The sequence below is a fragment of the Siphateles boraxobius genome, unplaced genomic scaffold, assembly GCF_051911475.1.
Source record: "Siphateles boraxobius isolate OS27281-9 unplaced genomic scaffold, OSU_SipBor_1 51, whole genome shotgun sequence".
Taxonomy (NCBI): domain Eukaryota; kingdom Metazoa; phylum Chordata; class Actinopteri; order Cypriniformes; family Leuciscidae; genus Siphateles; species Siphateles boraxobius.
In genome coordinates this window covers 1,219,021-1,291,109 of record NW_027509153.1, presented here as the reverse complement: position 1 = coordinate 1,291,109, position 72,089 = coordinate 1,219,021, and the positions used below count along the sequence as shown (strand labels likewise).

The 72,089-nt window shown below is 41.4% G+C and overlaps 11 non-coding genes across 11 annotated transcripts; 9 read left to right on the top strand and 2 right to left on the bottom strand.

Annotated features, from left to right (window-relative positions):
• The first annotated feature begins 957 nt into the window (after positions 1 to 957).
• trnag-ucc (transfer RNA glycine (anticodon UCC)) lies at positions 958 to 1,029 on the top strand. Its single transcript has one exon. It is a non-coding gene; the product is annotated as a tRNA-Gly (tRNA).
• Positions 1,030 to 3,588: 2,559 nt separating this feature from the next.
• On the top strand, positions 3,589 to 3,660 carry trnag-ucc (transfer RNA glycine (anticodon UCC)). Its single transcript has one exon. It is a non-coding gene; the product is annotated as a tRNA-Gly (tRNA).
• Positions 3,661 to 4,296: 636 nt separating this feature from the next.
• trnag-ucc (transfer RNA glycine (anticodon UCC)) lies at positions 4,297 to 4,368 on the top strand. Its single transcript has one exon. It is a non-coding gene; the product is annotated as a tRNA-Gly (tRNA).
• Positions 4,369 to 4,594: 226 nt separating this feature from the next.
• On the bottom strand, positions 4,595 to 4,666 carry trnad-guc (transfer RNA aspartic acid (anticodon GUC)). Its single transcript has one exon. It is a non-coding gene; the product is annotated as a tRNA-Asp (tRNA).
• A 2,262-nt stretch (positions 4,667 to 6,928) lies between these two features.
• On the top strand, positions 6,929 to 7,000 carry trnag-ucc (transfer RNA glycine (anticodon UCC)). The gene has a single exon. It is a non-coding gene; the product is annotated as a tRNA-Gly (tRNA).
• A 1,346-nt stretch (positions 7,001 to 8,346) lies between these two features.
• trnag-ucc (transfer RNA glycine (anticodon UCC)) lies at positions 8,347 to 8,418 on the top strand. Its single transcript has one exon. It is a non-coding gene; the product is annotated as a tRNA-Gly (tRNA).
• Positions 8,419 to 37,110: 28,692 nt separating this feature from the next.
• Positions 37,111 to 37,184, top strand: trnam-cau (transfer RNA methionine (anticodon CAU)). The gene has a single exon. It is a non-coding gene; the product is annotated as a tRNA-Met (tRNA).
• Positions 37,185 to 38,565: 1,381 nt separating this feature from the next.
• On the bottom strand, positions 38,566 to 38,648 carry trnal-cag (transfer RNA leucine (anticodon CAG)). Its single transcript has one exon. It is a non-coding gene; the product is annotated as a tRNA-Leu (tRNA).
• A 19,841-nt stretch (positions 38,649 to 58,489) lies between these two features.
• trnas-aga (transfer RNA serine (anticodon AGA)) lies at positions 58,490 to 58,571 on the top strand. Its single transcript has one exon. It is a non-coding gene; the product is annotated as a tRNA-Ser (tRNA).
• A 620-nt stretch (positions 58,572 to 59,191) lies between these two features.
• trnak-uuu (transfer RNA lysine (anticodon UUU)) lies at positions 59,192 to 59,264 on the top strand. The gene has a single exon. It is a non-coding gene; the product is annotated as a tRNA-Lys (tRNA).
• A 122-nt stretch (positions 59,265 to 59,386) lies between these two features.
• Positions 59,387 to 59,468, top strand: trnas-aga (transfer RNA serine (anticodon AGA)). The gene has a single exon. It is a non-coding gene; the product is annotated as a tRNA-Ser (tRNA).
• The last annotated feature ends 12,621 nt before the right edge of the window (positions 59,469 to 72,089 follow it).

Here is a 72,089-nt window from a genome sequence, read left to right as displayed (position 1 = left end):
TATACTAACAAGGAGTTGCAGAGACAGGTAGTTGTATCCGATCAGCGCGGCTTGCAGGAACGGCGTCATGCGTCATTTTAGCTCAACGCTTCACAGAAGCCAGTGAATGCAAAAAATAATCTAATACCATTTAAATATGAAGTGTCTGTATAAAACGTGTTACATTATTAAATTAGAGACCTTGTTTTTTAATATGGTGCCTGGTAGGTCAGGTCAATAAGTTCATGCAATTTTTTTAAGTGCCAGGTCCAAACAAAGAGAGTTTCAGTTCATCTGCACCTGCCAGCTGCTAAAGTATTGCGAAAATTATTGCTGACCGCAGAACAAGGCTTCCAGTCTACAACCAACAGTCTTGCGTTGGTGGTATAGTGGTGAGCATAGCTGCTCTAAGCAGTTGACCCGGGTTCGATTCCCGGCCAACGCATTGCATTTTTCTCAACCTGTCTTTAAAACAGTCGTCCGAGGCCCCTTGCCAACTTCTCCTGCAACTTGTTTGCTGGAGCAAAACATTTGTTAAGGTCTTTTGGCAGCAGTACAGGACTGGATCTCCCCGTCGGGGAATCGAACCCCAGTCTCCGCGTGACAGGCAGAGGTACTTTCCACTATACTAACAAAGAGTTGCAGAGACAGGTAGTTGTATCCGATCAGCGCGGCTTCCAGGAACAGCGTCATGCGTCATTTTAGCTCAACGCTTCACAGAAGCCAGTGAATCCAAAAAATAATCTAATACCGTTTAAATATGAAGTGTCTGTATAAAAAGTGTTACATTATTAAATTAGAGACCATTTTTTTTAATATGGTGCCTGGTAGGTCAGGTCAATAAGTTCATGCAATTTTTTTAAGTGCCAGGTCCAAACAAAGAGAGTTTCAATTCATCTGCACCTGCCAGCTGCTAATATATTGCGAACATTCTTGCTGACCGCAGAAGACGGCTTCCAGTCTACATCCAACAGTCTTGTGTTGGTGGTATAGTGGTGAGCATAGCTGCCTTCCAAGCAGTTGACCTGGGTTAGATTCCCGGCCAACGCATAACATTCGTAAATTAAAGACCTTGAGTACGAGCATTCTTGCTATGGGTTCGATTCCGGGGTCTGTCCATTCTTGCTGTATGCGTTCGAATCCCGGCCAACGCATTGCATTTTTCTCAAGCTGTCTTTAAAACAGTCGTCGGTGGCCCCTTGCCAACTTCTCCTGTAACTTGTTTGCTGGAGCAAAAGATTTGTTAAGGTCTTTTGGCAGCAGTAAAGGACTGGATCTCCCCGTCGGGGAATCGAACCCCGGTCTTCCGCGTGACAGGGGGAGATACTTTCCACTATACTAACGAGGAGTTGCAGAGACAGGTAGTTGTATCCGATCAGCGCAGCTTCCAGGAACGGCGTCATGCGTCATTTTAGCTCAACGCTTCACAGAAGCCAGTGAATCCAAAAAATAATCTAATACCGTTTAAATATGAAGTGTCTGTATAAAACGTGTTACATTATTAAATTAGAGACCCTTTTTTTTAATATGGTGTTGTAGGATTACAAATTTTATTTAAATGTTTAATTTAGATTTCCAATACAATAGTATTTTATATTGAGAAAGTTTATAAATGATGAGACCAGGAAATCTCTGCAAACGGTAGGGGTTCCCAGCAGGATATTCCTGACTGTCCCATCTCAGTGCGAGAAGGCTAGGCTTTTCCTGTTCTCATTGTTTTACCGGGTGAAGAGTCATGCTGAGCAAGTTTGAACACCTGCTATTTTATTACTGAGACCATTTGTCTTGGAGTTCTTATCTCAGTGCGAGAAGTCCTGCACCGTTCTGTTCTCATGTTTCAACTCATTTACATGCTTTGTTCCTCACAATGTAATCCCTCCCCCTTGAAATGTATATAAACTACAATGTAAAGTTCCCTTAGTTAGACGATGTTGGAATGACTGCAGCTACCGACAAACAATAAAGAACTTCTGCTTGGAAAACTTCTACTGTCTCCTGGTCTGAGCTTCTAACTTTTCTACAAAGAAAAAGATCACTACAGTGCCTGGTAGGTCAGGTCAATAAGTTCATGCAATTTTTTTAAGTGCCAGGTCCAAACAAAGAGAGTTTCAGTTCATCTGCACCTGCCAGCTGCTAATGTATTGCGAAAATTCTTGCTGACGGCACAACTGGGCTTCCAGTCTACGTTCTAAGGCCTGCGTTGGTGGTATAGAGGTGAGCATAGCTGCCTTCCAAGCAGGTGACCGGGTTTGATTCCCGGCCAACGCATCACATTTGTAAATTAAAGACCTTGATTACGAGCATTCTTGCTATGGGTTCGATTCCTGGGTCTGTCCATTCTTGCTTTATGGGTTCGATTCCCGGCCAACGCATTGCATTTTTCTCAAGCTGTCTTTAAAACAGTCGTCCGGGCCCCTTGCCAACTTCCCTGTAACTTGTTTGCTGGAGCAAAACATTTGTTAAGGTCTTTTGGCAGCAGTACAGGACTGGATTTCCCCATCGGGGAATCGAACCCCAGTCTCCGCGTGACAGGCGGAGGTACTTTCCACTATACTAACAAAGAGTTGCAGAGACAGGTAGTTGTATCCGATCAGCGCGGCTTCCAGGAACAGCGTCATGCGTCATTTTAGCTCAACGCTTCACAGAAGCCAGTGAATCCAAAAAATAATCTAATACCGTTTAATATGAAGTGTCTGTATAAAAAGTGTTACATTATTAAATTAGAGACCCTTTTTTTTAATATGGTGCCTGGTAGGTCAGGTCAATAAGTTCATGCAATTTTTTTAAGTGCCAGGTCCAAACAAAGAGAGTTTCAGTTCATCTGCACCTGCCAGCTGCTAAAGTATTGCGAAAATTATTGCTGACAGCAGAACAGGGCTTCAGGTCTACATCCAACAGTCTTGCGTTGGTGGTATAGTGGTGAGCATAGCTGCCTTCCAAGCAGTTGACCCGGGTTCGATTGCTGGCCAACGCATCACATTTGTAAATTAAAGACCTTGATTACGAGCATTCTTGCTATGGGTTCGATTCCTGGGTCTGTCCATTCTTGCTGTATGGGTTCGATTCCCGGCCAACACATTGCATTTTTCTCAAGCTGTCTTTAAAACAGTCGTCCGGGCCCCTTGCCAACTTCCCTGTAACTTGTTTGCTGGAGCAAAACATTTGTTAAGGTCTTTTGGCAGCAGTAAAGGACTGAATCTCCCCGTCGGGGAATCTAACCCCAGTCTCCGTGTGACAGGCGGAGATACTTTCCACTATACTAACAAGGAGTTGCAGAGACAGGTAGTTGTATCCGATCAGCGCGGCTTGCAGGAACGGCGTCATGCGTCATTTTAGCTCAACGCTTCACAGAAGCCAGTGAATGCAAAAAATAATCTAATACCGTTTAAATATGAAGTGTCTGTATAAAACGTGTTACATTATTAAATTAGAGACCTTGTTTTTTAATATGGTGCCTGGTAGGTCAGGTCAATAAGTTCATGCAATTTTTTTAAGTGCCAGGTCCAAACAAAGAGAGTTTCAGTTCATCTGCACCTGCCAGCTGCTAAAGTATTGCGAAAATTATTGCTGACCGCAGAACAGGGCTTCCAGTCTACATCCAACAGTCTTGCGTTGGTGGTATAGTGGTGAGCATAGCTGCCTTCCAAGCAGTTGACCCGGGTTCGATTCCCGGCCATCGCATCACATTTGTAAATTAAAGACCTTGTATACGAGCATTCTTGCTATGGGTTCGATTCCTGGGTCTGTCCATTCTTGCTGTATGCGTTCGATTCCCGGCCAACGCATTGCATTTTTCTCAAGCTGTTTTTAAAACAGTCGTCCGAGGCCCCTTGCCAACTTCTCCTGCAACTTGTTTGCTGGAGCAAAACATTTGTTAAGGTCTTTTGGCAGCAGTACAGGACTGGATCTCCCCGTCGGGGAATCGAACCCCAGTCTCCGCGTGACAGGCGGAGGTACTTTCCACTATACTAACAAAGAGTTGCAGAGACAGGTAGTTGTATCCGATCAGCGCGGCTTCCAGGAACAGCGTCATGCGTCATTTTAGCTCAACGCTTCACAGAAGCCAGTGAATCCAAAAAATAATCTAATACCGTTTAAATATGAAGTGTCTGTATAAAACGTGTTACATTATTAAATTAGAGACCCTTTTTTTAATATGGTGCCTGGTAGGTCAGGTCAATAAGTTCATGCAATTTTTTTAAGTGCCAGGTCCAAACAAAGAGAGTTTCAATTCATCTGCACCTGCCAGCTGCTAATATATTGCGAACATTCTTGCTGTCCGCACAAGAGGGCTTCCAGTCTACATCCAACAGTCTTGTGTTGGTGGTATAGTGGTGAGCATAGCTGCCTTCCAAGCAGTTGACCCGGGTTCGATTCCTGGCCAACGCATCACATTTGTAAATTAAAGACCTTGATTACGAGCATTCTTGCTATGGGTTCGATTCCTGGGTCTGTCCATTCTTGCTGTATGCGTTCGATTCCCGGCCAACGCATTGCATTTTTCTCAAGCTGTCTTTAAAACAGTCGTCGGTGGCCCCTTGCCAACTTCTCCTGTAACTTGTTTGCTGGAGCAAAACATTTGTTAAGGTCTTTTGGCAGCAGTAAAGGACTGAATCTCCCCGTCGGGGAATCGAACCCCGGTCTTCCGCGTGACAGGCGGAGATACTTTCCACTATACTAACGAGGAGTTGCAGAAATAGGTAGTTGTATCCGATCAGCGCGGCTTCCAGGAACGGCGTCATGCGTCATTTTAGCTCAACGCTTCACAGAAGCCAGTGAATCCAAAAAATAATCTAATACCGTTTAAATATGAAGTGTCTGTATAAAACGAGTTACATTATTAAATTAGAGACCTTGTTTTTTAATATGGTGTTGTAGGATTACAAATTTTATTTAAATGTTTAATTTAGATTTCCAATACAATAGTATTTTATATTGAGAAAGTTTATAAATGATGAGACCAGGAAATCTCTGCAAACGGTAGGGGTTCCCAGCAGGATATTCCTGACTGTCCCATCTCAGTGCGAGAAGGCTAGGCTTTTCCTGTTCTCATTGTTTTACCGGGTGAAGAGTCATGCTGAGCAAGTTTGAACACCTGCTATTTTATTACTGAGACCATTTGTCTTGGAGTTCTTATCTCAGTGCGAGAAGTCCTGCACCGTTCTGTTCTCATGTTTCAACTCATTTACATGCTTTGTTCCTCACAATGTAGTCCCTCCCCCTTGAAATGTATATAAACTACAATGTAAAGTTCCCTTAGTTAGACGATGTTGGAATGACTGCAGCTACCGACAAACAATAAAGAACTTCTGCTTGGAAAACTTCTACTGTCTCCTGGTCTGAGCTTCTAACTTTTCTACAAAGAAAAAGATCACTACAGTGCCTGGTAGGTCAGGTCAATAAGTTCATGCAATTTTTTTAAGTGCCAGGTCCAAACAAAGAGAGTTTCAGTTCATCTGCACCTGCCAGCTGCTAATGTATTGCGAAAATTCTTGCTGACGGCACAACTGGGCTTCCAGTCTACGTTCTAAGGCCTGCGTTGGTGGTATAGTGGTGAGCATAGCTGCCTTCCAAGCAGGTGACAGGGTTTGATTCCCGGCCAACGCATCACATTTGTAAATTAAAGACCTTGATTACGAGCATTCTTGCTATGGGTTCGATTCCTGGGTCTGTCCATTCTTGCTTTATGGGTTCGATTCCCGGCCAACGCATTGCATTTTTCTCAAGCTGTCTTTAAAACAGTCGTCCGGGCCCCTTGCCAACTTCCCTGTAACTTGTTTGCTGGAGCAAAACATTTGTTAAGGACTTTTGGCAGCAGTAAAGGACTGAATCTCCCCGTCGGGGAATCGAACCACGGTATTCCGCGTGACAGGCGGAGATACTTTCCACTATACTAACGAGGAGTTGCAGAGACAGGTAGTTGTCCCCGATCAGCGCGGCTTGCAGGAACGGCGTCATGCGTCATTTTAGCTCAACGCTTCACAGAAGCCAGTGAATCCAAAAAAAAATCTAATACCGTTTAAATATGAAGTGTCTGTATAAAACGTGTTACATTATTAAATTAGAGACCTTGTTTTTTAATATGGTGCCTGGTAGGTCAGGTCAATAAGTTCATGCATTTTTTTTAAGTGCCAGGTCCAAACAAAGAGAGTTTCAGTTCATCTTCACCTGCCAGCTGCTAATGTATTGCGAAAATTCTTGCTGACCGCGCAAGAGGGCTTCCAGCCTACATCCGACAGTCTTGCATTGGTGGTATTGTGGTGAGCATAGCTGCCTTCCAAGCAGGTGACGGGGTTCGATTCCCGGCCAACGCATCACATTTGTAAATTAAAGACCTTGATCACGAGCATTCTTGCTATGGGTTCGATTCCTGGGTCTGTCCATTCTTGCTGTATGGGTTCGATTCCCGGCCAACGCATTGCATTTTTCTCAAGCTGTCTTTAAAACAGTCGTCCGGGCCCCTTGCCAACTTCCCTGTAACTTGTTTGCTGGAGCAAAACTTTTGTTAAGGTCTTTTGGCAGCAGTAAAGGACTGAATCTCCCCGTCGGGGAATTGAACCCCAGGCTCCGCGTGACAGGCGGAGATACTTTCCACTATACTAACAAGGAGTTGCAGAGACAGGTAGTTGTATCCGATCAGCGCGGCTTGCAGGAACGGCGTCATGCGTCATTTTAGCTCAACGCTTCACAGAAGCCAGTGAATGCAAAAAATAATCTAATACCGTTTAAATATGAAGTGTCTGTATAAAACGTGTTACATTATTAAATTAGAGACCTTGTTTTTTAATATGGTGCCTGGTAGGTCAGGTCAATAAGTTCATGCAATTTTTTTAAGTGCCAGGTCCAAACAAAGAGAGTTTCAGTTCATCTGCACCTGCCAGCTGCTAAAGTATTGCAAAAATTATTGCTGACCGCAGAACAGGGCTTCCAGTCTACATCCAACAGTCTTGCGTTGGTGGTATAGTGGTGAGCATAGCTGCCTTCCAAGCAGTTGACCCGGGTTCGATTCCCGGCCAACGCATCTCATAATAAATAAATTATAGACCTTGATTACGAGCATTCTTGCTATGGGTTCGATTCCTGGGTCTGTCCATTCTTGCTGTTTGCGTTCGATTCCCGGACAACCCATTGCATTTTTCTCAAGCTGTCTTTAAAACAGTCGTCCGAGGCCCCTTGCCAACTTCTCCTGCAACTTGTTTGCTGGAGCAAAACATTTGTTAAGGTCTTTTGGCAGCAGTAAAGGACTGGATCTCCTCGTCGGGGAATCGAACCCCAGTCTCCGCGTGACAGGCGGAGATACTTTCCACTATACTAACGAGGAGTTGCAGAGACAGATAGTTGTGTCCGATCAGCGCGGCTTCCAGGAAAGGCGTCATGCGTCATTTTAGCTCAACGCTTCACAGAAGCCAGTGAATCCAAAAAAAAATCTAATACCGTTTAAATATGAAGTGTCTGTATAAAACGTGTTACATTATTAAATTAGAGACCTTGTTTTTTAATATGGTGCCTGGTAGGTCAGGTCAATAAGTTCATGCATTTTTTTTAAGTGCCAGGTCCAAACAAAGAGAGTTTCAGTTCATCTGCACCTGCCAGCTGCTAATGTATTGCGAAAATTCTTGCTGACCGCGCAAGAGGGCTTCCAGCCTACATCCGACAGTCTTGCATTGGTGGTATTGTGGTGAGCATAGCTGCCTTCCAAGCAGGTGACGGGGTTCGATTCCCGGCCAACGCATCACATTTGTAAATTAAAGACCTTGATCACGAGCATTCTTGCTATGGGTTCGATTCCTGGGTCTGTCCATTCTTGCTGTATGGGTTCGATTCCCGGCCAACGCATTGCATTTTTCTCAAGCTGTCTTTAAAACAGTCGTCCGGGCCCCTTGCCAACTTCCCTGTAACTTGTTTGCTGGAGCAAAACTTTTGTTAAGGTCTTTTGGCAGCAGTAAAGGACTGAATCTCCCCGTCGGGGAATTGAACCCCAGGCTCCGCGTGACAGGCGGAGATACTTTCCACTATACTAACAAGGAGTTGCAGAGACAGGTAGTTGTATCCGATCAGCGCGGCTTGCAGGAACGGCGTCATGCGTCATTTTAGCTCAACGCTTCACAGAAGCCAGTGAATGCAAAAAATAATCTAATACCGTTTAAATATGAAGTGTCTGTATAAAACGTGTTACATTATTAAATTAGAGACCTTGTTTTTTAATATGGTGCCTGGTAGGTCAGGTCAATAAGTTCATGCAATTTTTTTAAGTGCCAGGTCCAAACAAAGAGAGTTTCAGTTCATCTGCACCTGCCAGCTGCTAAAGTATTGCAAAAATTATTGCTGACCGCAGAACAGGGCTTCCAGTCTACATCCAACAGTCTTGCGTTGGTGGTATAGTGGTGAGCATAGCTGCCTTCCAAGCAGTTGACCCGGGTTCGATTCCCGGCCAACGCATCACATTTGTAAATTATAGACCTTGATTACGAGCATTCTTGCTATGGGTTCGATTCCTGGGTCTGTCCATTCTTGCTGTTTGCGTTCGATTCCCGGACAACCCATTGCATTTTTCTCAAGCTGTCTTTAAAACAGTCGTCCGAGGCCCCTTGCCAACTTCTCCTGCAACTTGTTTGCTGGAGCAAAACATTTGTTAAGGTCTTTTGGCAGCAGTAAAGGACTGGATCTCCTCGTCGGGGAATCGAACCCCAGTCTCCGCGTGACAGGCGGAGATACTTTCCACTATACTAACGAGGAGTTGCAGAGACAGATAGTTGTATCCGATCAGCGCGGCTTCCAGGAAAGGCGTCATGCGTCATTTTAGCTCAACGCTTCACAGAAGCCAGTGAATCCAAAAAATTATCTCATTCCGTTTAAATATGAAGTTTATGTATAAAACGTGTTACATTATTAAATTAGAGACCTTGTTTTTTAATATGGTGCCTGGTAGGTCAGGTCAATAAGTTCATGCATTTTTTTTAAGTGCCAGGTCCAAACAAAGAGAGTTTCAGTTCATCTGCACCTGCCAGCTGCTAAAGTATTGCGAAAATAATTTCTGACCGCAGAACAGGGCTTCCAGTCTACATCCAACAGTCTTGCGTTGGTGGTATAGTGGTGAGCATAGCTGCCTTCCAAGAAGTTGACCAGGGCTCGATTCCCGGCCAACGCATCACATTTGTTAATTAAAGACCTTGATTACGAGCGTTCTTGCTACGGGTTCGATTCCTGGGTCTGTCCATTCTTGCTGTATGGGTTCGATTCCCGGCCAACGCATTGCATTTTTCTCAAGCTGTCTTTAAAACAGTCGTCCGGGCCCCTTGCCAACTTCTCCTGTAACTTGTTTGCTGGAGCAAAACTTTTGTTAAGGTCTTTTGGCAGCAGTAAAGGACTGGATCTTCCCGTCGGGGAATCAAATCCCGGTCTTCCGTGTAACAGGCGGAGATACTTTCCACTATACTAACGAGGAGTTGCAAAGACAGGCAGTCGCCCCCGATCAGCGCGACTACAGCTCGCTGCAAACACTTCCAGGAACGGTGTCATATTACCTCAACGCTTCACAGAAGCCAGTGAATCCACAAAAAGAATCTAATACCATTTAAATATGAAGTGTCTGTATAAAACGTGTCACATTTTTAAATTAAAGACCTTGATTACGAGCATTATTGCTGTATGGGTTCGATTCCTGGGTCTGTCCATTCTTGCTGTATGGGTTCGATTCCCAGCCAACGCATTGCATTTTTCTCAAGCTGTCTTTAAAACAGTCGTCCAGGGCCCCTTGCCAACTTCTCCTGTAACTTGTTTGCTGGAGCAAAACTTTTGTTAAGGTCATTTTGCAGCAGTAAAGGACTGGATCTTCCCCGTCCTCCCGCTTGACAGGCGGAGATACTTTCCACTATACTAACAAGGAGTTTCAGAGACAGGTAGTTGTATCCGATCAGCGCGGCTTCCAGGAACAGCGTCATGCGTCATTTTAGCTCAACGCTTCACAGTGAATCCAAAAAATTATCTAATTCCATTTAAATATGAAGTTTCTGTATAAAACGTGTTACATTATTAAATTAGAGACCTTGTTTTTTAATATGGTGCCTGGTAGGTCAGGTCAATAAGTTCATGCAATTTTTTTAAGTGCCAGGTCCAAACAAAGAGAGTTTCAGTCCATCTGCACCTGCCAGCTGCTAATGTATTGCGAAAATTCTTGCTGACCGCAGAACAGGGCTTCCAGTCTACATCCAACAGTCTTCAATAGTGGTGAGCATAGCTGCCTTCCACGCGGGGGCCAGTCGCATGTAGGTGTAGAGCGTTGCTAGCCAATAAGAACGCAGGAAATCCCAGGGAGGGCCAGTCGCATGTAGGTGTAGAGCGTTGCTAGCCAATAAGAACGCAGGAAATTCCAGGGAGGCGGGCCTGTAAAATACACGAAATTACAGGTTCGAGTCTCGTCTCGACCACAACTACCATAAAGTGTATCTAGATTAAAAAATGATTAGAAACTCATGTTAAGTACGATTTACATATAATAAACTAACTTTGTGCACAAAAATAGAATAAAACGTGTAAGATTTGTTGTTGTGTAGAATGTACAAAATGTGCAACTACCTTAATAAACATTTACATTATAATAGGGTTTAGTTTTCTTTAATATAGAAAATATTTGAATGTGAATAATTGTAAAGAACATTTTGATAATGTTTTAGACCTTTACATTTTACATTGAGATATTTACATTATATTTGTTTAACTATGTACAGAAATCCAATATATATATGAAATATAACCAGTAAACACCAAATAGTAAGTTTCTCGTTTTATTTATAGTACAGAAATATACATATTATTATGTAAAACTGAAAAAGGTAATGTATTAAATACTTATAGATTAAACAACAATAACATTAATAATAATAATAATAAAATATAAAGCTATGGAGAACATAGGAAAAAAACAAGATTTTTTTAAATCAAATAATTATGTAGTGTTTAATGACAACAGTTATTAACATTTAGTGTTTACACATCTGAGCAAGATAAAATAATGCAAGTCAATAAAATTTACTTTAAAAACACTAAAGTACAATGCAAACAAGGACACAATTATTATATAATATAAATATATATAAATATATTTATATAAATAATACCTATATACACCTATATAAATAAAGGTGACTTGACTTGACTTGACTTGACACAATTGTTTGATTTTAATGAACAATGGAAATAAATGTAACAATTTAAAATGATAGATTATAGATTAAACAACAGCAATAATAATATCTAAAGTTGAGGAGAACAGGAAAAAACAAGAAAAAAAGTATTTTAAACTAAACAATTATGTACAGAGTATAATAGTACCAGTGCTTAACATTTAGTGTTTTTCAAATCTGAGCAAGATAAAATAATGCAATTCAATAAATGAACTTAAAAAAACACTAAAATACAATAAAATACAATACTTTTGGTATTTTAATGAACAAATGGAAATAAATTAAATATTTAAAAAAATAATATATATATATATATATATATATATATATATATATATATATATATATATATACATTAAAAGTGCAATAATATGTATATACATATATGCATAAGATTGTGCAAGGAATGCCTTTGAGCTATAAACAGTATTTGAGGTCTGGGCATGTCATTTGTCAGTGAAGTCATTTTTTCTTTTCCTCAATCCACCTCTGCTTCTCAGCCTCATAGAATGGAGACTGCTGAAAGTCTTTCCATGAAATTTCATTCCCTGAGCCTGATAAAGGGAAAACACTTTAGCAGGACAGTAAATGTATTTGCCTGCCACTCCAGGGAAACCAGTGTGAATATGAGGACTGTTGGGTCCTTGTTTCAGTGGTAGGTGGCAGAATCTGCACAGACGACCAGTAGGATGCTCCATTACTGACTTTCTCTTGCTTCTCTCCTCAATCACCCTCCTATTTACTGCCCCTCTCTGCTTCGAGGACTCCAGTTCTCGCTGAAAAAAAGGAGTCTCTGCAAAGTCTTCAAAGGGCATTCTGGGGTTGGTCAGGCCCTCTGCGGAATATGTGTCAAAAACTTTCTTGGAGCAGTAGAAGTATTTAACATCACCACCTTGATAAAAGAAATGTATTGAGGTGCCATCACCCATGTATCGAGAATTAGGCTGACCACAGGCTAAACAGGATCTAGTGTGCTTTTTTTGCAGCATATGCTGTTGTTGTTGCTGCTGAACTGCCTGCTGCTTCTCTATGATGTCCTTCACCATCTTCTCAAGCGCTGCCTGGTCCAGAAAGACAGTCTCAGGAACACTCTTTGCGGGAGGATTGACTGGGGCAGGTGGCAGTACTGTCACTGGGACACTGATGGTTTCACTGCCTGAGTGAAGAAGCTGCCATAACTGCTGTGTCTCCAGGAGCTTTTCTGGGCTGGTGTTGAGTGAAGCATTAGTGTTCTTTTTTTTAGCAAGGTTTTTTATGTACATGCTCATGTGCTGCTTTGTGGTTGAGTGCAAAAGGCTGTTTGGGTCAGTGCAGGCACTCTGTACCATAGCAGCATATTCACCATCCACCTTTGTCAGGAGGTCCTTGCTCCCGTGGTGCTTGGCCAGCAAACCATCAATGGCATTTCTCATTGGATCTGTCCATCTGTTATGGTCCAACACAAAGACTCGACCGCCTGTCTTAATGGGTCCAGTCCGAGCAGCACAGGGAGAAGCAGCTAAAGGCAGTGGTGGTGTGCTTGGCAGTTCTAAAAGAGATTCACAAAATTATTAAACGAAGTATTTGTTTTGTGTGCATAGATTAGGCAAACAGATTACACACATTGGTGCCTGTATGAATAATATAATTACCTGCATCTAAAAGAAACTCCTCAGATGTTTGTTCCTTCACTGTCACAGCACTCGGAGTAGAAAAACATTGAAAATGAGAGTCTGTGGGGTGGCCTCTGGTTCAGGAGCAAGAGGGGTCTCAGCAGAAGAGGAATCCTCTAAGCATTTCTGAAATTCAGCAAAATTAGTGTTATATGCGAGCGAGAATTATTAAGTATTTGTTTTTTAATAAAAAGTTTGTTATCAAAGAACTTTAAAGGCTTACCTGAGATGGAAATGAGAACTCAGTGCCAGATGAAGACTCTTCTTGCATCCCTAGGTCTGTCTTCCTGCTTTTGTGTTTGTCAAAGTCAAGAGGCACAGGTCGACAGCCTGGCTCCACATATTGTAGGCCAAACCTCTCTCTTGTGTCCCAGCTGGAGATGTGGAAGGCTGGATATTTGGGTTACCCAGTCACTCTTATAGATGCCCTGTTTAACTCCATCATCAAAACAGGGTCAAACACTCCAGGTAAGACAAGCCCAGGCTGCTTCAGGTCCACCAGCCGCTGATAATTCCAGCGTGCGACACCAGTCATACCCTGCGCCTGGAACAGCTCAGGAGAGACGCGATTACCCGTTACTCACTGAGCCTGGTGGAAATGAAACCCCTCTTGCTGTGAAGTGCCTCTGACAGGGATCCCGATGGGCACAGCAGCTCCTTCACCCTTGACATGATTCAGTTGTACCGAAATTTTAGCATCGAGGGTTTAAAAAGGAAGATGTTGTTGGGATCCTTTGCAAGATGGAAATGGTGAAGTACTTCTTCCACTCTTTGGACCAGCTCTCTAGGATGTGGCACTTTTGTCCTGCAGTTCGCTCTGATGTGCTGCTTTGTGGGATTAGCAGGCTCAATTCCACAGAACTTGTATGCGTTCCTCAGTTTCTCCAGGTCACTCTGATCTACTACGGCAGAAGAGAGGAACTGGCAGAACGAGCTATACAGAGGATGGTGCTCCGAAACACATTCCCTGGTGAATCGCCGCATACAGTGAAACAAGTCTAGTTTAACCACCATGTCCTCATTGTACTTCTGGCAAGCGGCATTTACATTCTTGAGGTTTTCTGATGTAACCTTTGCCACAGTAGCTTCAGTGGTCCTCCAAGCTTCCCACTGCTGGTGCTCATACGGTCCTGGGTCCATCACTCTGAAAGCAGCACAGCAGTCCCTAAGTACATAAAAGGGAAATACATTTTAATTTTAATGTATTCATTACCTTTGCTTACACATCTTGATGTGATGTGTGATGAGATGTGATTATTCTTACCTGTCCACCCACTGGTACTTGGCCTTGGGTATGCTAGCAGCACTGTAGCGATTGGCCATCCCACAGTACATTGAACTCAAGGATTGCTCACTCTCAGACTGCAGCATCACCCAGGACAGGATCATCCAGTTCTCGTTCATCACAGCGTAGGATGACATTGTGCCAGATGAGAGGGTCACTTTTCTAGCAACTTTGCGTGTGTGATCTGATCTGAACACCTGTCCAAAAGTTCCTTGAAGGAGCTGAGTGAGAGCTGCCTCTTGCCGTTGATATTCCTGAAGCAGGCACTCCACCAGATAATGTGCAGACACAGACACCCCATGCCACCCATCAGTATCTTCGTAACCCCCAAAAGAAGCAGGTGTGTCATCCTTCCTCAATGCTCCTGTGATGGTTTTCTGGCCATACAGCCCTGCTTCAGCATCCCTGACGTTCTGCACAATGAGAAGGTATGCAAGGTGGGCTCTTTCAAACTTAAGGTGAAGCACCTCAGACAGCTGGTTGGCCTTGTCATTAGGGGATTTTCCAGAGCGCCTCAGTTCATCCATCACAGTTTTACAGATTGCCTTCTTATGAGTGAGGAAGGTTGGCAAGATGTTTCTGGATTGCTGTGGTAGCATGTCCACCCACTGAGGTTTATCAGCGAACCAGTATTTTTTACATGCCTTACAGCACAGACGTGAAGCAAGGATGTAATATTGCCCACTAGTGCCAAGGATCACTCGGGGTCTTCCCACACCTGAGGACACAACATGAGGATTTGGACAGCTGTAGAGTCAGGGCAGGATGTAGTTGTTTCTAAGCCTTTCATTTATACTGTGCTCAGGTTTCCCAATGAAAAAGGGATGGAGCTGGAAGTACTTTGGTGACGGAAGGCTCATGTTTGTCTCTATAAGCTCAGGAGACCATATTCATTAGGTGTCTTACTGGGTGTGATCCTGGCCAGAGCCCCATGGACTCTGTTTTCATCCAAATTCTTTGATGAAGAGAGCAGTTCCAGTGGCTAATATCTTGCAAGTAGCTAGTAACAGGTGCTTCCGTCTGTGCAGACGTCATTGATGCAGGAGCTGTAGGTGCTGATTGTGCTGCAGGAGGTGGTACAGAGTCATCAGTCTGTGAAGAAGGTCTACACACAGGAGATGGTGGATTGGGAGAACTAGAGACTGCATGTGATGGTGGTGAAGGCTGTGGCAGAACTGCACGGAACACAAAGCAAAGGAAATAAATGCATATATATATATATATATATATATATATATATATGCGTGTATAACACATTTAATGCTCGTGTGTTTAACTGTCTTTACTTTTTTTGTTCAAGTAGCTGGGAACAGGGGTTTCAATCAGTGCAGACGGCATTGGTGCAGGTGTAGGTGCTGATTGTGCTGCTTGAGGTGGTATAAAGCCTTCACCCTGTGAAGAAGGCCTACACACAGGAGCTGATGTTGATGGAGGCTGCGGCAGAGCTGCAAGGAAAAGCACAGGGAGGAAATTAAAAACATATTAAAACACTGAATGTACATGATATGTATTTGATTGTCTTGACTACATTAAATGACTAATCATTATTTATTATTTTATTCTATGTATTTTGTTATTTATTCTAGTAATGCACATTCTGATAATGTTCAAATGTCTGTAAGTAAACAGTCCACTTTTTCACAACAAATAAAAACAGTTTAAATAGAAATGTATTCCTCATGAAGTGCACTCACCCTCACCACTGGTATATTCAAACCTTAACAGTAGTTAGAACAAAAGAACATGTTTTTTAGAACAGGCAAGAACAGTGCCAAAACAACAAATAAGATAATTAAAAAACAGAAATGTAAGATAAGTCTGTATGTAACCGAATAAGCCTCCAAAACTGATGTGTAAAGTAACCTGTTGTAGATAAGACTGTGGATCCTGTGGCTGCAGATGATCCTAAAAATTAAGCATTATAATTTGAATGGTTTCTCTCCAGTATGTACAATTTTATACCAATTTTATAAGAATTTGACATGGGTATATATAACACACATGACACGATACTTGATTTACTTACTCAGCTGTGTGAGATATTTTGTTGGAGAAATACTAAGCATCATCCTCTCCAGTTCTTCATCCTCCTCCATTACTATAAAATATGACAAATGCATCAGTAGCTAGGCAGGCTTTAAGAATCAATATAAGCAAACTTGCATGAATTTTATTACCTCACCAGGCTGATCAGAGTCAGTAATGGAAGGAACAGGTGGTCTTGCAGCGGAAGCTGATGGTGAGGGCATCGGAGGAGTGTTTTTGGTCATCTGTTTTTGCTGCTGTTTTAAAAGATACTGCTGCAAATTGTACATTTTGCTGCCTGGCACACACTTCTGCCTCATTATAAAGAAAGCATATCCGTCTGCCCTGGTATCCCAAATCTTCCTCCAAGTGTCTTGTGCTCTGGATCCAAATCCAACAGTATTGTCATCCTCTGTCAAAAAAGGCACTGCGTCTGGCCTTTGAGACAGATACTGTTTAAGATCTTCAATTTCCTTGAAGCTTCTTGAATACTCAAGAAAGGAAATGAGGCTATCCTTGCATGGACCCTCTGGGTTGAACTGCCCAGCCTGTTCTTCTTCCTCAACCTTATCGGACAGGTACAAAGCATAGCTGCCATCATTCTCTAATAACCACTTGAAAGACTTGCCCTTGTACTTGCCGAACTGAAGAATGCATTCTCCCAACACCTCTTGCTTGTCAGAGACATCCCCTCCTCTATGTAACACAACAGAACGGCCGTTCAACTTGACCAGATCTTCTCTTTGAGGTGTTGACTTGTCCTGCAGTAAAGGGTTGTCTTTAATTCTTTTTGCCTCTTCTGATGGGTCCCGGCGTAAATGGCCTGATGGGCCTTTCCTGAAAGACACTTTGACTTTCCCTGGGAAGAACACTGTTTTCTTCATGATGCTGTTCTGAAATCAGAATGTATTCATTAGCGTCTCAGCATAAGCATTTAAATACTTACAGTCACAAAATGAAATAAGACAGTTAATACTAAAGCATCAGTGATATATATAAAAGAGTTATTTTACAATGCTATAATATTCTATACTATTACTGTTTCTTAACTGAATAAATGCAGCCTTAGAGCACGTACTGTTTATTAAATTTGCATTATTTAATATTCATTATTTAAATTGCTTTAAAAATTTATATATGTATATATAAAAAGTTAACAAGTTAACTAATTAAAAATGTTAAATTATACCATTAAATTGTACACATATATATATTTGTTTGTAATTTAAATGTAATATATGTGTGTGTCTGATATTAATTACATTATAGGAGGACCAAACCCGCAGAAATTAAATTAATAAATAAACATGTAAACAAATAAAAAGATAAATTTGATAATAGGAAAATAAATAAAGGAATAAACGACTTGATAAAATAAATATGATTTATTCTTTATCAAACTAATTTTTGTATTATTTCCCTTAATTTATTTTCTGCTTTTATTTATTTGTTAATTAATATTTATATTTGGTAAGCAAGACCAACCAACCTAATTATCATGCACATCAAAAAAATGTAAGAATAGATATAAAAATAAAGAAATAAAAATAAAAATAAATAAAGATTAAAATAAATAAATCTGGAAATAAATACATATTGGAATAAATAAATATACAAATAAATGAATGCATAAATAAATATAAGAATAAATGGAACAAACAAATAAATAAAATAATAAATAAATACAATTAAAAATTATACAAATACATTAAAATATAAAAGCAAAAAATTATAAATTAGGGGAAAAATATACAAAAATACATTTGATTAAAATGAATCATATTTATTTTAGCAAGTCGTTTATTCCTTTATTTATTTTCCTATTATCACATTTATTTATCTATCTATTTATACATTTATTTATTCATTCATTTTTAATTGCAAGTTTGGTCCTCCATACTACTGCACATTACATCTTACTGCACTGTTAACATATATTTTAAGCATAGTGAGAGATTAGGATGAAACATTCACCTTTACAAACAAAGATACTCTTATAAAATAACAGCTGTATTCACAACGAGGAGTTTACTGTTTCTTATCGTCACAATCCATTCAACACGATAACAATACGATTACATGACAATATACATGCAATTTAAATTATAAAATATTTGAATAATAATGTATATGCGGTCACCTGAGGGAAAATCTGTCTGCAGGTAGTTTAGACAGCAACAAAACAAAACAAGTTTGCTGACAAGTCGGTAAACAAATATCTCTCCGTTCGTAAAACGGGTCTCCCCTCCTCCACTGCGAATGACTGACAGATGACACTATGCTTTTTAAACTACCCGCCACGGAAAAGCGGAACAGCGCCAGGAAGTCTACGTGTGGCCAAAGGTATATTGCATCCGTAGTGTTAAGCACTACCATAGAGAATGAATGGGAAAAGTTAAGGGAAGTTAAGCTTAACCATTTTCGACTCCCGCCGCGAAAGGTCCTCAGTTCAAAACTGGCCGGAAACAAGTGGAGGCATTTTAAATATAAATGCTGCAATTCGCTACAAACCCTTACTTTTGAGACAGTTGAAGGCCATCGTACCAAGGAGCTGTAGGCAGACTGTTCGCCTCACACGCGAAGGTTCGAAACTGGGCGGAAACTGTGGGTGGTTTTTGTAAAAATTTCATATGCGATTTTCTGTTGAGCAGGTCAGTACACTTGCAGGGATGTTTGTGGTTCAATCTCTTTAGAAAAGGACAAAAATAAAACAAATGACCATTGAGGTTTCCTGTACAGTAATAAAAAAATGTTTGGTCTGCCAACAAAATTAGCAGCTTTTGCCATGTTAAAAACACTGGGCAGTCTATAGTTTAATTTGCTTTTGAACAAGCGTACCCTAGAAGAGGTGGGACTGACATACAAATCAAGTTTCCGTAGTGTAGTGGTTATCACATTTGCTTTACACGCGAAAGGTGCTCAAGTGGAGGCATTTTAAATATAAATGCTGCAATTCGCTACAAAACCCTTACTTTTGAGACAGATGAAGGCCATCGTACCAAAGAGCTGTAGACAGACTGCCATGCCGAATGACCTCTATACTGTTGTTTGTGGAATTTACAGACTGTCACACTGCTTGCAGGGCAGATTATGGGAAGGAGCCATCTTCTAAAAATACTATACTATACTACTATACTATACCTCGACTATACTAACGAGGAGTTGTAGAGACCGGTAGATGTACCTGATCAGCGCGACTTCCAGGAACGGCGTCATGTGTCAAATATGAAGTGTCTGTATAAAACGTGTTACATTATTAAATTAGAGACCTTATTTTTTAATATGGAGCCTGGTAGGTCAAGTCAATAAGTTCATGCAATTTTTTTTAAGTGCCAGGTCCAAACAAAGAGAGTTTCAGTTCATCTGCACCTGCCAGCTGCTAATGTATTGCAAAATTTCTTTGCTGACCGCACAACAGGGCTTCCAGCCTACATCCAACAGTCTTGCGTTGGTGGTATAGTGGTGAGCATAGCTGCCTTCCAAGCAGTTGACCTGGGTTCGATTACCTGCCAACGCATTGCATTTTGCTCAAGCTGTCGTTAAAACAGTTGTCTGGGGACCCTGGCCAGCTCCTCCTGTAACTCGTTTGCTGCAGCAAAACTTTTGTACTGGTCTTTTGGCAGCAGTAAAGGACTGGATCTCCCCGTCGGGGAATCGAACCCCGGTCTTACGCTTGACAGGCGGAGATACTTTCCCATATACTAACAAGGAGTTGCAGAGACAGGTTGTCACCCCCGATCAGCGCGACTACAGCTCGCTACAAACAGCCTCCCCATTTCCAGGAACAGCGTCATATTAGCTCAACGCTTCACAGAAGCCAGTGAATCCAAAAAAAATAATCTAATACCATTTAAATATGAAGTGTCTGTATAAAAAGTCTCACATTTTTAAATTAAATACCTTGATTATGAGAATTCTTCCTGTATGGGTTCAATTCCTGGGTCTGTCCATTCTTGCTGTATGGGTTCGATTCCCGCCCAACGAATTGCATTTTTCTCAAGCTGTCTTTAGAACAGTCGTCCGGGCCCCTTGCCAACTTCTCCTGTAACTTGTTTGATGGAGCAAAACTTTTGTTAATGTCTTTTGGCAGCAGTAAAGAACTGGATCTCTCCATCAGGGAATCGAACCCCAGACTATAGCGTGACAGGCGGAGATACTTTCCACTATACTAAAGAGGAGTTGCAGAGACAGGTAGTTGTCCCCGAACAGCGCGATTTCCAGGAACGGCGTCATGCATCATTTTAACTCAACGCTTCACAGAAGCCAGTGAATCCAAAAAATAATCTAATACCATTTAAATATGAAGTGTCTGTATAAAACATGTTACATTATTATATTAGAGACCTCTTTTTTAATATGGTGCCTGGTAGGTCAGGTCAATAAGTTCATGCAATTTTTTTAAGCCTACACCCAATGGTCTTGCGTTGGTGGTATAGTGGTGAGAATATCTGCCTTCTAAGCATTTGACCCGGGTTCGATTCCTGGCCAACACGTTGCATTTTGCTCAAGCTGTCATTAAAACAGTTGTCTGGGGACCCTGGCCAGCTCCTCCTGTAACTTGTTTGCTGGAGCAAAACTTTTGTACCGGTCTTTTGGCAGCAGTAAAGGACTGGATCTCCCAAGTGGAGGCACTTTAGACATAAATGCTGCAATTCGCTACAAAACCCTTACTTTTGAGACAGGTGAAGGCCATCGTACCAAGGAGCTGTAGGCAGACTGCCATGCCGAATGACCTCATCAATAGGTTTCTGTAGTGTAGTGTTCATCACGTTCGCCTAACGTGCGTAAGGTCCTTGGTTCGAAACTGAGCAGAAACAGCAGTTGTCTTCTGACAGAAGATTTAAACTGTTTGCCACGCTAGGTGGGTGTAGCGGTCATTTCCTTTATACGCTTTTTAAAAAGCGTGCACCTAATGATTTATGTCTGAATCCTGAAGATGTGTTTCCATAGTGTAATGGTTATCACGTTCCCCTTACACGCAGAAGGTCCCCAGTTCGAAACTGGGTGGAAACTATGGGTGGTTTTTGCAAAAATATCGTATGTGATTTTCTGTTGAGCAGGTCTGTACACTTGCAGGGATGTTTGTGGTTTAATCTCTTTAGAAAAGGACAAAAATAAAACAAATGACCTTTGAGGTTTCCTGTACAGTAATAAAACATGTTTGGTCTGCCAACAAAATTAGCAGCTTTTTGCCATGTTAAAAACACTGGGCAGTCTATAGTTTCAGTCGCTTTTGAACAAGCGTACCCTAGAAGCGTAGGGACTGACGTCCAAATCAAGTTTCTGTATTGTAGTGGTTATCACGTTCGCTTTACACGCGAAAGGTCCTCAGTTCAAAACTGTCCGGAAACAAGTGGATGCATTTTAAATATAAATGCTGCAATTCGCTACAACACCTTTACTTTTGAGACAGGTGAAGGCCATCGTACCAAGGAGCTGTAGGCAGACTGCCATGCTGAATGACCTCTGTTCTGTTGTTTGTGGAATTTACAGACTGTCACACTGCTTGCAGGGCAGATTATGGGAAGCAGCCATCTTCTAAAAAGCACATGCGTCTCATCAATAGGTTTCCGTAGTGTAGTGGATAACACGTTTGCTTTACAATTTTTCTGAAATGTCAGGACTTGAAATTCCAAGTGCCATAGAATCCCATACATTGCACTAAAGTGTTACTTTAAAGGTCATGTACTGCAGGTCAGTGTTACTTTAATGTTTGGTTAATTCTAGCATGAACTGAATTGCAGTGCTTTGTCAACATTACTGCATTTCTGGATAAACTTGCCAGAGGGTTAAAGACTCTAGCTTCAGCCCGCAGCCAAAGGTTAGGTTTGTCAGAAGTGGGATTCAAACCCACGCCTCCAATGGAGACTGCGACCTGAACGCCAGCTGCCGAAGGATAGTCCTTCAAAATGGGGATAATGTTGAACGCCACAGCCAATCACGTCGACGCGCTATAACATTTGCAGCCAATTAGAGAGCGCCATTCTTGACATTATAAAATTTTCAGCCAATCAGAGGGGGCCATTCTTGACTTTTTCCTTAACATTTTCGACATTTGACCAATCAGAGTACAAGGAAATGTTGATGGCACGTTTACGCTTAACACCGCTAGGAGGCAGAGCCGGCGGCAGAAACAAATCAATGGACGGGCATTTAATATTCTTGGGGGGGCCTAATTATGACAAACAAATAAATTGTGGGGGGGGGTGCTTACATGCGCTTCATGCACGCAAGGTCTCGCGCTCTCTACCTCTCTGCCGTGCGCGCTGTTTGAACGTATATTCACGTAGACTTTCGAAAACCGGGACATATTCTTCGTAGCCTTTCGAAAACCGGGACATATTCACATAGCCTTTTGAAATTTTTTTGAGCCTTTTGTATATCATAATTCTTATGAGCCTTTTGTATATCAGGGAGAGTTTATACATTTCCCGGGACAGGTTGTTAAAAAGAAGAACAATCCCGGAAAAACCGGGACGGGTGGTAACACTAGCTACAACAGTTTCACAGCGATTTCAATATCCTAACTATAATTAGCCTATTGCCCAATCATATTTCGGCTATCATGAGATATCATGTTACAGTTATAGCCTATAGGCTGTGAACTAACATGAACAAACAATGAACAGCTGTATTTTTATTAATTAACATTAACAAATACAGTAACAAATGTATCGCTCATGGTTAGTTCATGTTAGTCATTAACTAATGTTAACTAATGAACCTTGTCTGCATTGTTCCGTGAACACAGCATACTATAAGCCAACTTCCTATAATAACAGCCAAATAGTCACAAATCTCAAGTTAAGTATTAAATCAACCATGCATAATCAACTACGACACACTCACACACATATTGCATATCAGTGTCAAATGCATAATTTACACCACGTCTGGTGCAACTTACGAAGAGTAATAAAACCAACTGTCCTACTCACGTTCTAAATACAGCTGAAGTCGACGTTTTTGGGATTGGAATCTCATGAGTTTCTCTTTCCATTCGTTTCTGAATAGGCAAAACCGAGCACGTCGCGTCGCTATAACTTTACCGAGATGCTGCGGTCAGAGCGGCTCAGCGGGAAACCCCTTTTTTGTAAACAATCAGTCAAACTTCCGGGAGTTTTTTTTTATAAGATTAGCCTATAAGTCAAACATTGCACTTAAATACACATCAATAAATATATAAATACTGCACGTAAATTATTATTATTATTATTAAAATAATTTATTAAATGCAAATTGGATGGAGGGGTGGCACAGGAGCTCTCTAGGCGGGCCCGGCCCCCTAAGGCCCGCCCATAGCGCCGGCCTTGCTAGGAGGAGGAGTCAGGAAGCTAGCCAAGTGTCAATCAAGTTGACAAACTGAGCCGAAGGTGTACGAAGTAATAACATATCCTGTGGGGCGTGTCAGAGGGCAAGAAGTTCAGACGTCGAGCATCACTGTCACGGAGGTCAGGTAGCATCATTTTAACGGAGGACTGCGAAACATATTTTCCGGTCACTTTAACGGTATTTTTGGACAATGTCATTTTATATTTGTATATAATTGTATATATATTATAATTGTAAATATCGTGTGTGCTTTTTTTTAAGAAATCATTTTTATTGATAGTAGTTTTGTTCGATATAACCTAACCGTTAGCCCCCCAACAAAAAAAATGTCTGGCAAAAAATCCCATAAAGCCATGTCAGATACTGACTGGATTGCAAGGCTAAAACAGTTTGCCAGCACAGGAGTTTGGCCATCAAATGAGGGTAACAGGCCAGCTCCTCGACAGAAGAAGTGGCATGACGAGTATCAAAGGGTGAGTGTGCTTTTGTCACCTTTGCATGATGTAATAATTCTAATCCTAATCATTTAATTCAATGTCATCATTATTTATAGATATGTATGTAGATAATGTTGCAGGTATTTGAGAATTATGTTTATTTATGTAAACAAAAAAATTGTTTTTGCACTGGGAGATTCAGAGATTTGAGGCAGTGGGGGTGGGGATGTTGAGTGAATGGATATTTTGAAGGTGTGAAATGTTCCTCTCTTAATTCTAGCATGAACTGAATTGCAGTGCTTTGTCAACATTACTGCATTTCTGGATAAACTTGCCAGAGGGTTAAAGACTCTAGCTTGAGCCCGCAGCCAAAGGTTAGGTTTGTCAGAAGTGGGACTCCAACCCACGCCTACAGGGGAGACTGGGACTTGAACGCCAGCTGCCGAAGGATAGTCCGTCAAAATGGGGATAATGTTGAACAATGTTGAACGCCACAGCCAATCACGTCGACGCGCATACAACATTTGCAGCCAATTAGAGAGCGCCATTCTCGACATTATAACATTTGCAGCCAATCAGAGAGCGCCATTCTTGACTTTTTCCTTATCATTTTCGACACTTGACCAATCAGAGTACAAGGAAATATCGATGGCACGTTTACGCTTAGCACCGCTAGGAGGAGGAGTCAGGAAGCTAGCCGAGTGTCAATCAAGTTGCCGAACTGAGCCGAAGGTGTACGAAGTAATGACATATCCTGAGGGGCGTGTCAGAGGTCAAAAAGTTCAGACGTCGAGCATCACTGTCACGGAGGTCAGCAAGCATCATTTTAACGGAGGACTGCGAAACTTATTTTTCGGTAACTTTAACTGTATTTTCGGACAATGTAATTTTATATTTGTATATAATTGTATATATTATAATTGTAAATTTCGTGTGTGCTTTTTTTAAAGAAATAATTTGTATTATAGTAGTTTTGTTCAAAACTATATAACCTAACCGTTAGCCCCCCAACAAAAAAATGTCTGGCAAAAAATCCCATAAAGCCATGTCAGATACTGACTGGATTGCAAGGCTAAAACAGTTTGCCAGCACAGGAGTTTGGCCATCAAATGAGGGTAACAGGCCAGCTCCTCGACAGAAAAAGTGGCATGACGTGTACCAAAGGGTGAGTGTGCTTTTGTCACCTTAGCATGATGTAATAATTGTAATCCTAATCATTTAATTCAATGTCATCATTATTTATAGATATGTATGTAGATAATGTTGCAGGTATTTGAGATTTAGGTTTATTTATGTAAAAAAAAAACTTTTTTTTTTGCACTGGGAGATTCAGAGATTTGAGGCAGTGGGGGTGGGGATGTTGAGTGAATGGATGTTTTTTTGAAGGTGTGAAATGTTCCTCTCTTGTTCTTTTAAAGGAGGATACAAACTTTACTCACTCTTTATCTCTAATTTTACAGTTTGTATCTCCCCTTCAAAGAACATGAATAAAAATAAATGACACACTACAATAAATTAATGTAGCATTCATACTGATAAGTTAGAAATGCATGTATTCTATATTATATGTGTGATAATGTTTACAGATTGAAAGATGTCCGATGCAGTCTCGCGGCCAGACAACCTTGCTCGGAGCGGTCCCAAAGTGCATATGTGGTTTTCACACTCAAAAGGTAACAATGTAAAGATGTAACTTGTATTTTTTTATATATATATAATTTACTGAACAAATTCTTCTCGTTCAACAATTATTGTAGCCTATGTATTTTTGTGGTTGTCTTAAGCAGGCCACAGCCTCTATTGGACAAGCACCAAGGGTTGTTGAACAACGGTCTGCCGCTACTGGACCAGCACAGGAGGTCATGGCGCAGAGTCAGCGTCAGCTCCCACCCCAGCCTACTTCTAAAATTATACCAAGTTTGTCAAAGGTAATAACATTTTTTTTATATATAATTGCAGTTTTAATATACGTTTAGTATAAAGGTTTAAGTTCAGTGGAAATGGCTGGTATGTTTTTACACCTACCTGCCAGCTGTCACACCTTGTACAGGGGCGGCTGTAGTCTGCTTATTGGTCAGTTTCACTGTCTCAGGTTGGTTTAGATCAAGTAAAATGGTGAAAGAACAATGTAACCTATGTGATCTCTTTCTTCTCTGGGCTCTGCTCTTGCATTCTCCTCTTCCTCTCTAATTGGGCTTTGCCATTATGGGTTAAAGGACACTCGCGTCCTTCATGGCATCTCTCTTGATTTTTCCAACTGGCTACTGAAGCTACGTCTTTCATTCTGTATTTCTCAGGTAACATTCCACTAATGCACAATTAATTATACACGTATTATTAATTAAGTCATCATGAATCTGCTTTGTTGCCATTTCAAGGGTAACCTTCATTACTGTTAATAAACGCTTTCTCTTACAAACTATGTGCAAACTATTTTTGATTTTAAGTCATTTTTAAAAGGTACTTGTTAAATTACTATATACTCACATTCTAGCAATACCTTCCCACACATTTTTCTATTCTAACTGTGCTTATTTCAATCTGTATAAGTAGTAGAGTGTGGTAATACACAGACAAAAAAATAAGTTAAAGAAAGAAAGCAGGTCCTTTAGTTATATAATGAATGATAGGATCAATAGATATTTTACATTTTATTATATTTTTGGCCAATGTGCTGTTACAATTCAATTTGTCTTTTCATTGAAATTGTTTTGCCCTTTTTTAGTTTACCAAGCCAAGATTTGGTGGGTCCCACATTGCTGCTGCAAAGCCAAATCTGAGTGTGGCTAGGAGACCATCTCAGGCTGTTGACCAACCCAGCGCAGCAGTGTCCAGTGCCCCTACACCAAGCACCACTGTCTCTGTAAGTACTGGCATAATCCACATTGCATTCCATGAATACACATTCCACATCTGTGCACTTTTTAGAAATATATTTTGTATGCAGGAAATCTTATCATAATGAATTAAGAGCAATACTATACAGTTTTCACACAATATGCAGTCAGTGAACACATTTCCACAATGCTTACATTTTCTTAACAGACAAGCTATACCTCCCAACAAAATTATGGATTGTTTTTGTAGTATTTACAAATGTTAACACACACCACCCCACAATAGCAAAAACAATATTCCAAACCTTAGATACAGTATAAAAACCTCGGCTTCTTCAATGATATCAAATCAAATCAAATCAAATCCTTTTATTGTCACACAACCATATACACAAGTGCAACAGTGGGTGAAATTCTTAGGTGCAGTTCCGAGCAACATAGCAGTATGACACGATGTGACGAAAACAATTACAGCAAACATCAGATTTACATAGATTACACATCTAATGTGCGCACAATTACTCACAGTACCATATACACTAACAGAACAATAAATAATATACAATGTACAATATACAACAGTTTACAATATACAACAATATACAATATACAACAATTTACATATACAACAGTATACAAAAATACCAAAAGAGGTAATTATACATATAGTAGATACTCGTAAGGTGCAATATATATATATATATATATATATATATATATATATATATATATATATATATATATATATATATATATATATATATATATTATGTAAATGCAGTAGGTTATGTTGTGCTGTGTTGACAGTTAGAATGTTTATGGTTATTGATCATGAGGGATCAAGAGTTTAGAAATCTAATTGCTTGTGGGAAGAAGCTGTCATGGAGTCGGCTGGTGTGTGTCCTGATGCTGCGGTACCGCCGGCCTGAGGGTAGCAGTGAGAGCAGCCCATGGCTCGGGTGGCTAGAGTCTCTGATGATCCTCCGAGCTTTCTTCACACACCGCCTGGCATAAATATCCTGGAGGGAGGGAAGCTCACCTCCGATGATACGGCTGGCAGTGCGCACCACCCTTCGCAAGGCTTTGCGGTTACGGCTGGTAGTATTGCCATACCAGGCAGTGATGCAGCCAGTCAGGATGCTCTCGACGGTGCTGGTGTAGAACTGTGTGAGGATGTGGCGGTTCATTCCAAACTTCCTCAGCCGTCTCAGGAAGAAGAGGCGCTGATGAGCCTTCTTCACGACGGCCTCAGTGTGGACGGACCATGTGAGTTCCTCTGTGATGTGGACACCGAGGAACTTGAAGCTGCTGACTCTCTCCACCGGTGCTCCATTGATGGTGATGGGGCTGTGTTCTCTGTCGTTCTTCCTGAAGTCGACCACTAGCTCCTTGGTTTTGCTGATGTTGAGGGAGAGGTTGTTCCTCTGACACCAGTGCGTCAGAGTGAGCACCTCCTCTCTGTAGGCCGTTTCATCGTTGTCGGTGATCAGACCTACGACCGTAGTATCATCAGCAAACTTGATGATGGAATTAGAGCTGTGAGTTGCCACGCAGTCATATGTGTACAAGGAGTACAAGAGTGGGCTGAGAACACAGCCCTGTGGGGCTCCAGTGTTGAGGGTCAGTGATGAGGAGATGTTGCTGCCTATTCTAACCACCTGGCGTCTGTTTGACAGGAAGTCCAGGATCCAGCTGCACAGCAAGCTGTTTAAGCCCAGAGCCCGGAGTTTCACATCAAGCAAGGAGGGCACTATGGTATTGAATGCTGAGCTGTAGTCTACAAATAGCATTCTCACATATGTGTTCCTCTTTTCCAGGTGGGAGAGAGCAGTGTGTATTGTAGATGCAATAGCATCATCAGTGGAGCGGTTATTGCGGTATGCAAACTGCAGTGGGTCTAGTGAGGAAGGTAGAACAGAGCAGATGTAATCTCTGACTAGTCTCTCAAAGCATTTACTGATGATGGGGGTCAGAGCAACAGGGCGCCAGTCATTTAAGCAGGTGATGTTGGTTTGCTTCGGTACAGGTACGATGATGGACGTTTTGAAGCATGTGGGGACTACAGACAAGGAGAGGGACCAATTGAAAATGTCCGTAAAAACACCAGCTAGTTGGTTCGCGCACTTTCTGATGACGCGGCCCGGAATACCGTCTGGACCCGCGGCTTTACGGATGTTCACCCGACGGAAAGATCGGGTTACATCCGCTACAGAGACGGAGAGAGTACTAACCTCTGTAGCTTCAGCCGCGAGAACTCTCTCCGCGAGGGGGATGTTAGTTCCCTCAAATCGAGCATAAAAAGTGTTCAGCTCATCTGGGAGAGAGGCAGTGTTGTTCACTGTGGAGTTTATGTTTCCTTTATAGTCCGTAATATCAGTTCAAAAACAATATATCTCAGCTGATAATAAACAAACAATTGAATAATTGACACACACCTGATTTATGTTGGGTAAATTGGGCCAACCATAGCTGATTCCAGTCTGGCTTAGACTCAGTGGCAGGGGTTATTTTTTTCTGTTACATTGACACTTATACATTAAAAGGAGGACTTTGAGGAGTGATGTTTTTGGAAACAGAAAAAGACAAACACTGTAATGTCTGGACGAGGAAGAGTAAGAGCAAGGGGCCCAGGGAGAAGAGCAGGCCCAGTGAGAGATGCAGTGAGAGGTGCAGTGAGAGGTGCAGTGAGATGTGCAGTGAGATGTGCAGTGAGATGTGCAGTGAGAGGTGCAGTGAGAGGTGCAGTGAGAGGTGCAGTGAGAGGTGCAGTGAGATGTGCAGTGAGATGTGCAGTGAGATGTGCAGTGAGAGGTGCAGTGAGAGATGAGATGTGCAGTGAGAGGTGCAGTGAGAGATGAGAGGTGCAGTGAGATGTGCAGTGAGATGTGCAGTGAGAGGTGCAGTGAGAGATGCAGTGAGATGTGCGAGAGGTGCAGTGAGAGGTGCAGTGAGATGTGCAGTGAGAGGTGCAGTGAGAGATGAGAGGTGCAGTGAGATGTGCAGTGATATGTGCAGTGAGAGGTGCAGTGAGAGATGCAGTGAGATGTGCGAGAGGTGCAGTGAGAGGTGCAGTGAGATGTGCAGTGAGAGGTGCAGTTAGAGATGAGAGGTGCATTGAGAGGTGCAGTGAGAGATGAGATGTGCAGTGAGAGGTGCAGTGAGAGATGAGAGGTGCAGTGAGAGGAGCAGGGCCAGGGAGAAGCGCAGGCCTAAGGACTTCCAAGGGCTGCAAGAACAGTAGTCAGTGATGAAATTCGTGCCACTATCATTGACCATGTAATCAACCACGGTCTTACACTAAGAGAGGCTGGTAAACAGTAAAGAGAAAAAAAAACTGATTTGCTTTTTACTGGAATACTGTACATGTGGACATACAGTTCCCAACCAATAAATTTAGTGTAAAAATGGTGGATTGCATGTTTTGTATGCAAATACCTGTAAAACTGAAACACAAAAGTCTATGAAGTTTTTGTAATACAATAGCCAGTATTTTGAAACCTGGTGTACTTTGATTGACTGCATGTACCTTGTGAAGTGAAAACAAGTGTTATTCTTTGACAGAATAATTTCATTCTGAGTCAGATTTCCAGTGTTTTGGTAAAGTTAGTGTGTGCAGAGAAAGATGTGTTCTATTTTGAAATGAAGAGTTAGTATATATTTACAGTTTTTTTCAATTGTTTACACGCAATTTTGAAAACCTCTACCTCCTTCTCCTCTTCATCTACCTCCTTCACCTCTTCCTCTACCTCCTTCTCCTCTTCATCTACCTCCTTCTCCTCTTCCTCTACCTCCTTCACCTCTTCCTCTACCTCCTTCTCCTCTTCATCTACCTCCTTCACCTCTTCCTCTACCTCCTTCTCCTCTTCCTCTACCTCCTTCTCCTCTTCATCTACCTCCTTCACCTCTTCCTCTACCTCCTTCTCCTCTTCCTCTACCTCCTTCTCCTCTTCCTCTACCTCCTTCTCCTCTTCATCTACCTCCTTCAACTCTTCCTCTACCTCCTTCTCCTCTTCCTCTACCTCCTTCATCTCCTCTTTGAGCCCCCCCTCTTATTCTCACTCTTCTTCTTCTTCTAGCTCCTTCCATTTTTGTTGAAGACAGGTGAACTCACCTGCTGCCTTTTATAGCACTCCTGAGTGATGCGTTTTCAAATTAGCACATGTGTGCTTCCACGCCTGATGGATGTGCATATCCAATTCATTCATTAGTGTGGTCAATGGCAATCCGGGGCTTTGTAATGACAAGGAAGTAACCTCACAATCCTTATCTGTGTCTAAGGTGTGAAAATGTGTGTAGAGTTTTACAAATCACTGTGTGTAATGTTTTGCTAAAAGGGTAAAGCAGACATTGTGTGTAATGTTGTGCAAATCTGTGGAGGGGTTTTGCTCATTGGAGTAGAATTTTGCAAATTGCGTGGAAATTTTTATTTTAGTGTGTAAACAATCATAAAAATCTGTAACAAAATGTGTTCTTGAGAAGAAAATTATCCATTTGGCCAATTGTGTTTTGTTGGTGTGAGTCTGTGTTAAGAGTTTAGGAAAAAGTATCTGAAGTATGGGTAAGCGCTTGTTAGCGATTGAAAAAAACTGTAAATACTTTTGAAAACAGATTCAAATAATTACAATCCTAAATTGCAATATTATTTCCCACTATTACTGTTTTTGACTGTATTTTAATCATATTTCAAAAACAAAAAGAATCTTACTGAACATAGACCTTTAAACAGTATTGTATAATTCCATCTAGGATTAGTTAAAATTATTGGACAGTTATGACTGTTTCTTTCTCTTGTTACATATGCAACATATATTATATTTCATTGCATGTTGTCTCGGTAAGTAATTTCAAATTGTATTGGTCCAAAATAATTGAATTTGCATATTAACTGTCACAACTCAGTAGAGTCACACAAATTAGTGCTAGCAGCTGACACAATTCTGAAAACTATTGGAACAAATGTATACATTTTATTCTATAACCTTAAGTACGTATTTGACATCCAATATTTTCTATTTTATATGAGGGTAGTCTTGGATAGATAAAGCGGTAATTAAATAAATGACCTGCTAGACTAAATGTTTTGTCTTTTTCCTTCACAGACTACTCCTTCGGGGGCATTACTGCAAGATGCATCTGCAGTTCGACTGCATCGTTTGTGGTCGGACACTTTGCCACCAGAGGATCACAGGTGGATTGCCAGCAGGCTTTTTAAAATGGGGCCCAAGGGAAAACAAGAGCTTCGAGACAACCTACAGCTCTGGTATTACCCACCACAGCCAGCACTTATTTACAACCAGGCTCCAGCTCCAGACAGATTTTTTTGTCATAATCTGTTGCTACAACATGGTCACAGAAACCCTCATCTGTACGAAGTGTAAAGCCTCGCATGTGTCCTGGAGTCAGACTGTCCTGCAACAGCTGGATCTGGGCCATCGCTCTGAATTTCGGGTCATCCTCACGCGGAAGTAAGTACACTTTAATTCCACATCCAGTTGATAGCCCATCATCACATATGTTTGCAAATACTTTACAAATCAATTATGTAAAATATATGAATGTGTGGATTTTGCTTTTCCTAAGGTATGCCTGTGATATGAGAGTCATTCGGCTCCTGCGTGAGCGTGGCCTAGGCAACAGTCCCGTGTCATCAAACAGCTGCGTGAGAACCACAGTGAGGAGTGGCTCCAGCTTATGGCCCGGTACACCACCCAATGTGTGGACTTCCTCAAACGACCCGGGGTGTTGCAAAACAATTCCAGGAACCCCCAGAGCCTACAGTGGTCCCAAGCTGCAAGTGGCTGCTCACCGTGTACAGCCAAGACATCCTGACAAGGCTGGATGAAATCCATACAAGGATAACATCTACGTATGGTTCAGTCTTGAAGATGGATTCCACTAAAAAGGTTAGCAGGGGATTTTTGTTAATTTATGATGTTTACTGTTATATCATTATCAGAGCATGAGTATCATATTCTACATGGTGTGATGTTTCATTGCATTGCATGCTTCCTGTCATCTACTGCAGATCACTAAGAAGCTGGCTGGGACGGCAAGGGGAACGGGACTCTGGCTTACCTCTGTTGGCAATGAGTTTGGTCAGGTGCTCATGAGTGTGCTGACAGCACAGGAAGGAGCAGGACTGGACATGATGGTCGATGGTCTGGTGAAAAGGTACAAGCAGGCTAGTGTGGATCCACCTGCTGTTTTGTACGTGGACTGTGGCTGCTGCACTGATGTGGGTGAGACCAAGCTGAAAACCAGATTCAGAGGGTGGCCTGATCTCATGATTCGCTTGGACATCTGGCATTTTATGCGCAGGATTGCCATGGGGTGTACAACTGATGCCCATCAGCTGTATCCCATCTTCATGTCACGGCTGTCAGCATGCATTTTTGAGTGGGATGCGGCTGATGTTTCTATGCTTCGCAAAGCAAAGAGAGAGCTGTTGATATCCCAGGGTTGGCCTGCGCTGACAGATGAAGATGTCAACAAGCATCTTACCAGGCATGAGCTGGCACTCCATTGCCGGAGGAGGACCTGTGGAGAGGAGACTACCATCCTTCTCCTTGAGCGGCTGCTTACAGAGCTCCTGAGCAGCAAGGGCAAAGACTCCCTGGGTGTTCCTCTCCTGGACCGAGAAAGGATGGAGCACATCTGGAATGTCCAGAAGAAGCATGTGAAATGCATTCAAGACCCCCCTGGCCCACATAATTAAACGTGTTGGGCCTCTAAATAAAACTGTTTTGTTTTTTTTCTCCTTGACGATGAGCTCTATATTCTCACACTATATGAGCTACTACAAAAGCCTAAGGTATCAAATATGATACACAACATTCTATTTAATTTCCGTTTGTTTATTGTTTTTATTTCAGGTGAGCTCATTGGAGTGCAGTATCTGTTCCAGCAGACTGGTCAGGCACTGCAGGACATGAATCCTGACTCTGAGCAGACAGCAGAGCTCATTGAGGACCTCAGTGTGGAGGAGCGAGATGAAGATGAGGGCTTCTGTGACATCAGCGAGGATCACACAATAGCAGATCCGGAGGCTGTTCTGTCACCACCCTCTTCCACACTGACACTGGGTTCTTCTACCCTGGTCACCAGCAGTGCCACACCTGTACTGGGCTCCACATCCCCTTCACTGATCCCTGACCCCAAACTTGTCCTCACACAGTCTCCTTCATCACCTGGACCCTCAGGGACTGCTGTCACACCTGTTCCCTCTGAAACATCTGTTTCAACACTCCCCTCAGAGCCAGAGGATGCTGGTCAGGATGTTGATGAAGAAGAGACGGTAAATACTACTCCTTTGTATGTCTTTCAAATTAACTAGAATAATTATGATGAATTAACATCCAGTGCTTTAAATCCAGACTTTCCACATATTTCACATTTAAAAGTACAGCCTAAATTCATTTGTAAGCTGCAAATACACATCAAGTCAAGTCATCTTTATTTATTTGGTGCTTTGTAAAATGTCAAGAATGGCGCTCTCTGCTTTGTACTATACAGTGCTTTACGGTGATAAACAGGAAAATAACAGAATCAGTTATGGAATTATGCATTAGACAGATGTGATGTAATATTTGTATTGCATGTTTGTGTTTTTTAATAGGCTGTTGACTACCAAAATATCCCGGGTTATCAACATGTGGACCAGGTGGCAGAACATCTGGTGGATCTCCGGGACCACACAGCCCTCGGCCTGACCAACCAGGAAGCCAACACCATAATTGCTCTTTGGCAGAACCTGGATGACCGGGACAAGGAACGGGTGGTGTATGACAGTCGATGCCAAAAGAGACTGCTGAGTGGACGCTTCAAGGTCCCGAAGAAGCCCACTCAACCTGGTGTAGAGAGCACCACCAGATGTGTGCTGGGTGCAAGCAGCGCACCTGCTCAGTGGCCTGACTGTTGCCGTCTGGTGGAGACCATCTTCATCAGACTTTGCACTGTCCACCCAAGCCCCAAAAGAAAAGGCAAGGGAGCCCTGTCAAGATGGTCTCTGATCCTGCAAGACTATCGCAGGATAAGGCAGCTTGTACTGGGCAACAGCTTGGTGATGTGAGGAACATCCATGCAGCTGGTGGAGGTTAACCAGAACACCCTGATTCAGTGGTATAACAAAAGACAGAAAAAGCAGGAGCTGTCTGTGCTGCTTCAGGGCATTCAGTTGCCTCAGCCCCTCCCTGAAGCTCATGAGCCTCTCCAGGTAGCCAAACGTCTACGGACTGAGCCAGAACAACCAGGGGAGCAGCACCAGTACAAGCTACCAGAGAGTACAGCTGGTCAGGCAAAGCAGAGGCAGACTTCTGTTGGGCGACCCCCTCTCAGACCCAAGGCACCAGCGCAGAGTCAGACGTTGCTGACACCATCTGCATCTGGAGCATCACTGCAGATGGTACCAAATATACTTATACCATCAGCACCAGGTTTCCAGGGTGTGCCCATGTTCCAGGCTGTGCCAATGTTCCAGGGTGTGCCAATGTTCCAGGGAGTGCAAATGATCCAGGGCATCCCAATGGCCCAGGGGATGCAAATGGTACAGCCACTGTTACAGCCAACAGCTGTACAGGGCACCCGCTTACCCGCTTCACCAGCTGCCAATCCAGACGCCATGCCCAAGAGACCCTACAGGAGAACCGTAGAGGCCAACACTTGCAAAAAATGTGGGCAATTTAAAACAAGTGCAACAGGACATAGCCAGTACAGGGGCAGGGTGTACTGCCCACAGACTGAGACTGTTTCAAAAGAAGTGTGGTTAGAGGAAATGCGGAGAACCATTTCCAAATAATGTATATATTTTCATGTATATAGCATCATGTATATAGTGTAAACAGTTGTTTAAATAGTTAATACTTGTGTTGAATATTATTTAATTGTTTTTTTTAACGTTATTTAACATTTTAACTTTTTATTTCTTGTTTTTGAAAACCTATTTAACTCTTCATTTTATTTATTTATTTTTAAAACATGTTACCAGTATTTAACATTTTAATATTCATTACTGTTCTGTTGGCATGACTGGAAAATAAAAACAAATTGGCAAGTGATTTCTTTTTGACTTTGACTTTCATATAACACTAGTTCATCAGAACACTGCAACAATATAACATTTGTATATAAAAAATATAATTTATACATTTTGTTATTCTTGTGATTGATATTTTCAGCATATTAGTTACTATTTAATGGGTTGCATCTTTGTTCATTACAAATAACAGATTTGCAAGTGTCTTGTTTGAATGTAACCTAAAAAAATACTTAATCAGATCAATAATAATACAACAACTACTAAATAATAACACTGTTCCATTGGCAATTATATATTTTTATGAAAGAATATCAAAGAAACACAACAAACAAATTACATATGTATATTTTATTAACACTGGAACAGTATGCATTCAAAAAGAATTTGCTTATTTACTTTTACTTTCATATAACACAATATTTCATCAGTACACTGCACCAATATAACATTTGTATTTAAAAAGATAATTTGTCCATTTTGTTATTCTTGTGACAGACATTCTTCATATTAGTTACTATTTAATGGGTTGCATCTTTGTTAGTTGCATAATAATGCAAATAACATTTTTTTTTTAATGAAAGAATACCAAAAAACAACAAACAAATTACATATGTATATTTTATAAACACTGGAACAGTATGCATTAAAAAATTTAGCTTATTTACTTTTACTTTATTATAACAATATTTTATCAGTACACTGCAACAATATAACATTTGTATATAAAAATATAATTTGTACATTTTGTTATTCTTGTGAAACATTTTACAGCATATAAGTTACTAATTAATGATTTGCATCTTTGTTCATTGCATAATAATGCAAATAACATTATTTTTCATGATAGAATATCAAAAAACACAACAAACAAATTAAATATGTATATTTTATTAAAACGGGAACAGTATGCATTCAAAAATAATGATTATTTATTCAAATAATAAATATTACAAAAAGTTGTCTTTAGCTGGATTCGAACCCCAGTCTTGGTGCACACCTGAAATAGAAAACAGTGTGATATAAATGCGTGATTTTCACACACGAAGAAACCGGAAAATGTATCATAAGATCTATGCTAATGAAGGCATATCTTTGAACATCAAATTTCAGCCTTTCTTTTCTTCGTTTTTTCTTTCTCTTCTTCCCCCTCTCTTTTTCTTCCTTCCCCCTTTTCTTCCCTTCTTCCCCACCTTTGTTGGACTATTGTTCCCCAGCTTTAACGCAGCGCCTTAGACCGCTCGGCCATCCTGACATGACAGCCAGTGATGAGCAGCATTTTTCCACCTACACGGAATGGCAGATGATCTAGAATCTAGGGGTCAACGCTCACCTGAGTCACAGCACATGCCACGTTGGCGCAGTTAGGCAGCGCGTCAGTCTCATAATCTGAAGGTCGTGAGTTCGAGCCTCACACGGGGCAGAATGGTGCTTTTTGATACACGGGACCGTGTAAATAAAGGAGCTGCTTTCTGTATTCCCTTTTATGCCTTTGTCCATTTCTTCATATGCACTGTAATTGAAATCCAGTGTTTTTTTAAGACTAATGTTGAACAAATGCAGTAATAGTATTACTCTCATATTCATGTCATATGTGTCAGTGTTGTTACAATGTTTTGTTAAGGCTTATATCATTCTTGCATTCTAATGGCATGTCTTGTTAATGCTAATGTAATGTTTTACATGACATTCCTTGAATCTTGTGTCATGACACTCCACCCCATGCCCCCAAACCCATGACATTTCATTCCAAGAAATTTCCAAGAATCCTTGCCATGAAATTCTACTGCATCTTCTTCCGGTAAACATCACAACATGTTATTTCGTGAAATTCAGTTGAATCCGATTCAATCAACATGTCCATTTTTTCTGAAATGTCATGACTTGAAATTCCAAGTGCCATAGAATCCCATACATTGCACTAAAGTGTTACTTTAAAGGCCATGTACTGCAGGTCAGTGTTACTTTAATGTTTGGTTTATTCTAGCATGAAATGAATTGCAGTGCTTTGTCAACATTACTGCATTTCTTGATAAACTTGCCAGAGGGTTAAAGACTCTAGCTTGGGCCCGCAGCCAATTGTCGGTTTGTCAGAAGTGGGATTCGAACCCACGCCACAAGGGGAGACTGCGACCTGAACGCAGTGCCTTAGACCGCTCGGCAATCCTGACATGACAGCCAGTGATGAGCAGCATTTTTCCACCTACACGGAATAGCAGATGATCTAGAATCTAGGGGTTAACGCTCACCTGAGTCAGAGCACATGCCACGTTGGCGCAGTTAGACAGCGCGTCAGTCTCATAATCTGAAGGTCGTGAGTTCGAGCCTCACACGGGGCAGAATGGTGCTTTTTGATACACGGGACCGTGTAAATAAAGGAGCTGCTTTCTGTATTCCCTTTTATGCCTTTGTCCATTTCTTCATATGCACTGTAATTGAAATCCAGTGTTTTTTTAAGACTAATGTTGAACAAATGCAGTAATAGTATTACTCTCATATTCATGTCATATGTGTCAGTGTTGTTACAATGTTTTGTTAAGGCTTATATCATTCTTTCATTCTAATGGCATGTCTTGTTAATGCTAATGAAATGTTTTACATGACATTCCTTGAATCTTGTGTCATGACACTCCACCCCATGCCCCCAAACCCATGACATTTCATTCCAAGAAATTTCCAAGAATCCTTGCCATGAAATTCTAGCACGAACTGAATTGCAGTGCTTTGTCAACATTACTGCATTTCTTGATAAACTTGCCAGAGGGTTAAAGACTCTATCTTGGGCCCGCAGCCAAATGTCAGTTTGTCAGAAGTGGGATTCGAACCCACGCCTCCAGGGGAGACTGCGACCTGAACGCAGCGCCTTAGACCGCTCGGCCATCCTGACATGACGGCCAGTGGTGAGCAGCATTTTTCCACCTACACGGAATGGCAGATGATCTAGAATCCAGGGGTTAACGCTCACCTGAGTCACAGCACATGCCACGTTGCCGCAGTTAGGCAGAGCGTCAGTCTCATAATCTGAAGGTTGTGAGTTCGAGCCTCACACGGGGCAGAATGGTGCTTTTTGATACACGGGACCGTGTAAATAAAGGAGCTGCTTTCTGTATTCCCTTTTATGCCTTTGTCCATTTCTTCATATGCACTGTAATTGAAATCCAGTGTTTTTTTAAGACTAATGTTGAACAAATGCAGTAATAGTATTACTCTCATATTCATGTCATATGTGTCAGTGTTGTTACGTCCAAGGACGTATTCATTGTGTGTCTGTAACATACTAGGAGTGTTATGTGCATGTGTATTCTCTTTCTCTTTTCTTGTGCCTTTGATAGGATTAAGGGCTACCACCTGTGCTCGTTAAACTGTGAGTGTTGTCCGCGCACTGATTGGTGCGTGTCCTGAGGAGTCTAATAAAGCAGCAGAGAGAGTGCTGAGGAAAGAAAGAGACATCGCGGCGTTTGAGGTTGTTCCGCTCTCCAAGCCCAGACAAGTGAGCGCTGGTCGCGCTCTTTGATGTGTGTGGTCACAATGTGTGTCCTAACGTGACTCTTGAATTTATTTTTCAGTTATGATTAGTTAAGAGTTTGTGGGTAATGTAGGGTGGAGGATACCCAGAACTTTTCTCTTGTTTAATGGTTAGTTAGGGAGTGAGGGAAGTTATCTGTTTTGTTTTGTTTTCTGTTTTGTATAGGTAAGGTAATGTTATTCCCCTTTTAGGTAGAGGCTATTTTTGTTTTCTTTTGAATTGGGTCCTCCTCCCGAGGTAACATTTTTTGTTTTGGATTTATTTGTAATGTGTTTTGTTTACTTGATGTTATTAATTTTTTTTGTTTAGCTTTGTCAAAGGGTACAGAAATAAAAGGCAGACATGCCATTTCAAAGTGAACTTTGTTTGATTATTTGGTGAATCTGGGACTGGAGAGCTGCAGATCCTCAAAGTCTCTTCACTATTTGTTCGTCGTTCCCTATTATCCCCTGGACAAAGAGGGGAGACGTAACAATTGGGGGCTCGTCCGTACGGCGTAGTTGAAAGCCTTTCTAGTGAAGGAAACAACGTGGTGAGTTTACTCTCTTCTCTCTTTTTCTTGTCTGATATGTCTTCGTAGTAGGGGAGGGGAAAGAGACCTCTTGTGGTAGGAGAAATGGAATTCGATTTGACAGCTTTCACTCTTTCTCCTACCACAGAAGTTTTTGAGCGATGCAGAAAGAAAGATTTATTATTGATCGCAGATTTTTTTAATATTCGAGTGACGAGAGAGACTACTAAGCAGGTTATAAAAGAAGAATTATATGACAAGCTAGTAGAGGATGGTATTTTGGCAGAGGGTTCGGATAGGGAGAAATATCACAATGTTACACCTATGGCTTTGTCAGATACTGAGCAAGTGCGATATGATCCCAGGTTGCAGATTAGACTAAGAGAATTAGAGTTAGAAATAAAAAAACAAGAATGTGAGTCTCAAATTATTAGGCTGCGTGTTATAGAGGCGGAGAAGGAGCGTGATATTCAACTCCGTAAAAGAGATCTAGAAGCGTCAAAAAACCCGGTGCCTGTACCTCGTTCACGAACACCCTCTATGGCGTCCCAAATGTCGCCAGATAGATCTGTTGCGGCGTCTAATGTTTCTCCGTTTGACATCAGCAGAAATGTTAAACTCGTGCCTCCTTTCAGAGAAGCCGAAGTAGATGCTTATTTTGTAGCTTTTGAGCGAATAGCTGGTAAGCTTAACTGGCCAAAAGACATGTGGGCTTTGTTACTTCAATGTAGTCTCGTGGGTAAAGCACAAGAAGTTATCTCAGCGTTAAGCCTAGATGATTCGCTTGATTATGATGTGGTAAAGTCTACAGTGCTCCGCGTATACGAGTTAGTTCCCGAAGCGTATCGCCAGAGGTTTCGATCTCATACGAAGACATCCAGGCAAACATATGTTGAGTTTGGAAGAGAGAAGAGAACGTTGTTTGAAAAATGGTGCCTGTCTAGTAAAACTGACACTTTTGAACAACTTTGTGAATTAGTTTTACTAGAGGATTTTAAAAAGAGTATTCCAGAAAAAGTCGTGCAGCATTTAAATGAGCAGAAGATAACCACGCTGGCCGAAGCCGCTGTATCCGCGGATGAATTTGTGCTTACGCATCGTAAGTTTTTTATGCAAGAGTTACCAACTTCTAGTTTTTCTTCATCCGCTGATAAATTTGTGAGAGAAGATGTCCCTTCTCATAGTTTTTCTCGTTCGTGGAAAAACGATGCTCGTCCAAAAATGACTGGTCGAAATTCGGCGCGTCAAGGAGACAAGCGGGCTTGTTTTTACTGCCTGGATCCTGGACATTTAATTTCTGAGTGTAGGGAGTGGAATAAGAAAAATGTGAAAAAAAAAGGTGTTGCGCTCACGCAGACGCTGCCAGGGGTGCGAGAGGTTGAAGTGTCTGGTTATGAACCATTTATTTTAGATGGTCAGGTGTCTATCTCTGATTCCCAGTTTACGCAGGTGTCGATCTTGCGAGATACGGGTTCTTTTCAGTCTTTTATATTAGAGAGTGTTTTGCCTTTCTCGGAAAAATCGTATACCGGTACTGATGTGTTAGTACGAGGTATAGAAATGGGCTGTGTACAGGTGCCTTTACATGAAGTGGACTTAAAATCGGATCTTGTCTCTGGCATTGTTAAGTTAGGTGTTCGCAAACAATTGCCTGTTGCTGGAGTACATATTATTCTGGGAAATGACCTTGCAGGGGGCAAAGTTTTTTCTAGTCCAGTCGTGATGCATAAACCCATGGTTAAGGAGCAGCCTGACCTAGGTGTTCAGTTCCCTTCTGTTTTTCCGGCATGTGCTGTGACAAGGGCTCAAGTTCAAAGGTTTCGAGACGTTGTTAATCTCTCTGATTTGTTTTTAAAAACAGAATCCAAGACGGAAGAGTCAGAGTTATGTGAGGTAAGCAAAGTGACAGATACTTCATTAATTCTTGAAGCTCCCTTTAATGTTGGAAAGGAGAAATTGTCAGCTGAGCAAAAATCAGATGTTTCCTTTGCAGAATGTGTTAAAGCAGCGGTCAACGTGGAAGACAGAGCGGATGCTAAAATAGGTTATTTTTGGGAGAATGATTTGTAAATGCGTAAATGGAAACCGCTTTATGATGAAAAAGGTGTGCAGGAGACGTTTCAGATTGTTTTGCCTGCTAGCTATCGTGTTCCAGTTTTAAAATTGGCACATGAAAATCTCATGGCAGGTCATTTAGGAGTGACAAAAACTGTTTGCCGCATTTCTAAATATTTCTTTTGGCCTGGTCTTCGATCCTCTGTTGTTAACTTTTGTCGCTCTTGTGGTGTGTGTCAACGTATTGGAAAGCCTAATCAGAAGGTACCCGTTGCCCCTCTGTATCCCATACCGGTAATAGAAGAACCATTTGAACGACTTATTGTTGATTGTGTGGGTCCGCTGCCAAAGTCCAAATCGGGACACCAGTATGTGCTAACGATCATGTGTGCAGCCACTAGATTCCCTGAAGCCATTCCCTTGCGTTCGTTGAAAGCACAGACGGTGGTAAAGGACTTGGTTAAGTTTTTTACCATGTTTGGTCTACCGCGAGTAATACAGAGCGATCAAGGAACAAATTTCACTTCTAAAATATTCACACAAATTTTGAAGGAATTGGGAATTGAGCACAGAGTATCTAGTCCTTATCACCCCGAGTCACAAGGGGCCTTAGAAAGGTTCCATCAAACCCTAAAAACTATGATCCGCGCATATTGTTTGCAGACGGGAAAAGACTGGGTGGAGGGGTTGCCTTTTTTGTTATTCGCTGCTAGAGAAGCAGTTCAGGAGTCCTTGGGATTTAGTCCCGCCGAACTAGTGTTCGGACACACCGTGAGGGGTCCGTTAAAATTGCTGTATGAACATTTGTTGATGAAAAATCCTTCTTCGGTCTCTCTCTTGGATTATGTGAGTTCATTCAGAGAGAGACTTCATAAGGCGTGTGATGTAGCTAAGGCTCATCTATCTGTCACACAGTCGAAAATGAAGCAGCAGTTTGATAAAAAGAGTGTCAGGAGGAATTTGCAGGTTGGTGACTCTGTTCTTGTGCTTTTGCCAGTGCCTGCTGATGCTTTGCAAGCAAAGTTTTCAGGACCATATGTCATAGAGAAAAAGCTCAGTGAAACTGATTACGTTATTCAAACTCCTGATCGTCGACGAAAAACTAGAGTTTGCCATGTGAATATGCTTAAGGCGTATGTGGAGAGGGAACCGAAAAATGCTCTGTCTGTAGACGTTCCATTGGTTTCTTCCGCGGTCACCATAATTGCCTCTTGTGCTGTAGAAGATGATGGTGTTGCTCCAACTTCTACTCCTCATCTGAAGAATTCTAACATTTTGGGTGATTTAGGAGGTTACCTGGTGCATTTATCTGAAAAACAGTATGAGGATGTGTGTAATTTGATCCAGTCTTTTCCCTCACTTTTTTAAGACGTGCCTAGCAGAACATCTGTATTATGTCATGACATTGAAGTGGGAAGTGCAACCCCGGTGAAACAGCATCCATATAGGGTGAATCAAAAAAAACGTGAAATTATGAAGGGCGAGGTAGAATATCTGTTAAAACATGGGTTAGCCGTACCAAGTCAGAGTCCATGGAGCTCCCCATGCTTGCTAGTACCCAAACCAGACTCCACATATCGCTTTTGTACGGACTATAGAAAAGTTAATAACCTTTCAAAACCGTATTCATTTCCACTGCCTCGCATTGAAGATTGTATCGATCGGGTGGGAGCAGCAAGATATGTAACAAAGTTGGATCTGTTGAAAGGTTACTGGCAGGTGCCTCTTACGCCACGGGCTTCAGAAATTTCCGCTTTTGCTACACCCGACAACTTTCTTCAATACACTGTCCTTGCGTTCGGGATGCGAAATGCTCCTGCGACATTTCAAAGGCTTATGCAGAGGGTTTTATCTAATGTACCGAAGTGTGATGCATATATAGATGATGTGGTACTGTATTCAGACAGTTGGACCGAACATATGACTAATCTTGAGTTATTGTTTACTCGATTGTCAGACTCTTCTCTGACTGTAAATCTCGCAAAGTGTGAATTTGCGAAAGCAGAGGTGACCTACTTGGGAAAGAAGGTGGGTCAAGGAAGTGTGAGACCTGTAGAAGCGAAGGTTTCTGCGATAATAGCCTATCCATCTCCATCTAATAAACGTGAGCTAAGACGGTTTCTTGGAATGTGTGGGTATTATAGAAATTTCTGCAAAAATTTCTCCAGCGTTGTGACCCCACTTACGGATCTACTTAGTGATAAAAGGAAATTTGTATGGTCTAATGAGTGCGAGCATGCTTTTTTATCTGCTAAAGATCTTCTGTGTTACGCCCCTGTTCTAAAGGCTCCGGATTTCCATCGCCCTTTTAAGCTGCACGTAGATGCGAGTTCATCTGGGGCAGGAGCAGTATTATTACAAGAGGACCATATGGAAATTGATCATCCTGTGTGCTATTTTTCCAAAAAGTTTTCGAGGTGCCAGAGTAACTACAGCACAATTGAAAAGGAAGCTCTTGCTTTAGTGCTGGCACTCCAACACTTTGAGGTTTATTTGGGAGGTAGTAGTGTGCCCATTATTGTATTCACCGACCATAACCCTCTGACGTTTCTTTCCCGTATGTGTAATGCCAACCAGCGTTTGATGCGATGGGCATTAATTGTACAGGAATATAACCTAGATATTAAACATCTGAAAGGCACTGAAAATGTCGTAGCGGATGCGCTGTCCAGGGTATAGTGTCCTGAACCATAAGAAAGGTTGTTTTTGTTTTTCCTATAATTGAGGGAATATAGGAAAAATTTATTGGTGGGGGTGTTACGTCCAAGGACGTATTCATTGTGTGTCTGTAACATACTAGGAGTGTTATGTGCATGTGTATTCTCTTTCTCTTTTCTTGTGCCTTTGATAGGATTAAGGGCTACCACCTGTGCTCGTTAAACTGTGAGTGTTGTCCGCGCACTGATTGGTGCGTGTCCTGAGGAGTCTAATAAAGCAGCAGAGAGAGTGCTGAGGAAAGAAAGAGACATCGCGGCGTTTGAGGTTGTTCCGCTCTCCAAGCCCAGACAAGTGAGCGCTGGTCGCGCTCTTTGATGTGTGTGGTCACAATGTGTGTCCTAACGTGACTCTTGAATTTATTTTTCAGTTATGATTAGTTAAGAGTTTGTGGGTAATGTAGGGTGGAGGATACCCAGAACTTTTCTCTTGTTTAATGGTTAGTTAGGGAGTGAGGGAAGTTATCTGTTTTGTTTTGTTTTCTGTTTTGTATAGGTAAGGTAATGTTATTCCCCTTTTAGGTAGAGGTTATTTTTGTTTTCTTTTGAATTGGGTCCTCCTCCCGAGGTAACATTTTTTGTTTTGGATTTATTTGTAATGTGTTTTGTTTACTTGATGTTATTAATTTTTTTTGTTTAGCTTTGTCAAAGGGTACAGAAATAAAAGGCAGACATGCCATTTCAAAGTGAACTTTGTTTGATTATTTGGTGAATCTGGGACTGGAGAGCTGGAGATCCTCAAAGTCTCTTCACTATTTGTTCGTCGTTCCCTATTATCCCCTGGACAAAGAGGGGAGACGTAACAGTGTTGTTACAATGTTTTGTTAAGGCTTATATCATTCTTTCATTCTAATGGCATGTCTTGTTAATGCTAATGTAATGTTTTACATGACATTCCTTGAATCTTGTGTCATGACACTCCACCCCATGCCCCCAAACCCATGACATTTCATTCCAAGAAATTTCCAAGAATCCTTGCAATGAAATTCTACTGCATCTTCCGGTAAACATCACAACATGTTATTTCGTGAAATTCAGTTGAATCCGATTCAATCAACATGTCCATTTTTTCTGAAATGTCATGACTTGAAATTCCAAGTGCCATAGAATCCCATACATTGCACTAAAGTGTTACTTTAAAGGCCATGTACTGCAGGTCAGTGTTACTTTAATGTTTGGTTAATTCTAGAATGAACTGAATTGCAGTGCTTTGTCAACATTACTGCATTTCTTGATAAACTTGCCAGAGGGTTAAAGACTCTAGCTTGAGCCAGGCAGCAAAAGGTTAGGTTTGTCAGAAGTGGGATTTGAACCCACGCCTCCAGGGGAGACTGCGACCTGAACGCTACCTGACAGCCGTGCGGCTGTTTCACAACAGCCAAACAAGCGCGAGCACTCCATCATTGTTGAGCGAATGGCGTTCTCGGACTTCATCTTTGTCAGAGTTCCTCGGCCAATCACGCGTCGTATCTTCATCTTTGCTTGGCGAATGGCGTTATCGGGCTTCATCTTTTTCAGAGTTCCTTGGCCAATCACGTTTCGGATCTCCATCTTTGCTGAGCCAATGGCGTTCTCTGGTTTCATCTTTGAGAGGATTCTTTGGCCAATCACGCATCGAATCTTCATCTTTCAGGCGCCGTGGAGAGACGGGCTCTTTTATTCTCAGGTATACCCGCGCCGAAGTATTGCCGTTCATTCATCGAATGTCAACAAGTAAGAAAAACTACATTAACAACAATACAATAATACATATTTCATTTTCTTCTCGTATTTTATGACCCATTAAGGTGTTTATTGTTATGATCTATCGCGATCTTGATCTGCTGGCAACCTCAGCATTTCATCTTAATGTGTTGATGAACTACATTAACATCAGCAACATATTTTTCATATATTGCTAACTTTTTCTTGTATGTTATGCTGCATTAAGGTACTTTTTAATGTTATGATCTATATATCTTGATGAGCTAGTATATTGCAGCACTTTTCTATTACACTATTTTTTGATAAACTACAATCTACATTAACAACAACATATTTTAATTTGCATTTTAAAATGTAAAGTTGTTTAGTGTCATGATCAGTCTTGATGTAGTATACTGCAGCACTTCTCATGTTATTGTCTCCAATGATGAATTACATTAACAATAATATATTCGTGGATTTTTACCTTTCAGTGTTCTTTAAGGTGTGTTTAAAAATGTCAATATCGATCATGATTCTGGTATGTTATTGTTTAGTGTTTAATTATAGTAGTACTGTATCAAATACAGTAATAAGTAGTAAAGCGTTAGTAATACGTAAATGTAATTTATGTTTTAGCTAAAAAGACTAAACATGTTTCAAATGTTCCAGAGATGTCTAAAAAGTCACACAAGGCCATGTGGGACGATGAGTGGATGTCCCGTCTGCGGCGGTTTGCCAGCACAGGGGTTTGGAAAATAAAAATAAAAATTTTGCTTTTTATTTATAAAGCTTGATAAAGTGATACCACCTTTTACCGTGGATAACAATGTTGGCTATATCTAGTCCCATAGCTCCTCCAACGATTAAATAGGCAGAGACAATTTCTGATAGGCTTTGGTTTTTGCTTATTTATTCAAAAAAGTATTTTGTATAAAGCTTTTAAATCTTACCTCAAACAAAGTTGATGTGTCAGCAGTCCATTACCATTACCTATATCAATAATATTTATGTTAGGATTAATTTAGGATCAATTACATGGATTAATATATTCATGTAATTGACTATCTAATTCTAAGCTGCAAACAAATATATATATATATATATATATATATTTGTTTGCATCTTAGAATTAGACAGTCAATTACAATTTCATCTGCGATTTGCAGTTAGGCTCCATTAATTAGTGTATAATTGTAAATAAATAAAATATATATATAATGTGAATATAATTAATTTGTGGCCACTGTGTGTATTTCTCCAAATATCAAAATATACGTATCCACAGATTACGAAGCACAGGTTTTATTTATGACCTCATTACAGATATAAAAACACAAGCAAACAAAAACATTTAGAAATGATTTGGATTTTAAAAATTGCCAAAGAGACCAGTTAGTATTGATTTTATTTTTATTGGGTGTTATATTTATTTTTATACAGCTTCTCCTTGCTGTTTCTGCTCTCAGACTCTTGCTGGTGTACAGGGACGGATTGTCCTGATTAAATGTATAAATGTCTGTGAATGTTAGATTTTGGCATGCCTGTGCGTAATTAGATCGGTAAAATGTACCACGAATGAAAGATGAATACAACCTGTTTTCCTCATTCTTGATTGTTCTTTTACCAGACCACAAGTGCTCCACCTGCATCCAGTCCTACCGCTGTCCCAACCTCTACCTCAGCCCCGACCTTTACACGGCCTGCACTTAACTTATCAATGGTAAAGCATTATTTTAATATTTGAGTAGATTACCTCCTCCACAAGCAATGATCTCCGGAATTTCCCAATGCCTTTTATTGGTAGGCTGGAAGATTATTTGTGTATTCTTCAATAGGGAATTCATATCATCAAATTTCCAATGCATGTATGATATTACATGAATGTCAATCTGTTCAATAATCTCCTTCTTTTAGTTTACAAAGCCACGATTTGGGGGATCCATTAGTTCAGCAGCCAAACCCAGCCTAAATGTACAAAGGCGGATTCAGGTAATTTAAAAAGACCTTAATATGTTTCATCATCATCATCTTTATTATGTTTGTTGATAATGTACAATATGTATCTTTATAGCCTGGTAGTCACAGTCCGCCTCCTTCAGCCAGACCCAGTCTTTCACCTTCATCCAGTCCTTCTCATTCAAGCATTCAACCGGCAGCCAGTGCTTCTCCTTCTGCAGCCAGACCTCCTTCAACCAGTCCGTCTCCTGCACCCAGACCTGCTTCTGCAGCCAGACCTCCTTCTGCAGCCAGACCCCCTTCAGCCAGTCTGTCTCCTGCAGCCAGACCTCCTTCTGCAGCCAGACCTCCTTCTGCAGCCAGACCTCCTTCAGCCAGTCTGTCTCCTGTAGCCAGACCTCCTTCTGCAGCCAGACCTCCTTCTGCAGCCAGACCTCCTTCTGCAGCCAGACCTCCTTCTGCAGCCAGACCTCCTTCAGCCAGTCTGTCTCCTGCAGCCAGACCTCCTTCAGCCAGTATGTCTCCTGCAGCCAGACCTCCTTCAGCCAGTCTGTCTCCTGCAGCCAGACCTCCTTCAGCCAGTCTGTCTCCTGCAGCCAGACCTCCTTCAGCCAGTCTGTCTCCTGCAGCCAGACCTCCTTCAGCCAATCCGTCTCCTGAAGTCAGACCTCCTTCTGCAGCTAGTCCGACTCTTACATCCTTGGTGAGTGCCCATCTATTTTTTGTGGCATCTCTTACTTCCTGTGTGTGAAGTACATGTACATGTGGCTTATTCAAAAAATTGGGGGGTACATTACAAAAATTACTGTTGGTTTATGTTTCCCTGGTGAATTTGTCAACCATTACAAACAAATTGAATGTTAAACTTCAAGTAAAACATGTATATGAGTGTTATTTTTTTCCATTTAGCCATGTATACAGTGTTTTTTTTTAAATCATTTGAGAACCAGTTCTCAAATCTGCCTTAAATATAATTTTGTTTGAAGAAAATATAGGCTAATTATCATAAATGGACATGAAATGTCCCCTAATGCCCCTTTGTAGAATTACTTGTATGCAAACTTGAGAGAAACAATGTTTTAATATTACATCTCTAATCTTTCATTGCTTTTGAATCAGGAGGAGCATGTTGCCCCTTCTATGCCCGGACCTGCTCCTGCATCCGAGCCAGATCAATTTTGGCTGCCCACTAAAATGAGGCAGACAATCCCCTCACAGGATCAGAGGTGGATTGCTTCTGCGATCTTTCACTCTGGCAGACTTAGGACAGACTTGAAGCTCTGGTATGAGCCACCCGTCCCTTCCCTCATCTACCACCAGGCTCCATCTCCAGATCGCTTTTTTAATCACAGGCTTCTGGTGTGGATGCCCTACCACTTGTGGAAGTTCAGACTGTTCTGTCCTGCATGTGGGAAGCAGCTGACTGGATATGGCCTCCACAAGAGAGCAGGGAAGGTCCTGGACATCGACAGGTACTACCTTATGGTAACAGAGACTCTCAGGTGTACTGTGTGTTGCCTGAGTTACCTGTCTACCAGTCAGACTGTCCTGGACCAGCTCGATGTGCCCCATAGAAGACTTTTCCGTCTGATTTTGACACAGAAGTGAGATAAAATCTACACGCCTTGTACAGAATTTTGTAATGTGTTTATAATAAAGACATTCATATTTCAAAATTAATAATTTATATTCTGAAGCAGAAATGTGTAATATGAAGTAAATGCAAAATAAAAGTGTTTTTTATTTACCATAAAATAAATTACATAAGCAAATCTTCTCTTTTACACAAAGGTATGCTTGTGACATTCGTGTCATACGCATGCTGAGGGAACGGACGCTGGGCAACAGTCCCACAAGACTTGTCAAACAGCTGAGGGAGAACCACGGGGAGGAGTGGCTTGACCGTTTGGCGCACTATATGGAGGAGTGTGCTGGTTTTATCAACCGCCCCAGCCTCTTACCTGTCATGTGCCAAAAGCCTCCAGAGCCCATTGATGTCCCTACTAGCAAGTGGCTGCTGTCAGTTTATGGGAGGGACATTATCAGTCGCATAGACCACATCAAGGCAAGCATAACCTCCACGTTTGGGACCATTTTGAAAATGGACTCAACCAAACAGGTAATTGTTTGACATTATTACTGATGTTTTAACTGTTGTGAAGTTTGAAAATGATTTGTGTTATGCTTTATTAATATTTTTAATTTGGTTGATTTTAGATCACAAAGAAGTTGTCAGGCACAGCCAGGGGAACAGCACAGTGGGTGACTTCTGTTGGCAATGAGACAGGACAAATTCTTATCAGTGTCTTGACTGCTCAGGAAGGTCCAGCACTGGACACCATGGTCTCCGGACTGATTAACAGGTACAGCCAGGCGGCCGTGGCTCCACCACTGCTGCTGTACGTGGACTGTGGCTGCTGCATAGAGAAGGGGCAGAGCAAGCTACAGTCCAGATTTGGAGGATGGCCTGACCTCAATATCAGGCTGGACATCTGGCACTTCATGCGTCGGCTGGCAGTGGGGTGCACCACTGATGCTCATCCTCTATACCCAGTCTTCATGTCACGTCTCTCTGCGTGCATTTTTGAATGGGACCCAGATGATGTGGCTTTGTTGCGGCGGGCAAAGAGAGAGCAACTGCAGGAGGAAGGTTGGCCTGTCATCACAGATAACCTTGTGGACCGACGCATCACCAAAAAAGAGCTGGCGCTCTATTGCCGTCGGAGGACTCGTGGGGTGGAGTCCACAACCCGCTACCTTGACAGGCTTCTGCAGGAACTGAAGGGGGATAAGGGGAGAGATATGATGGGGGTTCCTTTGCTGGACACAGTGAGGATAGAGCACATCTGGCGTGTTTGAGATGAGGCATGTTAAGTGCATCCAGGATCCGCCAGGTGTGTTTCTCTACACTGTGACGGGCACCACCACCACCAAGGGAGGATTAGTTCTCATGAAGTACAGATGTGCTAGGGGCTCGACCTCACTTGAATCTTTCCACTGCCACCTAAACAGGTTCATTCCAGGTTTGTGGCTCATTGTGTTTGCAGTATAGTATATATTCAACACAATAGAACATCTAATATCACTTTATATTTTCTGAAGGAACTCATTATCCCAGTTTCATGATTTTCATTGTTCACTTCTTTACAGGAACCACTGCTAAAACACTGAATTTTCAGTTGTATCTCCTGGAAGGCCTGAACAGGTGGAACCAAGACCGGGCAGCAGCATCAATTTCCACAAAATCCTCCCCTCTTCTCACCTACGTAGGGCAGGTGGTGCAAAGCATCAACACCAACAGCCTAAATGTTTTTGGAGAGAAGCTTGTCCCCACATTCCAACCTCCTGCACAGTACACTGGTAAGACTCTCACTGTACATTTTACAGCACATGGTTCTTTGCTAATGCAAGGGCTATATGTTTAACACACTGCATTCTGTTTTTAGGGGAGCTAATTGGAGTAGACTATCTACTTAGTCAGACAGGGCAGCCACTTCAGTCAATAGATGCTGACAATGAGCAGACAGACCAGCTGCTGGAGGAAGTAAATGTAGATGAGCAGGATGAGGGATTTGAGGAGGACATCAATGAGGACCCTACACTGAGTTTCCTCCTTGAAGATGAAGCTAACTATAACCCACCTACAATTCAGCCTGTTCATCCCTCATCTCAGTCTTCTGCTGCCTCATCATAGTCTGCTGCTGCCTCATCCCAGTCTGCCTTCTCCCAGTCTGCTGCTCCCTCATCCCAGTTTGCCTTCTCCCAGTCTTTTGCTGCCTCATCCCAGTCTGCCTTTTCCCAGTCTGCTGCTCCTTCATCCCAGTCTGCTGCTCCTTCATCCCAGTCTGCTGCTCCTTCATCCCAGTCTGCTGCTCCTTCATCCCATTCAGCTGCTCCTTCATCCCAGTCTGCTGCTCCTTTATCCCAGTCTGCTGCTCCTTTATCCCAGTCTGCTGCTCCTTCATCCCAGTCAGCTGCTGCCTCATCCCTGTCAGCTGCTCCTTCATCCCAGTCTGCTGCTCCTTCATCCCTGTCTGCTGCTCCTTCATCCCTGTCTGCTGCTCCTTCATCCCTGTCTGCTGCTCCTTCATCCCTGTCTGCTGCTCCTTTATCCCAGTCTGCTGCTGCCTCATCCCAGTCTGCTGCTGCCTCATCCCAGTCTGCTGCTGCCTCATCCCAATCTGCCTTCTCCCAGCCAGCTGCTGCCGCCTTCTCCTCTCAGCCAACTACATCCATAGACCAGTATGCACCAGGTTCCCCCACTCATGTGCCTGAAGAGCTTTTGGTATGTAAATTTCACAATAGGAACTTGCCACGAGCAAATTAATTTGTAATTCGACAAACTGATTAATACTACCATTAAGATGTAATTTCACTGATCTCTTTTTTTCTTTACCATTTAAAATGATACTGTTTTAGGCTGTGGATGACCAGAACATTCCAGGAATGGACCGGGTGGACAGACTGGCTGAGTATTTGGTAGAGCTGAAGACAAGCACAGGGTTAACACTGAGCAGGCAGCAGGTATGTAAACATTTTGAATGTTTGTTAACTTGGAAAAGACCACACAAAACACAATGTGACTGTAAAAACAGTGTTACTGAACTATGTATGCAAAATTACCAGTTTCCTTTTAACTCTGCTATGCCTCTATACTTCTATCCTTCTTCAGGTTGATGACATTGTGTGCTTGTGGCAGAGTCTGCTTGAATATGACAAGCAGCGAGTGAAGTTTGCTGCCAGACACCAGGACAGGCTGACAACAGGGAGGTTCAGGTCTCCAAAAAAGAAGGCTGTTTTCAACCCTGGAGTGGACAGCCTGAAATGGAGTGTGTTGGCATCTACAGCTTCACCTGCCCAATGGCCAGACTGCTGTCGTCTCGTGGAGGCCATTTTCATCAGGCTCTGTCGCATCCATCAAAGTCCGAGGAAGAAAGAGAAGGTGACGCTGAGTCGCTGGTCTCCTATTTTACAAGATTACCGAAAGATCCGGCAGCTGATCCTGTCTAATGGTGCCATCATGCAGGACACTACTCTCCAGCTGGTGGAGGTAAATCAGACCACTCTGGTTCAGTGGCACAACGGCAGGGTTAAGAAGCAAGATCAGACTCTTCTGCTTCAGGGGATCGATCTGCCTGACCCTCTTGGTATTGCTGCTGAGGCTCTCCCACCTGCCAGTGTACGTGCTGTTGCTCCACCCCAGGTCCAGGGAGAGCAACATATTTACAAACTGCCACAAAGCACAGCTGGGCAAGCTAGATTAAAAAGGCGCATCACTAGCTATACAACTGAGGCAGTCATACCCAAGCTGACAACCCTGAGGCCAATAATTCCTCGGCCCGTTGGCAGCCTTCAACCAGAACCTGTCCTTCCCAGCCCCAGCGCGACTGTCCCTCTTGCCTCCCACACTACCCCTACCTTCACACTGTTTGTTGTCCCCCAAAACCCTTTTCCTGTAGCCCCAGCCACTCCCAGTTTCGTCCTCCCAGCTCCTGCCACAGTCAGTCAATCTCAACCCACCGTCCCTCGTCCATACCACAGAAAGGTTGAGGCAAATACCTGCAGGAAGTGTGGACAATTTAGGACAGCAGCGACTGGGCACAGCCAGTTTAGAGGGACTATCTACTGCCCTGTCACAGAGACACTTACGAAAGAACAGTGGCTTGAAAAAGTAAAGAAAAAGAAATAGCTAATTTTTTATATATTTTGTATATTTATATATATATATATATATATATATATATATATATATATATATATATATATACTTACTACTATGTATATAGTTTTATAAAGTTTTTTATCTTTGTGTGTTTATTACTATTATATATGTTATTTATTATTAGGTTGGGGGTTCGACCCCACTCAGGGACTTTTATTTTAATTATTTTATGTTTTTTTTTAATACTCGTATTGTTTCTACTTTTGTGTGTTTACTACTGTTCTCCATGTTATATTTATACTCTTTATTATGTGCATAGTTTAATGTTATATTTTATTGTTAAAAAATAAAACATTTTATTGTTCATAGAATTGTTTCTCGTCATTCAGTAATCATTCAGTGAGCCTGAGTCAAAACATTATTATAATTATTATTATTATGGGCCTATATATCTCATATGTATAGCACATTTCAAGGAACTCCATAGTCATATGGGTAATTAATAAATAAAAACGTATCGATACAAGGCCCCCACTCCAGAGCATTTTTTCACACACCGGCTTGTCTTGTGGATGCCATACCACCTTTGGAAGGTCAGGCTGTGCTGTCCTGTGTGTGGAAAACAGCTCACAGGTTATGGAGCCCACAAGTGAGCCCGCCAGGTTTTGGATGTCGATAGGTACTACCTGATGATCTCGGAGACCCTCTGGTGCAGTGCCGCTGGTTGTAAGATGGGTTACATTTCCAGTAGCAAGACCATCTTGGACCAGCTGGATTTGGCACACAGAATGGAGTTCCGACTGATCCTGGCACGAAGGGGAGTATACTGAAATGATTTAGGCCTGCTCTTCTCCCTGGCCCTGCTCCTCTCACTGCACCTGCATCTCTCACTGCATCTCTCACTGCTCCTGCATCTCTCACTGCTCCTGCACCTCTCACTGCATCTCTCACTGCTCCTGCACCTCTCACTGCACCTGCATCTCTCACTGCTCCTGCACCTCTCACTGGCCCTCATTTATCAAAAGTGCATACACCAAATTTCCAGCGTACACCCAAAACCACGGTGACTTTGATATTTATCAATATGGACGTTGGCGTACGGCACGCTCAAATCCTACGCCAGGTCAGGAGGTGGTGTACATGTACGCACGTTTTGAGTTAGTGCGGAAATGCGCAGAAAAACAATTCCTAACACCACAAAACGCACTGACAAACTAAAAGATATGAGGAGCTCTTTTCCAAAACGCGATAAACACCATTTTTAAAAATAAATTTGTATTTTATTTCTATTAATAAACTAGTGTTGTGTCTGCAAAGATGAAATTGATGATCACCATCTCCGTAGTGAACGCGCCTATAGAGAGAGTAGCCTATTTCTTTTCGTTTATAATTGTTTCGTTTAAAGACATTTCAAGCTTTCTTTATAGATATATTTCTCATGTCTGTGAGGCATATACTGAGTTTCGGTTAATTTGTGATGAGATGCGCCCCAGTTCACGTGCAATGCAAGGGACCGCGCCTGCACCTCCATGTCATGACTCATGATTATATTGTCTGCTATTTGCTTCTTATTTATTAAATCCAGGCAATTGGTTGATGAAAAAAATATTAAAATTAAGATACAATTTATACAAAACGAAATTCACTTTAAAGAAAGGCTTTCTACAAAACAAAACTTAATTAAGTGGCCAAAATCATGTCTGAGCATGTCTCCCGATATATTGCGCATCCTATCTTAGCCTATGTTCACTTTTCATAATCAACATAGATGGGGAAAAAATAACATTATTATTTTTTAACAAATATGAAACTAAATGCACTTAGTTAATGGCTACAACACGCCTAATAGTAGGCCTGAATATTGTTATCATTACTTTTTTCAAGTTCGGCACGAATTACTATTAGCCTAAATGTGTTACTTAATGATTTGAATGTATTTTTAACATTGTTGTATTTAAGGACTGTATTTGTGTGTTATTTTTAAATTATTTGTTTTATGTGGTGGACAATATTGGAACGTGACATTGGAAATATTTATTTTATTTTTACTATTTAATTTATTTTACTATTTATTTTGTTTGGCTTTTATTTATTTCATGCAGTTGCAATTATTTAATTTACATTAATTTATAGTATGAGTCCCTGATTATATGTTGCATGTTCTCTTCTTGTTGTTTTTGTTGTTGTTTTTTTAGACAAAAAATGGATGGATTTATAGCGTTTTGAAAAAAAAAATACAATTAACTTTGAATTTATCATCAACAATATTGTTGTTTGATTTAATAATAATTTTTCATGATGGTGATGGTCTCGATCTCCAGAGAAGTGTCTCCTCTTTGCCGTCTTCCGTGTGTCGATGGTGTAAAATGAGGGTGTGGGGGAGGCGGATACTTGAATATATAGGGGCGTGTTATTCTAATGACGATCGTTTTCAGCCGCGGCATTTATCAAGGGCAGGTATTGCGTACACCTGGATTTCAAAGGTACGCACAGCTTCATAAATCAGGCGGTGAGAGGAGTGTAAGCATAATCTTACGCCAACATATACGCCCGTTTCTACGCAAGAATGATAAATGAGGGCCACTGCCTCTCTCACTGCTCCTGCACCTCTCACTGCATCTCTCACTGCTCCTGCACCTCTCACTGCACCTGCATCTCTCACTGCTCCTGCACCTCTCACTGCCTCTCTCACTGCACCTGCATCTCTCACTGCATCTCTCACTGCTCCTGCATCTCTCACTGCTCCTGCACCTCTCACTGCATCTCTCACTGCTCCTGCACCTCTCACTGCACCTGCATCTCTCACTGCACCTCTCACTGCCTCTCTCACTGCACCTGCATCTCTCACTGCAACTCTCACTGCATCTCTCACTGCAACTCTCACTGCACCTCTCACTGCACCTCTCACTGCACCTCTCACTGCACCTCTCACTGCACCTCTCACTGCATTTCTCACTGCAACTCTCACTGCAACTCTCACTGCAACTCTCACTGCATCTCTCACTGCATCTCTCACTGCACCTGCATCTCTCAATGCATCTCTCACTCCATCTCTCACTGCACCTCTCACTGCACCTCTCACTGCACCTCTCACTGCACCTGCATCTCTCACTGCACCTCTCAGTGCATCTCTCACTGCACCTCTCACTGCACCTCTCACTGCACCTCTCACTGCACCTGCATCTCTCACTGCACCTGCATCTCTCACTGCACCTCTCAGTGCATCTCTCACTGCATCTCTCACTGCACCTGCACCTCTCACTGCATCTCTCACTGGGCCTGCTCTTCTCCCTGGGCCCCTTGCTCTTACTCTTCCTCGTCCAGACATTACAGTGTGTTTTTTTCTGTTTCTGTGTCCAAAAACATCACTCCTCAAAGTCCTCCTTTTACTGTATAAGTGTCAATGTAATAGAAAAAAATAACCCCTGCCACTGAGTCTAAGCCAGACTGGAATCAGCTATGATTGGCCCAATTTACCCAACATAAATCAGCTGTGTCTCAATTATTCAATTGTTTGTTGTATCAGCTGAGATATATTGTTTTTGAACTGATATCATTGCAGAAGCAGAGGTTTTTATACTGTATCTAAGGTTTGGAATATTGTTTTTGCTATTGTGGGATGGTGTGTGTTAACATTTGTAAATACAACAAAAACAATCCATAATTTTGTTGGGAGGTATTGTCTGTTAAGAAAATGTAAGCATTGTGGAAATGTGTTCACTGACTGCATATTGTGTGAAAACGACATGAAATGTGTGCATGGTATGGCCACAAAAGACTGATGCTGTGCTAATTGTGTTTAGAGTTTTGAAAATGTGACAACTGGTTGGACAAACGCTTGTTAGCGACTGAAAAAAACTGTAATTGACAATTTACTTCAATCTTTTATTAATCACCTCTGATGTATCCATAATGTCAGCGTGATGTCAATGCTCCATTTATTAATTTACTCAAAAAATAAATATAGTTCAGTTAGAAAAGAGAGTAATTTAAAAAAGATAATAAAGATTTATTATATTCAATGGTGAAATAATAAAATAAATAATACATTTCAAGAAACCACATATTCATATAATAAATACATTTTAACATGTATCCATACAAGGAGAAATATGTTTTTATAAAATATGTGTTAAGGCAAAAAAGCACATGAAATCTATACATATGTGTTCATTCATTAAGAAAATAATAGAAAAGATATTGGGTGATTTCAACCTTGTCAGAGGTGGGACTCGAACCGACGCCGTTCACGTCAGTGATTTGCCCATGAAATATATAAAAAGGCAATTTTCTGTAAAATATGAATACCAATCTACCAAAAATCACACAGAAGGGTGAAAGGTGGGTTTACCTTTTCCCTTTCCTTTCATTTTTTCTTTCTTCCCCTTCTTCCTCTTCTTTTTCCTTCTGCCCTTCCTCAAACAGACTATTGTTCCCCAGCTTAGAGCATCAGACTTTTAATCTGAGGGTCCAGGGTTCAAGTCCCTGTTCGGCCAAACGAGCCTCTTTTTGTGGAGCGGTACGTTTTGTTGTTGAGTTCTTGCTGATCTACACTGGCCTCGGGCAGCGACACTGCAAGGCACCAATCGACAAACGACATGCCCCTTTCAGCCAGCGTGTAGTCGTGGCCGAGTGGTTAAGGCGATGCACTAGAAATCCATTGGGGTCTCCCTGCACAGGTTCGAATCCTGCCGACTACGTTGACAGCATGCGCCTGCTTTAGTTTGTAAACTTCTGGAGACCTAGCTTAAACTTTATAGAAGGAAAAAAAGTCACTGTTACAGGATTACCCTTGAAAAGAGTTATGGTGGTAAGAAACAGTTTTGTCTGCAAGCTAAAGATGACAAGGCCCCTTTGTATTCAGGGACACGTCGGGTAGACCGGTAGCTCGCCGTGCTCGTATAGTGGTTAGTATATTTTTTAATCGCTAGGTGTCAGTACACTCGCTGGCTGTTACCTAGAGTGCCACGGGCTTGCTATTTGCCACAAACAACTGCGCCTTTGACACAAGTTTACAATAACGATAAGAGCGCGGCAAATCAACAGCATTGAAGCGTGTGAAGAGGCTTTCCAGACAAGTAGCAGTGAGTTTTTGTTCTTTTTCCTAGCATTATTTTCCTTTAATTACTATTATCATCAGTCTAATAGGCTGCATTCCCACTAATTTGCCAATATATTTTGACATAGCAGACGTTTTGACGGCCATTCTGAATCTTCGAAGAAGGAAACGCAATGCATTGGAGGACACTCTTTTTTTCTGCGCCAATATGATTCATTTTGCTGTGCGTTCCGACGCAGCACGCACGCTTCTCGAGCAAGAGCCCGGATAGCTCAGTCGGTAGAGCATCAGACTTTTAATCTGAGGGTCCAGGGTTCAAGTCCCTGTTCGGGCGAACGAGCCTCTTTTTGTGGAGCGGTACGTTTTGTTGTTGAGTTCTTGCTGATCTACACTGGCCTCGGGCAGCGACGCTGCAAGGCACCAATCCACAAACGACATGCCCCTTTCAGCCAGCTTGTAGTTGTGGCCGAGTGGTTAAGGCGATGGACTAGAAATCCATTGGGGTCTCCCCGCTCAGGTTCGAATCCTGCCGACTACGTTGACAGCCTGCACCTGCTTTAGTTTGTAACCTTCTGGAGGCCTAGCTTAGACTTTATAAAAGGAAAAAAAGTCACTGTTACAGGATTATCCTTGAAAAGAGTTATGTTGGTAAGAAACAGTTTTGTCTGCAAGCTAAAGATGACAAGGCCCCTTTGTATTCAGGGACACGTCAGGTAGACCGGCAGCTCGCCATGATCGTATAGTGGTTAGTACTCTGCATTGTGGCTGCAGCAACCCCGGTCCGAATCCGGGTCATGGCAAGATTTTCTGGGTGCCATTGAAATTGAGCTCCATGTCACCAGCTGTCCTCACCCCGTCCTTCAGACTACTCTTTATGTGCACGGCGCGTACCCTTGATGTGCTCTCGATGTTCGAGTGAATTGAAACTGGGACCTTCTTTGAAAGCACGAGCTCTCAGGTTCGAACCCTTAGAGAAAAGACTGAAAACGAAACGCTCCTATTTATTTCGGAAGAATCTTGCTTCAGAGAGAATATGGTGCGTGTATATTTTCTAATCGCTAGGTGTCAGTACACTCGCTGGCTGTTACCTAGAGTGCCGCGGGCTTGCTATTTGCTACAAACAACTGCGCCTTTGACACAAGTTTACAATAACGATAAGAGCGCGGCAAGTCAACAGCATTGAAGCGTGTAAAGATACCATAAAAAATTGGATTTGCTTACTCACGGTTGAGAACAAGGAGCAGTATGATGCAAAGAACAGCCAAAATCAAAAACACACCGGTTGACACCATTATTGTTCCATGGCCACCCAGCTGTTCTCTTAAAGTCATCAAACAGTCATTTACCACACTGTGACCTTTTATAAAGACATTAAGCCAAAAATATAGTAAATGGAATACATAGATTAGATTCACTGCAACAATGAAAGGTGCTTAAAGGGTTAGTTCGCCCATTTAAGACATGAAGTTGTATGGAATCCTTACCAGCACTATAGTGCATACACACTGACCCACTCTGTGGTCACCTCCCTGATCAGAGTTTTGGCCGCTGGAGGTTTTTCAAGAAAGTACTCCCGGTTAGTTTCCGTGGCCTCAAAACTGTGCGCTTTTACGTGAAAAAATTATTTGCGTTTCAAAGCTTGATTAATTTAACACAAAAAACATGCCGGTCAAAATTCATACCTCAGTTTTAATCGGCTAAATTTTCTTTCCATTTCTATCAATCCGCGCTGCTGTCAACGTCAACAGTGCGCACGTTCCGATCAGCTGTTTATAGCGCGACTCGCTGACAACATGTCTGACTGCGAAACTTCTGATGATGAAACCAATTTTAGCACAATGTCAGACGGAACAGATGAGGATGAAAGTAATTTTAGCACAACGCCAAAGGGATACCTTTATGAACCGGAGTACCGATGCCGTACTTCAACAGATGGAGATAGAACGGGAAGAGAGAGTGAACTAAATCAAATAGTTTTCTCAGCAAATTGTACCTATATCCCTATATAATGTTTTTATATTACACATCTTTTCATGTATTTTCCACTGGAGTCTAAACATCAGCTTGTTTACCGTACAGTTTAGACATGGGATCATAAAGTTAGTAAATAGAGCGTACCCGTGGTACTGGTACAGCACTGTGCACACACGATAATCCTTGATTCTGGATATTTTAGCTCCCGCAGAGTAGCCGATTGCAACCAGCCAAAGCTGTCTCGTAGCTATATCCGAAACAGGAAAACGATGGAATCTGAACGGTGATCCCGGCACATTCTTGTGGTCACAGCCTGGAAATTTACAAGTTCGCACCATCGTTCATTTTCTACTTTTTACGTTGTTTCGTAATCGATTGTGTAAACACTATGGAACAGCTGGTCGGAACGTGCGCACTGTTGACGTTGACAGCAGCGCGGATTGATAGAAATGGAAAGAAAATAGTGCCGATTAAAACTGAGGTATGAATTTTGACCGGCGTGTTTTTTGTGTGTTAAATTAATCAAGCTTTGAAACGCAAATAATTTTTTCACGTAAAAACGCACAGTTTTGGGGCCCAGGAAACTAACCGGGAGTACTTTCTTGAAAAACTTCCAGCGGCCAAAACTCTGACTAGGGAGGTGACTACAGAGTGGGTCAGTGTGTATGCACTATAGTGCTGGTAAGGATTCCATACAACTTAATGTCTTAAATCTTTAAATCTGTACATATTACAAGTGTGTTATAAAATGTATACATTTAAACATTTAACTAAGAATATCCTATATTAAATATATCAGAAGGTATGCACACTTACCTGCAGCTGGATTTTTAGTAGATTCAAGGTATATGTCAATTTTGAAATTTTCTTTGTTTTCCTCATTTTCTTCATCAAGCTCAAAAACTGGGTTGCAGAAAACATTCTTTGAAAGTTAAAACAAAGTTTAGAACCAAAACTGAATGTTGTATAAATAACAAATAAATTATACCATGGATACATCTACTACTTACAATAATAATAATAATAATAATAATAATAATTTACCTCATATCCACCTCGGCTCCCAGTTGAAATGTCAGAGTCCATCTTTGCATTTTGAAAAACCATTTATATATGTTTAGTTATCTGAAATCTTGAGGTAGGCTATTAATTCAGTCCATTTGGTTGTGAAAATGAGTGGAGTTTAAGAAGTTAAACTCAAAGAAGTTTATTTCCATAAAAGAAAATGCCTAGACATGTTTTAAAAAGGAGATAAAAAGTTGTTTTTAAATCCATTGAGTATGTGCATAGAATAAAATGTTTTTTTTTTCTATCAAATTGTTTTTTTTTTCTTTGTTATGCTGTAATATTATGGTCCAACATCTTGTGTTGTTAAAAGAAAGTGGCTGGTATTCAGAACGTTCTTCCCAAATATTCCCAAAGCCAAGTCAGCTGAGAGGATTGCGCTCCGTAATAATCCTCTGTTTTAGACACACATCTACACACATACCACCACCCAACCCCAAAAAACACACTCACCCACCCAACCAACAACCCAACAACCCAACACACACTTTTGTTTCTGCATAGATAACAGCGTTTTTTTTTTAACAGGAGTTTTGCTCCAACCCTAATCAATCACACCTTAAAAAGCAAATTAAAGTAAAGGGTAAAGCTACAAGCAGGTGAATTTTTTCAAGGTTGGAGGTAAACTGCAGGAAAGGGCTAGAGTTGAAAATCCCTGATTTATAAGATTTTTCTTTTCATAAGAACTTACATTTTTCCCCACAAAATGTTTTTTACTATCCTTGTAGGGACATTTGGTCCTGGACCACACACACAGGTTGGTATTCCCTGTTTTATGCGAACTTTTCATAGGCATGATTTTTATACTGTATAGACTCCATCCCTTTAACCCTAAACCTACCCATCACTGAAAACTTTCTGCAGTTTTACATTTTCAAAAAACATAATTTGGTGTTGTCTCTGCTCCGCCATGGTGCCCTGCTCTCCGTGTTCCCTTGTATTGGTTTGGTTTTGGCTTTGTTTTCATTAAGGTACCGCACCTGCACTTAAATACATTTTTCCTGTCTGCCATTCTTGCTTCCCCCATATAATAGTACGCATTACTGTACTGCTGTAACAATATAAATGTAAGTGTAATACAAGTATATAATAACACAAGTATACAATAATATAAGTGTAATACTGATAATGCAAAAGGTATGTAAACATAAAGACGGGATATTCCCAGTAGTGTTTTGTGTTGAGCACATCACTGTGTTGTTGGTTGTTAGACATATCTCTTCATTTGTCTTTAGGGACAATTGGGGAAAAATATATATTTTTAGTCCCCTTTCTATTGACAAAGTGATGAGCTGAATCAGATGGAGACAGTACACTTTTAATGATCGAAACACAGTATAAAGAAACAATTACCTGTTATCTTAATGTCATGATTAATCCACACAAACCCACATCGCAAGCAAGCTTGGGCCGAATGTGGCCTCAAGCTAGCACTGCTGGCCTTCTGTCGGCAATAGCACGTATCCTTTCAGCCAGAACTGGGCATTGTGGCAACGGTGAGGGCCGATTGTTGATGGAAGGAATGTGGCCCAGATCAATCCAGTGATCATTTGGTCCAAATCAGGATTATGAACTTATTTCATTTGAAATTATAAAATTTTACACTGTTATGATTTGGCATTTCAAAGTATACATTTTAAACAATACTACAGTTTAAAATATTGAATTCATAAAATAATTGTGTGATCATTTAACCATAATCATGCAATATTTCTGTAATATTGTTTATCGTGGGGCATATTTTTATTAATATGCTGTCATAAAATACACCAGATTGTATTCCTGTAATCCAAATCTTTGGAATGTCATGCTTTGTGTGACAAACTGTCTAATGCAGTTCAACTTAGATTAAAAAGCAGCAAAGAAGAACCTGTTGTTTGTGCATGTGGAGTCCACCTGTGATGCGGCTGATTTTACTGCTTGCTGTTGAACTCACTCTGTCGTGTTCACTACTTCACGGGTGTTAAGCAGCAATGTAACGCAGGTTAATAGGCGGGAGGTTCACTTCCCTGATTGAAGGACGGGCCAGTCAAGAGTTGAAACGTGGACCAGTAAAAATCCCCAAAAAACGGTGTGTTAGAATCCAGTAATGAATGAGTACGGGCTATAAGCAGGAGCGAGTACTAGTTTTGGCTTGTTGTCTCATCAGGAGAGATGTGATCACCGGAAAGATGCTGTTTCTATCCATTGTGCTGCGGTTTTAAGTTTGTTTGTTTGCGCTACCGCTGTACTGCCGCTGTATATGTGCGCGGTTTGTATGCCTGATAACTGTTACTTTGGTCACGTTGATAAAACCTTGTTTGCGGCCTGATGTTTAACGATGTCGGCTTTATAGTATCCGTGGTTATATTTTAAGTAAATGTTTGGATTTGGAGCGTTTCACTGTCACACGAGTTACTTCCTGTTTGCGGTGCCGGATGGGTAATGCAGTTAATTGCTTTACATTGATAATGGATTACTATGCTCAGCGTTACTACTTAAAACTACACTCACTGGTTTCATTTTGGGCCAAAACACTGAGAATACCTTCATCACAGCATAAAGATGCATTTGAAGTGCTGCACAGGGTGTAAAATCTCGGTGCTCTTTGGTTGCTTGGGATAGTAATGCTCAAAATCAAAGTAATAATCCAAGGCACTCGAATTGTGTATACAAAAAAGTAAAAAGCCTTTATTGAATCATGGCTTCTATCATTAAAAATGGTGACAGATACACCTACGCGTTGCGGCTATTGCCTTCGTCAGGGTGTGTGTAACAAACAAAGTCACAAGTGCATTTTAAATAGCAGTTCATTAATCTAAATAGTAAACACCTGGTCACACACTACGCAAGGTAACCAACAGGGAGCAGAATTCAGCAAATGAAATAGTATATTGCATAATATCAAGCCAAATCAAACTATTCAGAGATTGAGAAGACAAGACAGCGGAAGACGAGACGAGGAAGAAAGAGACCTACCAAGATTCCCAATTCAAGGCAGATACACCAGGAGCCAAACAAAGGGGATGAAGTGATAAATGTTTCAAAGGTTACTCTATCAACAAGCTGTGTTTCTGTATTGTCAAAAGGTTTGTCCTATGCCCCTATAAATACAGCCAAAGATTTTCAAACTAAAGTGGACCTATTCAAGTTTCATCGGAGTCTTCAACTGAAAGCTTTGTAGTACACTTCTGAAGCAGCTACTCGTACCTATGACAAGAAGGCAACAACATTCAAACCCAAGTCAACATTCATGCCAGGTTCATCTAATCCAACTTTGAACTCCTTCTACAAGAAAGTAATGTATGACATTGACAAGATCTTCACTTCAAAAAAACGAAAACAATATAATCTTTCAAAAGAAGAAGGAGAAGCTTTGAACTGGATTTCTAATAACGAAGAGCTAGTAATAAAAAGAGCGGACAAGGGAGGTGCTGTTGTTGTATGGGGCAGAGATCAGTATATTGAAGAAGCCTTGAGACAACTTCAAAACCGTGAGTACTACCAGTGCCTGAGATCCAATCCAATAGAAGTAATGACAAATGAACTGACTGATATTTTATCACATGCTAAAGATGAGGGATGGATTTCAAAAAATGAATGTGATTTTCTTTCCTGTAAAAATCCTAGGATTCCTACATTTTATATGCTTCCTAAAATACATAAAAATCTTGAAAATCCGCCAGGGAGACCTATAATTAGTGGAAATGAATCTATTACAGAGCCAGCTTCAAAATTTGTAGACAGCTTTATCAAACCATTGGTTGGAAAACTTCCTTCATTTATTCAGGATACTACCCATGTATTAAATACCATTAAAAAGACTAAAACACCTGAATCATCTATTTTGGTGACTATGGATGTTGAATCACTGTACACAAACATAGACCATAAAGATGGACTGGAAGCACTATTATACTATCTGGATATGAGATCATCTACCGAAAGGACACCTGCATGTTTTATTATACAACTAGCGGAATGGACATTGAAAAACAACATATTTTTGTTTCAAGATAAATTCTATAAACAAATTAAAGGTACAGCTATGGGTGCATGTTTTGCCCCTAATTATGCAAATTTGTTTTTGGGATTTTGGGAAAAGAATTTTGTATTTTCTGACTTAAACCCATATTTAAAATATGTGGAGTGGTGGGGAAGATATATAGATGACATTATATTGATATGGACAGGATCGGAGGTGGATTTAATAGCTTTTCACGCTTATCTTAATAATACCAATGTAAATCTGAAGCTGAGTCTTGACTATTCACATACTCAGATTAATTTCTTGGACTTAAAAATCTTCAAAGAAAGTAGTGGTGCGCTGCATACTACTATATTTAGAAAAGAAACTGACAGAAACACTATATTGAGAGCAGATAGCTTTCATCCTTTATGGATGACCGAGAATATTCCTGTTGGCCAGTTCCAGAGGCTGAAACGAATATGTGATAAGGAAGAAGATTTTAACATCAGAGCACAAGACATGACTCAAAGATTTAAGGAACGGGGTTACAAAAATAGCGTGATTAACAAAGCATACAATAAAGTGAGAAACATCAGTAGAGACGAACTATTACAACAAAAACGTAAATCACAGGATCCAGATAACTCTGTATATTTCGTGACACAGTATAGCACAGAGGCAAACAGAATTAAGAAAATTATAAAGAAGAATTGGGAAATAGTTATGAGTGACCCTTATCTCAGGGAAGTCATGCCCGAATCTCCTTCCATTGCATTTCGGAAAGCACCAACAATTAAAGACAAAATAGTGAGAAGTCATCTTTCTCCTAAGAAAGCCAATACCTGGTTAAGTTCAAGTGCAGGAAATTACAGGTGTGGCAACTGTAATCACTGCGATAATATGATCAGGACAAAAACATTTAGAGACGTAACCTCTGACTCCGAACTGAAAATAAGATCTTTCATTAATTGTAATACCTCATTTGTGATCTACAGGTTAGAGTGTCCATGTGGATGTTTCTATATAGGGATGACGACTAGAAAACTAAAGATACGACTATCAGAGCATAAAAACGCCATTCGAATCTGTAACCCTCTATATCCTATGGCCATTCATTACAGAGATACAAGCCATGGTAGTCCGAATACACTCAAGTTAATCGGTATTGAACACATCCCCAAGTCCATAAGAGGAGGTGATAGGGTTAAGAAGTTACTACAAAGAGAATCTTTCTGGATTTACATTACTATCCCAAGCAACCAAAGAGCACAGAGATTTTACACCCTGTGCAGCACTTCAAATGCATCTTTATGCTGTGATCAAAGTGAGTGAGTATTTGCAAAAAACAATAAAGTTTATCAGTTTGAACATTAAATATCTTGTCTTTGTGGTGTATTCAATTGAACATAGGTTGAAAAGGATTTGCAAATCATTGTTTTCTGGTTTTATTTACGTTTTACACAATGTCCCAACTTCATTGGAATTGAGGTTGTAGGTAAGTACAACTGGGATTAAACCAGGTCTAATTCATGGCCAAACTAGGGCAAAATATAAACTAGGTCTAATCCAGGTCTGAATCAGGTCCAAACCATACCCCAGAAATCTGCTATTGTGATTTGGGGGATGAAATTGAAGATGTAGTTGACTCTCTAGTTGTTATTTTTTCTTCTTTTTAAGTTCCTCATCTACTACACTTTTGAAGTGTTCAAAACTGTTGAACACAACACCTTCAAAACCTGAAGTGGTGGACTTCCTAGTTGCTGGGCAATAGGTAAATCTTTTTTGCCAACTTTCAGCAGCCTTGGCTTTGGAGCGCGAGTGCGTACCGTCGTTCGTTACTCTCCTGTTCGTTCATCCAAATGAACGAATCTTTTTTCGAGTCATTTCGTTCGTTGAATGAACGAAATGACTCGAAAAAAGATTTGTTCATTTGGATGAACGAGTTCGAACAGGATCACGATCGTGCATCACAGAACAGAGCAAGGCGAGCATTTGTGCTTATAAAACTTAAAGTTTTTTATATATTTTTGAAATGACCGATCGTTTCACTAGATAAGAACCTTATTCATCGTCTGGTATCGTTTAAAACCCTTTGAAGCTGCGCTGAAACTGTCATTTGGTCCTCTAAACGTTTGTGTCCTATTGAAGTCCATTATATGGAGAAAAAGCCTGGAATGTTTTCATCAAAAAACTTAATTTCTTTTCGACTGAAGAAAGAAAGACATGGACATCTTGGATGACATGGGGGTGAGTAAATTATCAGCAAAAGTTTTTTTTTTTTAAGTGAACTAATCCTTTAACGTTATCTTAGTAGCTATAACTTATAGAAAGAATGCAACGTTATAAAGTTACATGTATTGCAAAATACATAATGATTTGAGGACCAAGTTTGTAGTCAAAGTATGGGCAGGCCATAGTCAATGTAAAGCATATTGTTGATGTTTCGTCCCTATTAGTGAATGTTCCATAACTGTTTATAATCCGCCGTCATCGGTGGTCCTGCTTACTAGCCTGCGCGTTCACGGCAGGCTCCGCTGTGGGGGAGGAGCTGTGGAGGGAGGGCTGTAGCGCAGCAGAGAGCAAGGGGGTTGGAACTGTAAATTGTGCTTGTTCAAATTTTCAGGCTAAGTCAACATTTTCGCAAAACTCCCTACTGCAGCTTTAACTTCAAGAATTGATACAATACACATACCTTTTTTGTACCATCAATGCAGAGGATTTCTCCAGTCACACTGAGGATTGAGCCTCTGTACACAGGCATCTTCTCCATCTCCATGATCATGTGTGCACGTCTCAGCACACGGGCAGAAGGAAGGGGAGTCCGGGGCAGAGGAGGGGTGTAAGTACCAGCAGCTTTGACAAAGGACAGGATGCTCTTCTGAGACGATGCAGATCCAGCTGTGTGGGCTTCGTACAGGAGAGTCTGGTACAGGTCACGGCGCTCCACATACCACTCATCATGTCCCTGCTGCAGCAGTCTCTGGACTTTGTTCATGGACACACTGTTGACCCTGTCATTCAGAAGAGTAACCACGCCTTTGTCAATAGCACGCTTCCCACACAGTATGGCAGGAAACATGCTTCTGATGGCCGGGGCCAGGTTCATCACAATCTTGGGACTGTGTGCCAGCCAAATGTACTGCTGAACATGATGACTGTCCTCATCTTCACTGTCTGCTTCACTATGTGTCTTACTCACTGCCCGCCTCATCTTTTCACAATGTGAAGACTTCAGCTTCTCCGTCAACAGGGTGTAATTGTACTTCATCCCACACACTTGCCTGGCATAACTACCAAAGCCTTTCTTCTCAAGGTATTCACCTGGTGGTGCAGGGCAGTTGGAGCTAGGGCAGCAGATCTTGGCTTGCATCACACCAACTAGGCGCCAGAACAAGGCAGGGGTTGTGAAAAAGGCCATCATGTTGGGCAGTCCTCCCTTGACAGAAGTAGGAATTGGGGGTGGGTGGAACTCCATCTTCTCCTTTAAAAGCCTTCTCTCCAAAATCTCTCCTTTGGCATTCTTGTACTTGGAAGGCCTCTTAAACAGACCATACATCTCATCACATTTCAGCCACGTGATGTTAGGAGGAGCTATACCATTGGCTTGTGTAGATGGAGGTGGATGCTCCCAGTATTTCTGCCAGCCCTCCAGCAAGATGCCACCGGTTTCTGAGGCAGAGGTGTCTACAGGGGAAGAAGGTCTTCCCTGAGATGTGCTGAGGCTGTGGGAAGAGTCCTGTCTCACAGCCGGTGTGAGCTCTCCCCAGGTGGTCAGCCGTGTGGAGACCGCTACCTCAGAATCTTCAAGGACTGTCTCTGTAGAAAAAATCAGACAAAATGTATTGAGCACATTGCGTAAGATGTGAATATAATGACAAACACTAGCATTATCACAATAAACAAATTTTGTTTCTTTTTTCCATGTTATCAGATCTTATTTTAGAGAACACAAATTATATTTGATTCAAACATTTTAGTATAGACCTGCTACAAAAAATATTGGCAATAGTTTAAAACAAATCCAACATATCACATCAAATTAAATTGATTTGTGTATGCGTTATCTAAATGCCAACAAAGAATTTAGACATTAATCTGTTACACTGAAAAAGGGCAGCTAGCTTGATAATATCCCTCACCCTGCTGAAAATTAAAGTGAAATACTAAACCTACTATCGTCATTATCAGTGCCATAAAATGTGTGATATTTCTGTAGTGTATTTAGTCAGATGTTTGAAATACATCAGTAAGAAAATGTTATATGAATTTTAAAATAAGAGTTATGGCGAGTTAAATGATAAATACCTGCTGCTGCCAACAATTCAGCATCACTGGCATAGTCAGGATCCTGCTGGAACTTGGAAAGGGTAGATTCAGCCTTCTTTCCTTTGTCTTTCCTTGACTCCTGTTCATGCAGAAAATAAAGAAATTGTATAAAAACACATACAAAGTTGTATTGTACCACATAAACACAAGTACTTACACTGTTACCACTTCCTATGTCTAAAGCACAAGCTTTTGTGCAGAGTAAACATTGATGATTTTACTATCGAAGGTGCATTACATGTGCCTAACTGATTTACACATGCACTACATTGTTTTTATAAACAAAAAAGTAAATATAATTTAATCTCAGTTAACTCTTCCGAGTCGCCGATCACGCCGGCGTGATCAAGTCACATGACCAGTTTAAGACGTCGAAGCATAAAAACAAAGTCTCGTTGAGCACTGCCGTCCACTTCTGTCGAAAGTGCTGGCTTGAAACTCTATTCTACTTTTTGTTTTGTGTTGATTGACCAAGTAAAAACGGAGATATGATCATTTAAACTTTATATAAAAAAATATTGAAAAATATTGACGCGTTCGTAAAAGAACGCAAGATGGGATGCGACAGGCGTTGCATTTATTCTAATAACTTTGTCGGTTTTTGTCATAAAACAAAACGGAGAAAAATGTGTAAATCTGCTGAATCTGCTCTTCAGGCTGCACACTTTAGGGAGTGGAGGAGGAGCCAACTGAGCAAAGAAGCGAAATTGAAAGGCGGGAGATTGACAGAGTTGACAAGGAGAGACGTACTGAGAGAGATATTATTGCTAGTTTAGAGGAGTGGAGTAGTGTAGATAGTTTAGGTAGTTTAGGAGTAGATTTAGAGTTTTTTGTGGAAGTAAAATGAAGCAAATGTTTTCGGTTGAACAAGCCCTCGACTTGTTCTATCGATTGGACGACCAGGACGCTGTTTACAGTTCATCGTCGGAATCAGAAAGTGGTGATGATGAGATTGACGACTCGGCTTTTGTGGTTCACAACGAGAGGTGAGACAAACTTTTTGTGAACATTTATTGCTAGCTTATTGTATATTATATTGTGTGTGTGTGTGTGTGTGTGTGTGTGTGTGTGTGTATGTGTGTGTGTGTGTGTGTGTGTGTGTGTGTGTGTGTGTGCGCGCCCGCGCGTGTGTGTGTGCGCGCGCGCACGTGTGTGTTTCCGTGCGTGCGTGTGTGTGTGTGTGTTTCTGTCTTTGTCTCTGTGTGTGTGTGTGTGTGTGTGTGTGTCTGTGTATGTCTGTGTATCTGTCTGTCTGTCTGTCTGTCTGTGTGTGTGTGTGTGTCTGTCTGTCTGTCTGTCTGTCTGTGTGTGTCTTTGTCTGTGTGTCTCTGTCTATCTGTGTGTGTCTGTCTGTTATTGTACATTGTGTATTGTACTGTACATTTATTGCTAGCTTATTGTATATTATATTGTGAGTGTGTGTGTGTGTCAGTCTGTATGTGTGTGTGTGTGTGTGTGTGTGTGTGTGTGTGTGTGTGTGTGTGTGTGTGTCTCTTTGTCTGTGTGTGTGTGTGGCTGTGTGAACAAGAATTTCATTGCCAACGACTTCTTCACTGTAATTGTTGTGCATATGTGCCAATGAGCATCTTGTACTTTGATGTACAATCTTTAATCATTTTACATGTGTCTTGACATGTACAGAGATGATGAGCAGCCTGGTTCATCTACCACTCCGACAACAAGCAGACAGAGGCCTACACAGAGAGGGGGTGGAAGGAAGAGTCAAACCAGATCAAGATCTCCAGCAAAGTCAGGACAGCCACACCACAGTTCTGAGCCCTGGAAAACCGAGAGTGATCCTGATACTGCCCCACAAACCAGTAGGTTCATGCCCCGCAGAACACC